General features: G+C 35.5%; 5 protein-coding genes and 1 pseudogene across 6 annotated transcripts; 4 read left to right on the forward strand and 2 right to left on the reverse strand.

Moving 5' to 3' along the window:
• Positions 1-2,887: 2,887 nt before the first annotated feature.
• On the reverse strand, positions 2,888-10,277 carry LOC109173847 (protein NUCLEAR FUSION DEFECTIVE 4-like). The gene is made up of 3 exons (XM_019323184.1): positions 10,274-10,277; positions 4,468-5,681; positions 2,888-3,586 (listed from the first exon to the last, which is right to left on the reverse strand). The coding sequence occupies exons 2-3, from the start codon at positions 5,604-5,606 to the stop codon at positions 3,169-3,171; spliced, it is 1,557 nt and encodes a 518-aa protein (XP_019178729.1). The 5' UTR covers positions 5,607-5,681; positions 10,274-10,277; the 3' UTR covers positions 2,888-3,168.
• Positions 10,278-13,754: 3,477 nt separating this feature from the next.
• On the reverse strand, positions 13,755-16,965 carry LOC109173848 (28S ribosomal protein S29, mitochondrial). Its single transcript, XM_019323185.1, has 7 exons — positions 16,508-16,965; positions 16,270-16,433; positions 15,783-15,994; positions 15,038-15,292; positions 14,842-14,928; positions 14,233-14,405; positions 13,755-14,136 (listed from the first exon to the last, which is right to left on the reverse strand). The coding sequence occupies exons 1-7, from the start codon at positions 16,885-16,887 to the stop codon at positions 14,025-14,027; spliced, it is 1,383 nt and encodes a 460-aa protein (XP_019178730.1). The 5' UTR covers positions 16,888-16,965; the 3' UTR covers positions 13,755-14,024.
• Positions 16,966-26,153: 9,188 nt separating this feature from the next.
• Positions 26,154-26,978, forward strand: LOC109173849 (pto-interacting protein 1-like). Its single transcript, XM_019323186.1, has 3 exons — positions 26,154-26,255; positions 26,594-26,844; positions 26,931-26,978. The coding sequence occupies exons 1-3, from the start codon at positions 26,171-26,173 to the stop codon at positions 26,940-26,942; spliced, it is 348 nt and encodes a 115-aa protein (XP_019178731.1). The 5' UTR covers positions 26,154-26,170; the 3' UTR covers positions 26,943-26,978.
• A 14,049-nt stretch (positions 26,979-41,027) lies between these two features.
• Positions 41,028-43,813, forward strand: LOC109173777 (probable WRKY transcription factor 26). 2 transcript variants are annotated; one of them, XM_019323076.1, is made up of 5 exons: positions 41,028-41,450; positions 41,581-41,721; positions 42,074-42,693; positions 42,795-42,956; positions 43,052-43,813. In XM_019323076.1, exons 1-5 carry the CDS (start codon positions 41,118-41,120, stop codon positions 43,479-43,481), a joined length of 1,686 nt encoding a protein of 561 aa, XP_019178621.1. In that variant the 5' UTR covers positions 41,028-41,117; the 3' UTR covers positions 43,482-43,813. The 2 variants fall into 2 exon arrangements, with proteins under 2 accessions (XP_019178621.1, XP_019178622.1); XM_019323077.1 differs by having other exon boundaries at positions 41,029-41,450; positions 42,077-42,693.
• Positions 43,814-63,009: 19,196 nt separating this feature from the next.
• On the forward strand, positions 63,010-64,536 carry LOC109173515 (annotated as a pseudogene).
• A 1,301-nt stretch (positions 64,537-65,837) lies between these two features.
• Positions 65,838-69,794, forward strand: LOC109173516 (cation/H(+) antiporter 14). The gene is made up of 3 exons (XM_019322756.1): positions 65,838-66,080; positions 66,931-67,935; positions 68,536-69,794. The coding sequence occupies exons 1-3, from the start codon at positions 65,838-65,840 to the stop codon at positions 69,787-69,789; spliced, it is 2,502 nt and encodes an 833-aa protein (XP_019178301.1). The 3' UTR covers positions 69,790-69,794.
• The last annotated feature ends 2,295 nt before the right edge of the window (positions 69,795-72,089 follow it).

Raw genomic sequence — 72,089 nt, forward strand, 5'->3', positions numbered from 1 at the left:
TGCCCTTGCGGAACACACATGGACGACCAACTTTTCTCTAATTGAATGAAGAATCCCAATTGTACTGTTCTCTTTTAGGATTTAAGACCCAATACCATTTTGAAAATTTATAATCACTATATGAAGATGTGCACTCTGATGCAATAACCCACTAGCCGGGAGACATTTGTGGTTAGTTTGGTCTGCCCTTGCGGAACACACATGGACGACCAACTTTTCTCTAATTGAATGAAGAATCCCAATTGTACTGTTCTCTTTTAGGATTTAAGACCCAATACCACTTTGAAAATTTATAATCACTATATGAAGATGTGCACTCTGATGCAATAACCCACTAGCCAGGAAGAGGTGAGGTAAACCTGATTTTCGATGGAAAAAATATTGACAAGAATCGAACTCATGACTTTTAGGTGCGAGAGTCACACTGTACTACACCTACTCGACACTTAATAGAATTGTAAAACTTATCAAACACTTGTGATATTTATCCCATGCACACTTAAGTAGGTGTTTCGGGAGCAAAATCGATCGGCTGATAGACTGGTAAGTATGGTGTTCAACCAAGGTAACCAGTGGATGGACCTTCATGATCCTCCAAAGAGTTGCGACCTTTTCTTGAAGAAGACCTTCTGGGACTCCCACATAATTGTATGACTCTTGTGAACAGTTAATAGCAGCCTATTCGAGTTTCTCCCTTCATTTTATTTTTTTTTTTTAAAATAGTAATTACAAATTTCTATTATCATTCAAAAAAAATTGTACGTAAAATTTATCGGCAAAACATATAAATACTTGAAAACATATCTATTCACTAATTATAGTGTGAATAACCACAAAGGCAAGGAATGGAAGACTAAAGTAAAGAGGCCAAAAATCAAAAGATAGCACAATTATATTAACTTGAACGACGAGTTAGAGAATTTGATCGAAAAGTAGTGTATCTAGCATGTGTGAAGCCAACCATGAACCCAAGCCAAACGGTCGATGAATATATAGAAAGGTAAATGTTACGTTGCGTATAAACAATAATATGCTTTTATTACGTGTCCTGAGAGTTTTTCTAAATTAAATTCAACCACAGTTTGACTATATTAGTCTAAGCCTAACTTAATCATTAGTTAGTCAAGAGTTATACAACAAAATACATCCGATGGACAAAGATGATACAATTTGAAGCCTTGCCCAGGGAATTTGACAATTTATATCATGGACCAGTGTCACATAGCATTATGGATTCTAGATTAAAATGACGAGATACAAATTCATACTCGTAAGGTACAAAATATCATTACACAAGACACAAAAATCACAATACAAGACACATACACATGTTATATATTTACTTATTTTCAAATGTGATTTAGGTACATAATTTGTATTTATAGTCACAAAATTTCACAACACAACACACAAAAATTCATAACATAAGACACAATTATTAATTTGTTTTAGGTACATAATACATACTCTTAAAATACAAAATTTCATAACACAAGACACAAAATTTTACAATATAAAACATATACACATGCACCAAGGTCTACAGTGCACCGTGAATCCTAATTTATGGTATAAGGACGGAAGAAATTGTGGTTCCATTAGTTATCAATACAATATGTACACTACTATAATTAAATTACACAAGATTTTTGAGTAAATACCAATTTTGGTCTCATGAGTATTAACAAAATGACGATTTTGGTCCATATGTTTAATTTCTATCAATTTTCATCTACGACTATTGTTTTAGTACCAATTTTCATCCACAACTATTATTTTAATACCAAAATTCATCATGCCGGTCATCACTCCATTTAAGACATGTCGAAATCTAAAAATTTTAAGGTCATTTTCGTCATTTTCAACTAATTAAGATTCCAATTTGAGCATGAATAAAGCGATTTAAGGCCTAAGATCGATCTCAAATAATAGTAGTTATTCTCCTCATCCTACCTTAATTTGAGGAGGAGAATTGTGAATTGGGATAAGTTTTAGGGCTTAAATCGTTTTATTCATGCTCAAATTGGGATTTTAATTTGAAAATGATGAAAATACCCTCAATAATTTTATATTTCGGCATGTCTTAAACGAATGTGTGACCGGCGTGATGAATTTTGGCACTAAAATAATAGTCGTGGATGAAAATTGATACTAAAACAATAGTCGTGGATGGAAATTGGTATGAATTAAACATGTGGACCAAAACTGTCATTTTGCTAATACTCGTGGGACTAATATTGGTATTTGCTCCAAGATTTTCTATTTATTGATTTGCATGAGAAAAAAAAAAGGAAAGAAAAAAATTGGAGAGAAAACGATTAACGGGGTGTTTGGTTGGAGGGAGGAAATTACGTGGAAAAGGAATTGCAATTTCATGAGAGATGAATTACTGGGAATAAAATGAGAATTTAAATTCAAGTGTTTGGTTTAAGTTAAAATAGGGGAGGGATAGTTTTGTCTCATCATTATCTTCTTTTTTTTTTTTTTTTTTTTTTTTTTCAAAATTCATGGAATTAAAATCTCAAGGGGGGCATGGGATTTTAATTCCATGAAAATAAGGGAATTACAATTCCTTCTAACCAAACTAAGAAGTTTAGTGGCATTTGAAATTATGTGAAAATTAAGTAAGAATGAAATTTAAATTCCCTCCAATCAAATGCCATGTAAATTCTCTACAAATATATCTAATCGATCCATTCTTTTTTCATACTTTCTCTAATTGCTTCGAGTAAATAATAATGAGAATCTTATAATAAAATTTTCTCACCGTCATTTCAAAAGTAATATACGGAGTAATTCACAAGAATATAGTTAGGAAGATAGTACAATTAAGTAATAAAATTTCATTTAATGCTATAAATTGGTGTTGATCTGATGACTACAATTTTTGGAGGTAACAAGAAAAACTCGTAATAACTATGTTAGGGTATATATGCTGGATAAATATAATCTAGCCATAGTGTAATTGATGAGTACAGACCGATTTAGTTATTACTAATTACTAATATAATAATACTCCCATCTCTCCTCTCTCAAGTAGCAAATCCACCAAATTAAGCAAGATTACAGACGTCATTATCAGGGCAATTAAGACAAAACGTATTCTAGCCAACTTTAGTTAGTTAGTTTGGTCTGATCTTAACAACAACAGTTAATGATGGCTGTTGTTTAATTTCTTCGAGTTCTACTATGAAACAAAACAGCCAAACAGGTACCAAAAAAGCAAAGACAACCCCAGACGACAAAAGTGGTGTGAAAGCACTGCATGCCTGTGCAAATTCCGTCACTGCCCCCAGAAATCCTCCCTTGTCTCTTGTAAACATAAGCTGCAAAGTCCCCAAAGATGAAGGAGCCGATGGGTATATTGGTCACCAAAATGTTGTGGTTGACGCCAAAATTCTTGGCCCCAAAGAGCTCTGTGGTGGTGGAGACGGCAACGGAGGTGATTGCGCCGGTGCAGACCCCTATTATGGCGGTGCTGGTGTAGAGGCAGCCATGGCCGCCGTGGAGAAGCAAGAAGAAAGCTCCGCACATCGGCGCCATCATCACTGCAATGCTTGCCGGCCTCGAAATCTTGTTCTTGGACCTAAAATGATCAAGTGAAAGAATATTTCAGAAATTGATCCATAATTGAGAACGACGACTATAGTATTGCACGTTAATGCTGTGAAGGTGGACACGATTCTATGTTTATAATTACTGAAAATATATATTTATAATTATAAAGTTGTATATTAATAATTTTTGAATTGCATATTCATAATTATTGAACTCTATATTCACAGTTACAGAGCTCTATGTTCATAATTACTGAACTATATGTTCATAATTATAAAGTTATATATTCATAATTTTTGAACTTAATATTCGCAATTATTGAATCTCTATATTCATAATTACAGAACTATATGTTCATAATTGTGTTCACGACTCTATGTTCATAATTATAGAATTATATGTTCATAATTTTTGAACTATAGATTCATAATTATGAACAATTTTGGAATCATGTTTACCTTGGAAGTTGAACACGGTTTCACGGCATACTTTGCATTGATGATATATAACGAGTTTGACTTGCAGCCCACGCAGGTCAACAAGTCTGAATTGCGGGCTTATGTGAGTTCGACCCATACTTTTGCAATCCATAAATTTTCATTGTTTTAACATGTCCCACTGTGGGGTGAATGCGAGCTGATCGACTCGCGTGTTCAACCCACTTTGACACCCTCACTAAGTACTACTAACACCGATGCAAATGAATGAAGTACACTCCTATAACATCGATGTCACATTACAAGATACAATCTTGTATAGCACATATGCCAATATGATCTAGTATATCACATATGCCAATATGATCTAGTACAATCATATAGCACAAGTACTATAGCCTATAGGTATTTAATATAATATATGGTTTTTTTTTAAAAGTAAAATGGAGTGAAGGGATGAGTGTTTACATACATTGAGAAGAAATAGTCGTAAAGCGATGGAAGGAGACGCCCAAAGAATCCGAATGAAGACGACAGTGATACGAGAAGAGAAGCATTGGAGAAGCCACGAGACTCGGCGATTTGACCCAGATTGTTTAAGTACACTAACCCCAGAGTCGCACCAAGAAAATAAACCAAGAAATATAACCAAAAATCTCCTCTTTTCACCAAATCTTTCCATTCCACTTCTTCCACAACAACAATCACAGATTGTGATTGTTGTTCCTCTTCTTTCACCTCTCCACCCTCTATTCCCACGGAAAAATCAGAACCCTGGTGATCGCAGACCTGATTTTTGGGTCTTATCGGACATTTTTTCCGGCAGAGCTCCGTGATTTTCTGACCCAGAGGGACTAACGTTGGCAGACATAACAGCACAGCCATACCTGCGAAACTCAGGTGTTTTAGCAACTTTTTCCTTGAAATCTCCGAACCCAAGGTGGTTGTGATCACGGCGTACACGCCGGTGGCTATGGTGATCGCGAACATTACACTGAACCCTCCGGCGAGCCGTCTGGATACTCCGATCTTGATTTCCCGGGCGATGGGAGAAGCAACCACGGCGACTATTAGCGGCAGGAGGGAATTAAGGAGGAGATAAGCGTGGGCTCTGTCAGTAGGGGAAGATACATTCATGGCAGCTTCCACGATATCCGTGAAAATCTTGGCGCTTAACCCGACATAGCTCGTGGAAATCCCCACCGCCACCTGGCGGTCCGACGGGAAATTCCGGATGGCGACGATGTAACAGACGGTGTTAATCCAGCAGATACTGTTTCCGGCGAGCGCCGTGAGGACGAAGACGTGCCAGTACGAGAGGTACGCGATTTTTCCGACGAGGAAAAGGTACTGGACGCCATATCCGACGAAGCCGAGGGAGGAGCCGAGGAGGAGGACGAGCCAGAGGGGGAGGTAGAGCGCGGCAATGCCGGAAAACCAGCCGAATAACTTTCCGGCGTCGTTGGCGAAGGCGAGGTTGTTGAGCTGGACTTGGGAAATGGAGAGGAGGTGCTTGAGGCGGGAGGAGTAGACGGGGAAGTTGGTGTTGGTTCCGCTCACGGCTTGGAGCCATATGGCGGCGACTAAGCTTAGCCATTGAAGGGCGGCCATTAATGGAGGGTAGTGTTCCGGTGGCGGTGGGGACGACGGTGATGTTGAGGTGGTTGGGTGGTGGAAATGGAGGAGCTTGGGAATTGGAGGCAATATGCTATGTGCACTTTAATGCTTTTACGTTACCTGAATAAAAGCTGAGTATATAAAGGAAGGAAATTTGTTCGTGTTTTTCACTCCGGGGTGCCTTTTTTAAATGGAAAAACTACCTAAGAGAAATTCATAGTGTGAATGAAAACACAAAGGAAAAAAGTCTTCAATTCTTTTAGAATTGCTCTTTTTTTTCCCTTTTTTTTTTTTTTTTTTTTTAAACCGGAAAAACTTACGACAACTACTTTAGAGTATGTATGTATGGACCCTGTTTCTTCTTCTTTTTTTTTTTTTAAATAAAAATGAAAATTTACTGTCACTATTCGAGTATGTGTAATGAGTAAACTCCGCCCATATACTAATAACTCACAAATCACACAAGAAATGTAAACTGCACTAAAAAGATTCTATATATATTCGCGTCGACGAGGTTGATCGAAAGAGTACGTGTTGACAACTTGACAATAGTTGAACTCGTAACTTATACAAGAATCATGCTCCACCAACTTGTGATATTTTTCTCTTTTACTAACCATGTAAGCACACTAAAATAACATGATGATTTTATGAAACACAGGCCTAGCTAATGAAGTGTAACATTTGCTTACCCATAATAGTTAGGGGTTAAAACAACTAAACACTTTACAATTGAAGTGGCACATTACACTTATCATTAAGAAAATAATAAGTGTATTCTAAAAAAATGAAACCCCAATCGCATATATTATCCGGAGGAAGAAAAGTAAGTAAAAACTCCTATCATATGTATTGACCGAAGAAAGAAAAGTATATAAATAACAAATGTTACTTTTTCTAAGTTACGAAGCAAATTTCATTACTCGAGGGTGTGCATGAGATAAATCTATGACCCTAGCCAATGATATCTACTTTTTTATTGATTAAAATATCACACCACAAAAGAAGATAAAAGAAAAAAAAAAATGCAATAGGGAAGTAATGAAGTATTAGTAGTATTAGTGTGTATGTATGTCTGTGTGTTTGCGTGTGTATATATATATGTGTGTGTATATACGCCAGAGTAGAGATTAGGAGTATGGGTGGGGGTTGCCGCTTTTTGCTACGTAACAAATATGCCGAGAACGGAATGGCTCTTCACTAAATAAAATAATTAAAAAAAATTAAAAAAAAAATAAAATTTAATGCCTTTAACCATTTAACTAATTTTATATATTTGATTTACGAAAAAAATAGCAATCATTACTTGAAAGTGTGTTTTGGTGAAGCTCATCTTTAGGTTGCTCATAATTGACTGTCTCAAACAGAGAATATCAATAGATAGCAATCCGATCAACTCGACTAGGAGTGTCCTATTATAATTAACAACTAATATTATAGGGTTAGTGCAAAAACTCCTATGAGACTATCTCACAAATCATTCGCGAGACTAACTCAGTTCCTCATAAGTATTGCACTTTATCTCGTAAGTAACTTTTCAACCTCTAAATATTACGAAGTGTTGGAAAAAATGCAAGCCACTCATTAATTATGTGGTGGTTTAACCTTTACCACAAATAATTATGTGGTGGCTGATGGAAAATATTCGCAACGTCAACGCGCGAGCATGGCACCTTTTAAGAAACACGGACACAATGTGTGTATGGCTGAAAGAAAGTCTGTGCCGTGTTATAATAACATGACTACCTTAAAAGCGTTATTTGTCCGGTGACAGTGCAGTCAACTAACCGGTACGCTTTCGACAGGCTACACAGAATAACCACGCTAAGCTCACACCAGCTTAAATGTAGCTGAACCTCACTATTGCTCAGACTTTAACTAGCAGACACAGAAAGAAGAGAGAAAGAAAATGTTTTCCTTGGTGTGTTTAAACTCAAAAGCAGGACCCTGTTTAAATAATACAATAGTTATGCCGTGCAACCGAATGTACCATGCGCATGGTGCATACGACGCAAAACGACGTCGTTTTGACTAAAAACGCGCGTCTCACTTTAAAAAAAAAAAATTCAGGTTCGATTCTCGGCAATAGCATTATTGTGGATATATAGTTATGAATTTCTGGATATATAGTTATAAATTTGTGGATATATAGTTATGAATTTATGGATATTTAGTTCATTTATTGTGAATATTTAGTTCATTCATGGTAGATATTTACTTCATTCATTCACTGTGGATATATAGTTATGAATTTATGGATATATAGTTATGAATTTCTGGATATATAGTTATGAATTTATGGATATTTAGTTCATTCATTGTGGATATTTAGTTCAATCATTGTGGATATTTAGTTCATTCATTGTGGATATTTAGTTCATTCATTCATTCATTGTGGATTTTTACTTCATTCATTAATTCATTGTGGATTTTTACTTCATTCATTCACTGTGGATATATAGTTATAAATTTGTGGATATATATTTATGAATTTTTGGATATATAGTTATGAATTTCTGGATATATAAAAATGCTATTGCCGGGAATCGAACCTGATTTCATCTTTAAGTGGGACGCGCGTTTTTTTAACCAAAACGACGCCGTTTTGCAACCGTATGCACCTTGCAAGGTGCATTCGGTTGCATAGCATAATTTGCGTAAATAATAGAGGTAAGCAATTTAGGCCCCATATTATTTAAAGGACATTAACCATTCATTAATTTGTGGTAAAGGTTAAACCACCACATAATTAATGAGTGGCTTGCATTTTTTCCCAACAATAATCCTCCACAAATTCAAGGGAATGAAAAAAAAAAATGTCTGAGCAATACAAATGAGTTGATCTTAATAATGTCAGTGTTTGTGAACTTGAACTAACACATAGTGACACTAAGTAATTTTCTTTCCGAGAGTGATATGAATCTTGAACTCATCGGTTAGTTAAATTTTGAACTCTAATGCACACACTAACTCAAAAACAGGTTCTACGAAAGTCAAACTCTTTGACTTCTTATGAATACCCTTAGTATTCAAGTCTGTCTCAATATAACTTCTACCATGTCAGAGTCTATCCTAATATGGACTCTTAACTCTGGCAAGTCTAATCGCATTGTAGACTTTTTATGTCTGTCAAGTCTATTTCAATATAGACTTTTAACTCTGTCAAGTCTATCTCAGTATAGATCTCCTTTAAAGGCTACAGACTGGTTAAAGACATAAATCAAGTGTAAGTCTTTTCATGATTTCGTTTGACCACAGAAGTGGTATCCGTCATGAACTCCTTACTTCAGTGGTCTTAACTCCATCTCCCTTGACATTTCAATGATGGTTTAATTTAGACCTTTTGTGAAAGGGTTTTTCAGACATCACGAACTCTATTGTGATCAATCTTTAGCCATTTGCCACACAAATGGCGGTTTGGGGATCACAGCATATGGGCACGGCATGTGTTGGACACCCCCACAATGACACATCTGCAAATAAATTTCTTAGCCACTCAGCCTCTTGGCTGGCTAGATCAAGCGCTATGAACTCTGCTTCCATAGTTGATCTGGCAATGCATAACTGTTTCATTGACTATCACGATACAGCTGCCCTACACATGAGAAACACGCATACACTTGTTAAACTGACATCCTCGATGTCATTCACCCAGTTTGCATCACAAAACCCTTCTATCACTACTGGGAACCCTACATAGTCTAGTCCCCAGTCTATGGTACCTCTCAGGTACCGAAGCACTCGTCCCAATGCACTCTAGTGAGTATCATTTGGGTTGTGTATATATCGACTAAGGCGGTTAACCCTTTTTCATTCAAGTCAGGGGTCTCGTTAGGTCTACCTCAAAATAGACTTTCCAATTAAGTATACAAATCATTAAGAACACTTTTTGTACTCAAGCATTATGCGGTGAATTCATTAGGTCTGCCTCAACAAAACTACCCTTCTCATAGGGTTATGAATTCATTAAGAGCTGTAGCTCAACCTCACAAGTACACACATTGTAGGAATGACCAATTAGTGTACTATTTTGTGATTCTTTGCATGGCTTCGTTTGACCACAAAAGTGAGACCCACCATGAATTCATACCTCTTGGGCTTTAAGTCATTCCAATAATTCAATGACTAACCTCATAATTAGTCATTTCTGTTAAAGTAAGTTGATCATCTCGATCAAACTTACGACGATTACTTTATTTACTCACAAATAATTCCCTTAAAATATTCATGTTCAACATGAAATATTCTCTTTTACCATTATTGTTGGTACCACAGAGAGACTTTTAAGAAAGAAATATATCAAGAGTTAAATACCCCCACAATGCAACACTTACAAATATTTTTCTCAAAGATATTTGATCTCCTACCTCGATTGATCTTTGGTGCCCAACATTAGCTCCTTTGTAGATTGAGTTTTGCAAATTTGCTTTGTGAAGCATTATAGAGTGTATTCTACCTGATTCATACTCAATTGAATATATTTCAACAAACTTGGTTATCTTGACCCATCATAATTACCCTTTAAATAGGAATTATAGGTCTTTCATGATGAGTCAACCAAAAATTTAAATAATATATATAAATGCTCATTGTTTGTAAGCCACATGGATAATGTTGTCTGTATGCTACTTCAAGTTGGACAACATAATCACAAATTTCACATAATATTCTTAAAAGAAGTTAATCTCGTACGCAAAGAATATGTTCAAACTGACATTTATTAGTGAATATATTTCAATACGGTCAATTCAACAAGTATAACTTTAATACTCAAAGTTATTCCACCTGGACAACTTTTCCTTCACTTGAGGAAATTAAAAAACTCATATAAAGTATTGATATGATGCAGATCAATATTACTAATGCAGTACGTCAACAATTTCTATTGCAAGGCTTTGATTGTTTAACAACATATGAAAGTCAACCTCATTTCAGGTGAAGATCAAGTGACGCTCTAACTAGCCTACATAATCAACACCCTACTTCTTTAAAACTCCCAGGTCGAGTGGTGAAACCGAAATTTACTTAAAAACCATCTTCCTAGACAGAGTATTCAAGAAGGATGACTTTTCCATGCTATCACCACAATGTGAGTAAAGCCTTGAAACTTAGTCTCGGTACATAATTAAGATATTTAAGATTAAGTGACTGTAAAGCATATATGTATCTCATCAAATAGTGCAATGTTTGTAACATATTCGCAATATAACACATAAATACATAATTTATAAGCTTTAAATCAAATTGATGATTTAATCACTTAGCAGTAGTGTTAAATCAACTCTTCTAACACAACAAAATCATAAACCTCATCCATTTGAATAATAACAATTCACTTATCCTTGTGTACACCGCTGTTAATTTTTTCTATAATATTTAAAGCACTCACCGTATCAAATATGAAATGATGATTTCTAAAATGCTTGTCAAAATATATATTTCACGTTTCAAATGCTCTCAAAACATAATAATCGAATGGATGCAAAGATATATGCAAACCATCTTCTAAATTATGCCATTATGATAGTTTTAAGAAAATATGGTCAATGCCCAATAATATATGACTACTTGTGCTCAAAATAATCATTTGCATATGATAGTTTATTATTATATAAATATGCATGTGTCATATTAAAATATGAGGAGACAAACCTCATCGGAGTATGGTAAAAGCTCTGATATGAACCCAATAATTATTTCTGTTGTACTCCCTTGCTTAAAGGTTACACATAAGTTGAAGCAGTGTGCTTTACCAGAATTGTTCTGTATGAAGTTGCTGCCTTCCACTGCTAATCTCTGTTGTTGCTACACCATCATGTTGCCAAAAAAATATTATAATCTGCTCCATGGTTCGAGTAGTTGACTGATGCTAATGTAACACTTTTAACTGATGAAAAATATTCGCAACGTCAACGCGTGAGCTGGACACCTTTTAAGAAACACGGACACAATGGGTGTATGGCTGAAAGAAAGTCTGTGCTGTGTTATAATAACACTACCTTAAAAGCGTTATTTGCCTAGTGGCGTTGCAGTCGACAAATCGGTACGCTTTCGACAGGCTACACAGAATAACCACGCTAAACTCACACCAACTTAAACGTAGCTGAACCTCACTATCGCTCAGACTTTAACTAGCAGACACAGAAAGAAGAGAGAAGGAAATGTTTTCCTTAGTGTGTTTAAACCCAGAGCCTGTTTAAATAACAGAGGCTAAGCAATTTAGGCCTCATATTATTTAAAGGACCTTAACCCTTCATTAATTTGTGGTAAAGGTTAAACCACCACATAATTAATGAGTAGCTTGCATTTTTTTCAACACGAAGTACCTTTTGATTTTAAAATATTACAATTTTTTTATGAAAGTATCACACTTTTCTTTATAAGTATTATACTTTTTCGCATAAAAAACAATCAATCAATTTATCCATATTAGTACTTTACTATTACGCTTGTCCTTATAAATATTACATTTGCCTACTAAAAAAAATCAAAAAGACTAATAGACAATTTTTTAAAAATATCCAAAAAGGCCAATAGACAATTCAAAAAAAAAAAAAAAAATTGATTTACTATAAAACTCGTAATTACTACTAAAGATGTCTAACTAACTTGGTTGGAATTGAGGAATGATCTAAGTTTGGTACTATCACTTCTAATTTGACACGGAGTATGTACCAAATTGTATTACGTTTGATAGGATTACACCATGTATGATATCACATTCCGAATCCATCCAAACCCATTATAGTGTCTTGTGGAGTTGCCGATTAGTAAGGTTAGAAAAAAAAAAAAAAAACAAAACAAAAAAACAAAAACAAAAACAAAAACAAAATCACTATAAAGGCAACTCGAAAATGAGCTCTTTCTATCATGAATGGAAAAGAACGAGAGTGGATAGAACATGATTTTCATAATTATAAATTGAATTCAATTCTTATCAATATCTTATCAGTTCAGTGGTTTAAGACCTAATGCGCAAAAGTGGACCCGCATTCATGTGGAAGTTTTAAAATTTGGTCACAATGTAACTATTTCATGTCCATTTTCATTACACTAAGGAGTGTTTGATTCATTACACGATGGAGTCGAGTAAAAAATACACAATTACATACTGAATGTTTATAATTTTATATATTTAATGTTCACAATTTAAAATTATGAACATTCAATATGTAAATTATGTATTTGAACGCGTATTCAATTTGTAAGGTAGAGCCGAATTTATTGTATAATTGTTGTATTACTACCACATAAGCTTTGAAGTAGCAATGTAGCATAACCTCATAACTTAAACCAAACAAAATAATATAACATTATCAAACTCGCATTACTTAGGTAACCTTATATTACCTAAACCAAATGCCGCCTAATATTCAAATCATATATACTAATGCCCATTGTCATTTTCAAAACATGACTATTTCCCGTCCATTTTCATTACACCAATATTCAAACCATATATATACTACGGAGTAATACACATTTAAAAACTTGTTGCTTTCAAAGTTTCGATTAACATATGAATGTATAAAAATAAAATAAAATTACCATCCAAGTTATGCGGACCCGCCGCCCTCGTCTGAAAGTTCAAGAATTTGATCTCAACGTAAATATTTCATGTCACTTTCAAAGTTTCAATAAACACAAGGATGTATAAAAATAAACTAAAATCATACAAAAGTTATCCAAAATATGCATTTATCATCACGAGATGAAAGTACCCATCATTACAAGATAAGGTATTAAATGACGAATCAAATGAATATAATGAATTCAATTTTTCTAGTAGAGTAAGTTTATGTGAGACCGTCTCACAAACGACGTGTAATATATTTTACTTCAAATGTAATACTTTTTTATACACTCAAAAAATATTACATATCTCATAGTATCAGTAATACAGTCTCACACAAGACTTATTCTAGAACTAGAGTCCATTTATCACTTCATGACCAATATATATGTTGTACTACATTTTGGCCATCGGAAACTTCAATTTAGACTGCCAAGTTGCAGTGGGGATACTGACAAGCAATGCTAGCTTAAGTGCCAAAAAATTCAGACATTATGTGATGATCTTGGAGCCAACACAAATTGGGTAAGAATTATGTGAGAAATATAGAGAATAATGAGAATAGTGGATGATAAGTAAATGGACAGTTGGGTGACAATGCTTTAAGGTAGTAATTAATACTCAATAATTCACATCCTCAAGATAATACAATGTTTAAGGGAGTAAATATCACCAGACTGGACAAAATTTTACCAACCTTGGCAATTCCTATGTAAAGATCAAGTACTTGAAAGAACAGCACAACCTTATTAAAGCTGATGAAAAGTTGATAGTTAGACCAAACCTCTTCCGTGTTTGAATCACACTAAATATTTGCTTGTATTTTAATGTTCGAAGCATCATCTCATGAAGGGTACCAGCCATCTCAGCTCTGCTCCATTTCCATTGGACAGGTAGTAGATCTTCTTCCAGTTTTCTTCTGAGAATGATTCTCGACGTATAAGCCTTTGCCTGCAAATAGACGAGTGTGAAGTTGATTTCAGAGAAGTTCTAATGTTGTCTGTGTTCAACCCTGTCACTAGGCAATCATGAATCCGGTAAGCATACCTGAGATAGTAATGACAAACAGCAGCAGCTTCGTCCAAAGTATATCGAGGAAAATTTAATCGGGCATCAGTGGGAACATTTGGTAAGTCTTGACGCAGTTTCCCTACTGCAGTTGAATGAGAGAAAGCACCAACCATCATGTCATTGTGAAGCATGGACCTAAATGCATTGACCTACAAAATGGTTCATCGCAATCCCAATCAAATTGATAACCCAACATCACTATTCACAATTAAAGGACAAGTGCTGTTAATCTTGGTTGTCAATGCATAAGGCAAGTTTGAAGTTCATAAACCAGGATTCTCTTTAGTTTCCAGCCCATTAAGAATCTTTAAGATGATTTCTTCAAGCATACAAAAGGCCTCGGTTATAACAATAATACTCCATAACATATATGGAGTTATAAACAAAGACATCTTGAACAGAGTGTTTGCACACCAGCTTTACCTCTTTACCACAGGACAAGGCCTACTAGGCCACAGGCACATCTAATGAATACATTGATGGCGAAACAAGCTTAGGTAATTGTGAAAACTATAGTAAATTAATAATTTTTAGAACTCTTTTGAGTATGCTTGAAATAAAAAACGGAGTAGATAGATATCTTACAGTTGTAAGTTCCCTAGCATGGATGGGTTTGCAAGACCGTACTGTTACTGGTTCCTCGTACTCGCTGAATGTAAACCAATTGTTATACTGCAATCAATAGACACAAATTATACTATGTCAGATTAAATGCACAAGTTACGGAGTATACAATAAGGACGCAAGTGGAGTTCTTTAGAGGTGAAGAAAAATTTCTCACTTGGTCAATTGCAATAAGAACAGGCATATCTTTCACAAGAGACAATTCTTGCCTCAAACGAACAACCACTCCAACAGATGCGTTTGTGTTGCTAATACCACTTTCAACAAGATCAAATAGAGTGAGACCCTCAGGTATTGCCATAGTTTGATCACCTTTTGGGAGTCCAACACCTGCCCCCTCTCCCAAGGAAATAGGATCAAGTATTTTGCAAGGCAACTTTCGCAAATGTTGTTCATTATACTTTATAAAATCCTGAAATGAAATAACATAAAAATGAACTTAGGACCAAATATGTTTCAAACTGCATCCAGTATAATGATACTAAAAGTGTACTGCTGAGTATTTATCCAAAGGCCTAGTTACTTGGTACTGGAAAGCTACATTGCACAGATGATATTGGGGAAGTAGCATGCAAAGTTTAACTTGTAGAACTAAAACTACCCAAAAAAAGCTGCAACCAAAAGTACGTCCAGATAGATAACAAAAATTAATGTTTAAAGAAAATGATGATATGTGCACTTATTACACAGTAAAAAAAATATATATATATATATATATATATATATATATATATATATATATATATATATATATATATATACACACTTCATATTGACTGGAAAAAAAAAAAAAAAAAAAAAAACAATCCAAATACTCCATTAAATTTTTAACCTAATATGAGAATTGGTAGAACACACAGACATCACATTATTTACATCTTCAGAAAGACTAACAATCTTGCCTGGAGAATATCCGCTGCTTGCACGGGAGTATCCCATAAACCAGTAGTAGGATTTTTATAGAAAAATCCTCCATGAGTCCATTCTCGGCCTCTTGGAACATAGAAGACCAACCAGCCTTCTTCGCGTGCCCAGTGAACAAGCATCGCAAGTGCAATACTCTTTCCACAGCTGACAGGACCATCTAATACAATCTGTTTCCGAGGTTTGGAACCTGGAAGTTTAAAGACCATCTTAATAACTTATCCTAACAACTAGCCACTGCACAACACATGAAATTGCATTACATTTCCAGAACAATCTAGCTTTGGTAAATTGTTGCCATCTTTCACGAGATTTTAGCAGATGTACCTTCCTAGTTATACAGTTGAATATAAATTTATAAGCCCTACTATGATTCATACTAATATATCAATCAAGATGCATAGAAACAGTATAGATCCATTAATCAAAAGGAAATATATCAAACAATATATAAAATAAATGCACCTTTGGAATTAGTCTGTATGGTAGGATCAACAATCCGCCGGAAATTATCTCGGAGGTCCAGAAAACTCTGCCGGACGAGTAATGCAGTTCGCTTTGAGTCCTCGAATTCTTTCAGCATTCCCATGGTCAATCCCTCAGGCAACACCGCTTTCAATTCCCCAATACTACAGGATGATTTCAATAAATACAACAACCACACATATGTATACATACAATACATATACGGTTAGAGATGTACCTAAATTTCATGTAAGTGCACACATCTTTTCTGCTGAGCTGGGAGAGAGAACCGGCGGCAGTGAAGAGCGGCTGGCCATTCGGACCAATATCGAGAGATTTGTTGTTTTCGTCTTCCGCTAGGGCGCGAAGGCGAGCTCCATCAGTGATGTAATTGATGGCTTCAGCGTCCAAGGATCCAATGGGTGCTTCATCTGTCTTGGACGCTGATTTCTTCCCCTTAGGTGGGCTTTGTTTTGTGCCTTTGGTCGAGAAAGTTCTAGACGATGATAGTTGTTGAGATACGGCGGCAGAGACGGGGATCAGGATGTCGGAGACGGTGGGTTGTGGCTTCGCCGCCGCCGCCGATGAAGCGACTGCTCGGAGAAATGACCGCAGCATCTCTGTAGGGTTCGAAAGTGGAGATCAGTGACAAGGGTTTAGCGCTTACCAAGGATAAAAAAGTCCATCCAACAGTGGAATAACGCCTTGCCAGTAAGGTTTCGGGGTTATTTTTGATAACTTTTTTTAGTTTTTTCTTCTGTTTCACAGACTATATAAGGCAAATTATGATGTGCATCCGTATGCACCATGATGCAAAATGACGTCGTTTTATTAAAAACGCCCGTCTTTTTTTAAAAAAAAAATCAGGTTCGATTCCCAACAACAACATATGAACTAAAATTTCAGAATCGATGAACTATAATTCCAAAATCGATGAACTATAATTCCAGAATCTATGAACTAAAATTCCATAATCTAATTTATGAACTAAAAATTCCAGAATGAATGAACTAAAATTCCAGAATCTATGAACTAAAATTTCATAATCAATGAAGTACAATTCCAGAATCGATGAACTATAATTCCAGAATTGATAAACTAAAATTCCATAATCTATGAACTAAAATTCCAGAATGAATGAATAACATAATGTTGTTGCTGGGAATCGAACCTGAATTTTTTTTAAGGGAAAACGCGCATTTTTAATAAAACGACGTCGTTTTTGCATCCGTATGCACCATGCATGATGCATACGGATTCACTGCACTCACTATATAAACACACACTAAATTTATTAATAGGCAAATTAAGTTAATTTACTAATTACCAAGACTATGTGGTCTAATGGTACCCGGGTTGGACTTCCATTTGGAAGGTTACGAGTTCGAGCCTCAGTGGAGGCGTTATTGGTTCTTTGTGTTTCAGTAGGTTGAGAAAGTATATGAACAGATACTACAATGTAATAGGGCCGATCATGGTCCTTCATAGAAGTAATTCAAACTTGGGCTTGGCCACCTCACACAATTTCGGCACATTATGTTGTGATTAAAAAAAAAAAAATCATTGCACGATTGCCTTTATTTACGTAAATATATGTTCATAATTTTATAATTTCACATTCTAAATTTATAATTATGAAATTATGGATGTGTAGTTATGCAATTTTGGATTTATAGTTATGAAGTTATGGATGTGTAATTATGCATGTAATTCTGAATGTATAGTAATGAAGTTATGGATTTGTAATTATGCATGCAATACAGAATGTATAGTTATGAAGTTATGGATATGTAATTATGCATGCAATTCTGAATATATAGTTATGAAGTTATAATTTCACATTCTGAATGTATAGTTATGAAGTTATGAATGTGTAGTTATGCAATTCTGAATGTATACTTATGAAGTTATGGGTGTGTAGTTATGCATGCAATTCTGAATGTATAGTTATGAAGTTATGGATGTGTAGTTATGCAATTCTGGATTTATAGTTATGAAGTTATGGATGTGTAGTATGCAATTCTGAATGTATAGTTATGAAGTTATGGATGTGTAGTTATGCAATTATGGATTTATAGTTATGAAGTTATGGATGTGTAGTTATGCAATTCTGGATGTATAGTTATGAAATTATGGATGTGTAATTATGCAATTCTGATTTTTTTTAAAGTCAGACGTCAAAACGACGTCGTTTTTGCTACCGTGTACACCATGCATGGTACACACGGTTGCACAGCATAACGCTCAAATCCGGCAAATTATTCTGTGGACTTAGATCCACGTTGTAAGGTAAAATATACAATTTACATATTAAATATTCACAAGTTACATAATATTCACAATTCAAAATGGAAACATTAAGTATGTAAATTGTATATTTTGGTCCAAGATCCACCTTATAAGGTAGACTCGAATCCATGGTATGTTGCACAATATCCATAATGTTTTTTTTTTTGGAACAAATATCCACAATGTTGAGTGGACAAAATTGCAAAATAGTTTATGGATTGAAGCCCGCTCAGGCCCAAAATGTAATGCTCGTGATAGAATGGGTCAAGTTTTTTTTTTTTTTTTTTTTTTTTTTTTTACCATGTGAGCAACAAAAGTTGGATCATTTAAAGTTTTCCTTTACCGTGTCCAACCAATTCTAATTTAAAGCCCATTCTCTCCATTTGACGGCAATTTATATCATGCACCACGGAGCACAAAGTAATGTGCATTCAGGCACAAAATACGCGCGTTCAATTGATGACTTCACTCCGTTTCTCCAAATGGCCCAAACATCATTATGTGTATTCAGTTAAACGTTTTTGTGTATTGTGTTAAGAGTTTATGTGTATTCAGTTAAGAGTTTATTTGTATTCAGTTAAGAGTTTATTTGTATTCAGTTAAGAGTTTTTGTGTATTATGTATCATGTTAGATTATGTGTATTTAATTATGAGTTTCTGTGTATTTTGTTATGAGTTTATGTGTATTCAAAACATAATTTTTATTTTTTTTTGGACAATGCACCAAAACGACATCGTTTTGGGTAGGGCGGGCCGCAGAATGCATTGTGCGCCCTGGTGCATGATATAACGACTGTTGTTTGACTATAAAGTCTTTTTTTTTTTTTTTAAATACTACATTATATTTATATAAGCTCCGATCAATCTCATTCGATACAACTTTGTCAAAAGTGTTATTGCATACACATGTGATTAAATTTTCGATCTCATACTTAGAGTAGTTAAGTAAGTAGTTCTGACTTACATTGTTGCTCTATTTTCTCCTATATCTAAATACTTGTTGGTCCGTAGACAATTTTAATTACGAAATACTAAAATTTAGTCACGGTTTCACAAAATTAATTTAAGACATGTGAAGAACACTTCTTTTAAAATCTATTTGCTTCTTTCATGAGGAGCTAAGAGTGTTGAAGCATCGATTTTATAGAATACAATGGATTACCAATGTATATATTTGAGCACCCAAGTATAAACATTCTTGACAAACTTGAACAAAGAAGAACACTTTGAAATTTTAAGGAAGTGTTGGCATAATTTAAGAAGTGGAGAGTTTGGAGAGAAAACCAATATTTCTAGTACGTTGCAACATTAAATTAAGAACAATAATACAATAATCCAATTCAAGTTTTTTTTAGTACGTTACAACCCTCCTCGTGGATAAAATGGAGAGTCTTTATACTATACAATTTAAAATTATTAAAAATTTGAATTGTATTTATACTAGTTAAAACTCACATGAATTTCCATTGTATGGCAAATGCTACTTAAAAGTCTTTCAAATCATGTTTTTTTTCAACTCAAATATGTATACTTTGTGAATCACATCAAAAAGAAAAAAAAAAAAAAGTATACTCTGTGAATCAATTTCTCATTCATCCGTTATTCATTTGAGTTTTACTATGCGTACTCTCAAATTTTACTCCCTTACTTATACTCCCTGAGGTGGCAAACAAGGATTGGTTATTTTCATTGTGTGGGTCCACAGAAAATGTCTACAACAAGAACATGTGAGTGAGAGTACAAGTTGAGAGTACAACAAGTATTTTCCTATTCATTTTATGCATATGATATATCAATCAAATTCATCATATCAAGAATATCTGAATCTGATTTGACCCAACTCAATCGAAAGTTAACCATACTCAAAATAGGCACTATTGAATATTGATACTAAAATTTTCAACAATATTCCAAAGAACTATTTTTTCAAGTTTGAAATTTATTCAACACACAAAGAGACTTTGGAAGGGAGAGAGAAAGGGGAAATCACATCATTTTCTTTTCGTTTCAACCACTTAAATATAATTAAAAATTTTTAAAAATTTCTACCTTTATTAATTATGGTAGAAAACCCAAGATAGCAATGTCAAAGAGATTTTCTATAGTTGTATTTGCTTTTGCTAGCCAATTTATAAATTTAAATGATATAATGCGTCATTTACAACCACCCACCTACCAACCATATCTTGTCATACATCCCACATATATACAACGAACCAAATTGTGGATATTTTTATCATAATTTACAATATTCTTACATAATTAAAAAATAAAAATATTAAAATAAAAAGGTAATTTGACGATAACATTATTAACTTGCAAAATTGACTTAAATTATTTTTATTTTTAAATCAAACAAAAAAAATACCATAAGATTAAAATGCATTGACTTAAGTAAAAGGAGCTTGAATTGTTGAAGAGTATCTTTATTAGCCATAGTTTTTGATGAGTTTTTGCAGGTGTGATTAGGAAATAGAAGATGAGAGGGAAGGGAAAAAAATAAAATAAAATAAAATAAAAAACCAAAAAGCAATATATATAAAAGTCATGAATTTGATTCTTGCCAACATTCTTTTGGTCGAGCTCGTTCTACAATGTTCTTCTAATGTGATTTACCTCTCATACAATTCACGGATTATTACACAAGCTAAGAGTAGGGCTAAGCATGGGAAACATTATATGCTTAAAAATTAAAATGTTGTTGTTAACACTAAAGACTTAAATATGTTTTCTGTTTATTGCTGTCTGCTTGTTAAGGTTATGCTGTTCAAAATTTGACCTTGACTGCAACAACCCAACAACACTAATCACTAATAATTTGACTTGATATAATTTATTTGTATCTCTAATGTTCAAGTCTCTACCATGATTGTTTACTGTCGTCGCACTTTGTATGTGATGAGTGTATGTAGTTTATAAATGAATTATTAATTTATTACTAAATTTGAGGTATTTTTAATGATATAGTACAAAGGTAATGTAATTAAAAATAACTCATGAACAAAATATAATGCACACTCACAAATAATAGTTGTGAGTTTCTCTCATCAAAATAAATAAATAAATAAATAAATAAATAATTTATATTCATAGTTCAAGTTTTACAAATGAAGTTCACGTATACAAATAGTGGTATCGATCCCCACACACATGTATTGTCAAATTTACATACTAAATGTTCATAATTTAAATTATAAACATTCAATATGTAAATTGTGTATTTTCAGATCCACCTTGTAAAATGAACCTGGGTCCATGGTATAATTACTGCACATGTGTCGAGAGTAAGGTTATGCCAAATCAGGCCGAATGAATGATATATGTAGTGTTAATTAACTCTAAATTTGACTTAGGGTAGTTCTAAAGAATGTAAAAAACTGTCTAATAAAAAAAAAGGAGTAAAAATAAGTAAGAAATATAATATCTCCTCTTAATTTTGTTAAGCGGGACAAGAATGTATTAAGACTCTATTAGACTCAGTGCTATTGTAATTCTTCTCTATGGCTGTTCAATCTACAACAGTTGACGGTTTTGTCAGTTTCTCTGTCTATGATGTTTTGTTGCTGTTACTTCGTTACCCACCGTCATAAATTCTTTTTCCACTGCTCATCACTTTATCAATATAATATCAAGTTAAATTAATCCAAAATATAATTTACAATTCTCATCGAACGCATTGCCAACCCCATCATATTTCATTTTCAATCATCTTGGTAAACACCAAATTAAAGTTTAAAGCACGAATAGTTCGAAATAAATGCATTGATTGCCATTCCTTCCCACACGCATTCCTTCATCTTTCGAAAATAATAAGAATTTAATATGTGGCCCTATCAAATAATAAATTCTTTATGTTGTGAAATTGATGTATATATGATTTTTGAAAGGTGATGTATATATGATAATCCCTATGATAAATAAACTTAATTTGTAAACTTAATAATGCGAATTAAGAGTCTAAGACCCCTCCAACATTTGTGTCCACAATTAATCCTTAGAACTATTGAAAGATGAGTTGTCCCCTCCATTTTTATCAACTCTAGTCTTCATGAATGTACAAGTGTGTTGCACATGAATGGCATTGCAACATGCAGGTTAAGTGAAAAACATTTGCAATAATTAAGGTAGACGGGTCATATAAGCTCACACTCTACTCACAAATGCTCAATTAATGTATTGATCTAAAATAATATCCAATTTGATACACAAACTTTTTAAAATTATTACATTTATCATTTTTTTCAAGTTCCATAAGGTTTTTATGACATGGCGTTAGGTTAAGTCGATTTCCAATTTTGGATTCTAAGTGCCTTTAGCCTATTATGGATGTGTTTCAAATTCTATAGACATAAAATGATAATGATATATTGATATTATATTTTGTCAAAACTTTTAGAACTTCCCTTGACATTATATAAGCAAGAGAAGTTCAAAGTTTAAGATATGTATTTAAACTTAAATGGTCGGTCTATTGGGAATGCAACTAAGTTATAGTCATATATGGGTTTGAGAAGACGGAGATCATATCAGATGAAGAAAGAAGTCGAAAATAGGGTTTGCTTAGTTTTAATTTATAGCCTTATTAATAAATTAAATTTTATGTCAATAACCTTTTATTTAATTAAATGAATTTATAACCTTAATAAATTTCATATTAACAACATTTTATTTAATTATTATATTTCCGTCTCATCTTAATATGGACTGGCAACATGATATAACCTGAAAGAAATGGTAATTAATGCAAGAATTTTAGAAAGTTTGTGTATCAAATTAAATTGGATTTTATTTTAGACCAAGGGGTTCATTGAGCACTTATAAATAGTAGATTGACCTATTTAACTCTTTTATCAATAATTAATGAGTAATCGAGTCGGTATAGCGTAACATGATTATCTCGAATCATAATATCACATAGTTTTTTTTTTTTTTTTTTGTATGATTTGTGAATAATTACACATACACAAACAAAATTTATTCAATATACATCACCGAATAATAATATAATTATACACAAATAAAGTTTGTTCAATCTACACTATCGAATAATATAATGGTGTGTTTTCGACATCATAGGAAGAAACACATATATATGCAATCCTTAGTCCTCCTAGGAGGGGGAAAGGTTGTAGTCAAACAACAACAATAATCAATGTACTGCCTAAGATCTATCTGTTGTGTATTACATGCATGTATCAGGGCCGTATTTTAAGTTTTGGTGGCCCTGTTCTAGTAAATAAATGTGGCCCTACTAAAATCATAATTTTTAAAACTAATACATGCAAGTTTCGAACCTTTGACCTCCAAGTTAAAATACAATAAATACACATTCTTACCATCTCTTCATGAAACCTTTAAAGTTTAATTGAAAACTTTTTAATTTTTATTTTTAAACTAGCTAGGTAAAAATTAAATATTGAACCTCTAAAATTTGGGGCCCCTCTAAAATTGGGGGCCCTGTGCGGTAGCCCAGCTTGCACAGCCTAAAATCCGGCCCTGGCATGTATCGCGACAACAAAACGTTGTTGTGACACCTATCGGTGGGGTCATTAACGTGGAAATCTGGAATCCATGTTCAGTAATTCCACTGTCCACATACATTCTATGCAGGGTACTTCTAGTAGTATATGTTCATATACTTTCTCAACCTATTGAAACACAAAGAGCTAATAATGCCTCCACTGAGGCTTGAACTCACAACCTTCCAAATGGAAGTCCAACCCGGGTACCATTGGACCACATAGTCCTAGTAAAAGCAAAATATATATATATATATATATATATATATATATATATATATATATATATATATATATATATATAGGGGTGATGAAGTGCAGTCATGTTGTTAGGTGTGATCATATGGTCAATTACAGGTCATTATATTAGATAGTTCCAATGAATCACATTAATCAAGATTCTACCAATACATTACAGGTCATTATATTGTGATCATACACAAATTAGGTACGCATCACCAAAAACGCGCCATTAGATATGAATAAATACACCATACAGTGTTCGGGAATACACTATTGGTGTGTTTCATTGTGGTGTGTTTTATTACACTATTGGTGCCTGTTGTCAACATTGTTGGTGTATTCTGGAACCCGGCCGCTATAAATGGTCATTGTAATTCAATTTCTGGAATTATTATATATTTTGAATTATTTGTTAATGTATTTCGAATTTTAGGAATTATTAGGTATATATTTTGAATTTTATAAGTTATTGGTTATAAATTTAGAACTATTAGGTTGATATATTTGTATTTTTGGATTTATTGATAGTATATTTCAAATTTTAGTAAACAATGTTGATATATTTGTATTTTAGGATTTATTGATATTATATTATGAATTATTAGTAATTTATTTCGAATTTTAGTAAATAATATGTTTCTTTTATTATTCAGTTGCATTAGAAACTGTCGCACCCAATTCTTTCATTATTTTAATGCTCTGTGCTTGTAGATTATGGTTTTGACTTTGTGAATGTTGGCTATAGGTAAGTAGGAAGATAGACTTGGTCTATGGTGGTGGAAGTATAGGTTTGATGGGTTTGATTTCCAAAAGAGTCTATGATGGAGGATGTCATGTTCTTGGGTAACTATTTATCTAGCACCTTTTTTGAAATTTTTGCTCTTTGATTGTGCAGTGTTGGTAGAATTTCACTCAACTTTTACATGCAGGGTGATGCCTAGGCTGAGATTTACCCAATGAGAGATTTCTCTTTTTGGCCTTTAAGATTTGGCTCACTTAAATCCTCTAATATTTTTTTGCATAGTTGGATTCAAGGTTACTTTCTTAAATTTGATTTGAGATGTTGAGAAATGATGTATTGGATTTCTAGGTTGGCTACGCATATGGTGTGATGATGTATCAATTTTTCAACCTTTTGTTCACTACGAAGACGAAAATGCTTTAATTCCATTTCATGTGCAAACAGGGATAATAATTATCCTAAATGTTGATGTTTGGTTGGCCCAATTAGCTTAGAATTCTTGCTTCGTGGCAGATATTTTGAGTTGTTTGAAAATAAAAGCTTTATTGAGAACTGTTCTCTATCTCAATTTAGGTCTCATCTTTAATGTGATTATCATTGTTCATTGAAGGTCACCACTTTATATGTCTGTACACTCTTTCTACCTAAAGGTCTAAAGAATTATAATAGTTTTTAGATTTTTTCTTAGTATTTAGTGTATTAGGTACTCTGCTTCATTGAAGATGAGAAATGAACAAAGGAAAATTTTCAATACTCGGTGAAATCTCTCCTTGGGTAAATTAGCAGATTTTGTATTATTTTTTATGTTTACTGTTTACTTTTAAATTAGCATATCAGTAAAGTATAGGCTGATGTTTCTTCTGAGATTATCTTCTTTGGTTGTACTTTTGAAATTGTCATCATGGTAGCTTTTGTGGCTTATTGGCAGGATTTTTTTTGTTGAAGAGTGAATGAGGATCATTAGAGGGAAAATATGGTGTGTTATTCTGGATCCGATCAAACATAATAATAATCGTTGTTAAAATGGAGTAATTTTAATACTAATGGAAACTACATTCTACATGAGAATTTAAAAAAAATTTTGCAGAGAATATTAGGACAACAACCCATGAGCTGCTTTAACTGTTGTGAGGAAGATGATTTCAATAATACTGCTAATGGGGGACGCTTGCATACTGTGAAAACTTCAGCAGGTAAATTTGCCCAATTTATTTTGTCAGTAATATAGGGCATGAATTAAAATGTTACCACTTTCTATGGAAAGAAAATAAAGGAATCTACTTGTATTTTTTGGTTGGTCTCCCTCACATCAAGTTGGCCTTAGGAAATGATTTCATTGACAAAATATGCTCCAATTTCAGTTTCAGTACCTTGGTGAACATGTCTAGTTACTTTTTATTACCAAAGTTTTGTTGTCTCTTCTGCTCTTCCTTTATATTTATTTATGGTCTTTGATATATTTAATTATGTATTTATTTCTGGTATTGGCAGCTGAATTAGAAGTGATATTAAGGTTGATATTTCCTTGCAGGTACAAATGGAACTCAACACAACAAAGATGCCTCAACCGGTGGTGTTCAAGCTGTGAAAGTTCAGCCTATTGCAGTCCCTGCAATACCAATTGATGACCTTAGGGAGATCTCAGATAATTTTGGGACTACTTCTTTAATAGAGGAGGGTTCATACGGAAAAGTATATTATGGGGACCTCAAAAATGGGAGGGCTGCTGCAATTAAGAAGTTGGATGCAAGCATACAACCAGAAGATGAATTCTTGGCACAGGTGTTACTTAATATCTGAACCAATTTTTTACCTCACCGGATAATACTGCTAAGCACTTGATGTTTACAAGTGTCTATGGTTTCAAGGTTAAAACATGAAAATTTTGTTGAACTACTTGGTTATTGTGTTGATGGAAATCAGTCTGTACTTTCTTATGAATTTGCATCAAATGGATCACTTCACGATATTCTTCATGGTATGACATAGCATTTCTGAATTGTTTTTCAGCATAGTTATTCTTGTCATTCTTTTCCTTGTGCTATTTTTTTTGCCTTATGGACTTCCATGCAACACTATTATTGAATTGCTATAGAGGAAATTTCCAACATTAAAGTTGTTCATATGATGCATGTCCAATTTAGTTTATTACATTTCCAACTTGTGGGATTTTTTTTTTTTTTTTTTTAAAGTTTAAGCATACTTTTCTAGAATGGTTTTGCTGAATATCTACTAGAATGATATTCAACAGTGAAATTGTGCCATTCATTTTTTTATTATTATTACGGAGTATTATTTTTTGGGTAGTTTAATTGTAAAAGAAACTATTAAGAAAAGAGGATGTACAATTTACCCTTTATCATTTTCCAGCATATTCACATTGTCTAAATATGTGAGGGAGTAGATTTTAATGCGACATTCTTTAGGCTACTCCAAAACTCAGTGAAGACAAGATTTGCCAATGTGTTGATGCAAGACTGGGAGGAGAGTATCCACCAAAGGCAGTTGCAAAGGTAAATGATGGAATTCATCATCCCATTTATGTATTTTTCATAAATATGAGTTGCAATGTGGGAAAAAAAAAGATGCTACTAGGCCATCTTCAGATATTTGCTTATAGTTGTTTAGAATTGTGAATATTTTGGCAAAAATAAGTTGCATTTTGCCTGGAAATGTGTAAAAAAAAAAAAAGGGCTTTGTTTTCCTTAGATATCACTGCCCTATCCAGATTGAGAATGTATATTAAAAAAAAAAAGTTTCCATCTTAATCTTGAGCCAATGGGAAACTTGTTATTTGTTCACTCTCAGTGATTCTGGCACTAGGCAGGTGGATAGTTTGATTTTGATTGTATGAATTTCCAGTGGATTATAGTTTCAACACAAAAAGAAAATGGGGAGAGGAGAAAACTAAGATGAAAATGTAATTGCTGAATGTTTACCTTGCTTGTTCTATTGTTTAGATTTTGATGTTCTTTACTTGAAAGGTGGAGATGATTTCTATTTTTAGAATTTGAGTTCTATTGATCTATTGATCAGATTTATTTTACAATACAGTTTTTTGATATCCAAAATAATGAGTATGTAAGAGCTTCATGATATACATGTATTCTATTTCTTCCACATCAAACACATAAGATGCAAGAAGCAACATGATTTTGGCATCCCTACAGTTCCCTGGTTGTAGGCACAATTTTTTTAATTTTTTTTTAATAACATAACACGTCGATTTTTAACAAAAAAAAACGACATGTTATGTCAATTTTTTTAAAAAATTAAATACATACTATGTCGATTATTTCGTAATAACCGACGTTGTAAGTTGTATTAATTAAATATGGAATAAGGGTCAAATAGGCCACTCAACTGCACACCAAAGTGCAATTAGGCCATTGAACTCAAAAAGAATGCAATTAAGCCATTGAACAACACAAAAATATGCAATTTAGCCCAAAATGACTTGTTTACCTAGAGTAGTAAGTTACCAATTTCAAAATTAATTTTTTAAAATAATTTTTAATAAATAAATAATTAAATTATTATTTAAAAAAAAAAACAGAAACTTCCGGCCGGAGACGAATCGTCTCCGGCCGGCTACGTCTCCGTGGCCGGAGACGCATGGAGACAAAGACCTTCGTCTCCATGGCCAGGGAGACGAAGGGACGGTCCCTTCGTCTCCCTGGCCATGGAGACGAAGGACGTCGTCTCCATGGCCGGAGACGAAGGTCTTTGTCTCCATTGCTGGAGACGGAGGTTCGTCTCCGGTCATGGAGACAAAGCCGACCGGAGATGATTCGTCTCCGGCCGGCAGTTTCTGTTTTTTTTTTTTTTTTTTTAATAAATTTATTTATTTATTAATATTTTAATTATTTATTTATTAAAAGTTATTTTAAAAAATTAATTTTGAAATTGGTAACTTGCTACTCTAGGTAAACAAGTCATTTTAGACTAAATTGCATGTTTTTGTGTTGTTCAATGACTTAATTGCATTCTTTTTGAGTTCAATGACCTAATTGCACTTTGGTGTGCAGTTGAGTGGCCTATTTGACCCTTATTCCATTAAATAAAAAAAATATACGTCGGTTTTTATTTAACCGGCGTGGTATGTTTACTATACAACATCGCCCAGAACAACGTCACTTTTTAGCCGACGTTAAAGGCCCTAAATAGCCGATGTTAAAGGCCTCCTGTGTAGTAGTGAATATTAGAATCATACTCTAACATGTACATTAGCAAAGATGGACCAAAGGATTTTCCGATCCTTGCTTGCTTGCTGTGTCTAACTTCGAGCTCAAGTCCTCTTTCATACCCTCAACTTTCACTATCCATAGCATCGTCGAATGTTCGTTTTGACGTACTAGATCCCTCATTAAACCTACACAGAAATACATCTTCAAAGAACAATGCATTCCTCGATTCAAATATCGTGTTCTTATATACGTCTGAATTATGAGACTCGTGTACTAAGAACCGATAAGCACTACTATTATGTGCATAGCCAATAAAGATACAATCCACCGTCTTAGAACCTATCTTTATCATCTTAGGTGTTGGCACCAAAAGTTTGGCGAGACGCCCCCACACTTTCAAGTATTGGTAGGAAGACTTCCTACTTTTCCACTGCTCATAAGGAGTTTTATCATGCTTATTGCGGGGAATCTTATTTAAAAGGTAATTGCTTGTTAAAATCGCTTCACCCCACATACTTTGAGGTATGACTGAATTTATCAACATCGCATTCATCATTTATTTCAATGTGTGATTTTTCTGTTCGGCAACACCATTCGATTGATGTGCGTAAGTTGTCGTATTCTCGAGTACAATACCAACACTAGCTCAGAAGTCACCAATAAGTTATTCGTACTCCCCACCTTGATCACTTATAGCCTTCTTAATTCTTCGATTAAGTTGGTTATCCACTTCATTCTTATAAAGAATGAATTTATCAACGACTTCGTCTTTGCTCTTAAGCAAATACACATAGTAGTATCGTGTGCTATTGTTGATAAACATGATAAAATATTTATTACCATCGTGCATTGTATTGATCTAAAATCATATACATCACTATTGATGAATTTGAGTGGTTCCGTTTTCCTTTCAATCGATTTAAAATGAATTTTCGTTTGTTTTGCCTAAACACAAATCCATTTGTGTTTATCGTTAATTTAAAATGCAGGAATATGATCCAAGTTAATTAATCTATGTATAGAATTAAAATTAACATGACCTAATCTACCATGCCACAAACACAAAGACTCAAGCAAGTTGGCAGAATTAATAACACTATTATTAATTACTGTTATTACATCGAGCTTAAAATTCCATCTAATACATAATCTTTGCCTACATACATTCATGATTTCGACAAAACAACCTTTTCTGACTCAAACACTAACTGGAAGCCATTCTTGTTCAACAATGAACCAGAAACTAACTTCTTCCGTAGCTCCGACACGTACAAAACGTTGTTCAAACTTCAGAGTTAGCTCATTCCCAAAGGTCATCTTAAGAACCACTTTTCTCATGCCTTCCACAACAGACTAAGCAGAATTCCCAATCCATACCTTCTCATAGTTAATCGTCTCGAAGGTAGTAAACAACTCACGGTTGGAACACATATGATGGATCACACCGGTATCAATGGACCATTTCGTTTGGTTCGAACCAACTAAGTTTACCATGGTCACCATTGTCGTGATGATGATTTCTGACTCATTCTGATTGACCTGCACCACATTTGATTCAGAATTATTCTTCTTCTTCTTAGGTGTTTTACAATCAACTGACTTGTGGCCCATATTACCACAATAGAAGCATTATTTGTGAAATTACTTCTCGTTATTCTTGAAGTCCTTCTTGTTTGGAGGCAACAAGTTAATATTAGGTTCCACTTTAAAGGCTTCACTCATGACCATTCCTTTGTCAACTTGATTCAGGATGATCCTGAAATCCCGTATAGTGTATTCAATGAAATGGATTATGACAAATTTCTTTGTCTTAGCGTCTTCACTTTATACTTCAGGTCCAAAGATTCTCATAGCTCTTTAGCTATTTTTAACTTACAGTATACACTACACAACGAGTCACACAAACCATTCAAAACGTAGTTTAAGCATAAGAAATAAACAATTTTCCAAGCCTCCACTTCGCTAACAATTTGAGCGTTAAACTAACGTTCCTTTCCACTAGGAATCATCTCGGTCAAGAACAATGAAATGCTGAGAATCACTAGGTTGAACAACATTTTAAGTTGCCATATTTTGAAATTCAACTCTTTGAATTTCCAAGGTCTTTCGACCAAACCACATGGTACCGTCGTAGACACCTGTTCCATAGGGTTACACAAACGAAAAATGAAATTTAATTCCAACCAAAACTTGGTACGAAACCAAAGGAATTCAAAATTATTTATATAAAATAAATAAATAATGATAGAGGATTTTCAAATATGAGATTATAAATCTAATGACAGAAAGAACAAGGAAAGATCCAAGTCGTTTTAACGCACAATTTCCTTAATACCGATTAGCTACCTTCCGAGGGTGCTAGGAACGTTGTCAGTCTTCCAGGATAAAATAGATCATAACTTAAAGTTAAGCACTCAAACTAAAAGCTCGGCGGACAAAAACAACAAGTGAGTACTTCGTTCTTTTTTACAGAAGTGTTGGCAGAATTTTGTGAAGAAAATAGTTGAAAGAGATAGAGATAAAACTAAACAAAAATGAGGCTTGTAATAGTAATTTGATCTGCACCCCTTCCCTGCAAACGAAAGAGAGTCTCTATGCTATACAATTCAACATCTTTCTAGAAGGTTCTTGTATATATAATGGTGCAAATCCTACTTCCCAAACCAATGTGGGACAAGTGATTTTACAAAGCCTTTCCACATCCATTTCCAACTCAAATGGCATGGGTCCACATTGAGAATCAATTTCTCATTCACCTATTATCCGTTTTGAACGATAATATATCAATTTCTTAGTCTCACTATGAAGAGTGCGAATCCTGACCTAACTCAAATTAAAAGTGGACCACACATATATTTATACCATAAAATAACCACTTAAATATCATTTTAAACTAAAAATCCCAACACATATTACATAAAGTTTGTCTTATTTCTTATTAAATATAATTTTCAATCAAACAAATTAATATTACCAACGGAACTGTAGTATCTAGCCTACAATATTCTTTCCAAGGTTTAGTACCCTCTCATTGAGGCCCAACACATTCCCTAAAGTTTGATATCTTCCACCTAAGGTCTAATATTTATTTCAAAAGCCTAGGAACCTTTTGGGGCACAATCAAGTGGGAAGTCTAAGAGACTTATAAAAAGCGTTACATAAAATTCTAAATCTCTTAAAACAATACTTGCAACACAACAAGAATCAACAACTAGGATGTTGCTTGATCAAAATGATATAAGGCACTAAGCGTTGCAAACTACAAAAGAGAAGTAAATCATAACAGACAAACTTTGTGCAATGAGCCATAATCGAATTCATGGCATTCAAATAAAATAATAATCCTCTATCAATTTTATCACCCCTTTAAGGTACCATAATCAATTTTTTTTTTTTTTTTTTGGTGACGAGGGAAACTCACAATCACTACTTAAATCTCATATTATACTCTTTTTTTTTCTTTTTCTTTTTTTTTTTGACAAGAGAAATCCACAATCACTATCTAAATCTCATCTTATAACCTTAGTTAGCAAATGACCACAACAAGGTAAATCAATTTAGGTATTGATTAGCTCAAATCAAGATGAACAATAATTTTTTTTGAGTACACCACTCAACCACAAAATCATTAGCAGAAAATCAATAACTTATATAAAAGTTTAAACTTAAAATTCTATGATTACAAAATTAATAGTTTAATTAATTTGACTAGGGTTGTGCCATTATTTATTTCAAAGGTTGTATCATTATCATGGATTTACAACAGTTAAGTCGGTATTCTTCTCCCAAGGATTTGGTGGGGTCTGGATAACTACAAATGGGGACAGAATTCAATGTGGCATGCTGGGCGGCTTTGAAAGATCCTAGGATGATTTTCACTATGATTCCTTTTGTTTAAGTGTGGTTGTGTTCTTAAAAATGTGCAAACACAACTTTGTGTTTCTGAACTAGTGAATTCACTTAATATGCATTTAATAATTGGATAATGTTGTATCAAAAGTCACATGTTGAATTCATATTAATAACTTTTCAATTAAATTGTGTAAAAAATAACATTGAACTACATATTAATATATTATATATACGTTGAATATATCTTTTACTTGTATTAATTAATTTTTTTTATGTGTTGCAGTGACACGCGGACCTAATTGGTGATATGAAGTAATACGTGAACATGAACTTAGTTGAGGGACTGGATGTGTTATATTTTAATTCAGTTAAAAGTTTTTAAAAAATACGGTTAAATATCTTCCTTAAACTTTATACAACCAAATAGTTAGGTCCGTGAACTCTCAAAATTTACAATTAAACACATCAACTTTTCGACTTGATACAATTAATCATAAAATCTTATTGAGAATTGTTTAAATTAGTTATATTTTGTGAGATATAAATAAAAGCTATGTATTTTTAAAATAATATATATAATCTCAATTATAAAGAGAAAGCTTGTTCAATCGTTACATACTAAATGTGCTTTAGAGTTCACTAAAAATCTTCTTCTTCTTTTTTTTTTTTTTTTTTTTTTTTTTTTTTTTTTTTTTTTTGGTTTTGAGATATTGAAATCAAATATGAATTATGAATTTCAAAATTTTTAAAAAAATCATAATGTTATTCCCCTCTTTAAATAGTGTTATTTGATTGATTCATTTTATAGTTAATTAAATAAATTAATTCGTAATGGAGTAGAAAAACTTATGAGTAACGTTTTATTATCTTGTTAAAAAGTGAATATTAAAAGAAAAAATATTAATATTCTTTAAAAAATTATACGTTAAAGTCATAAATTTATTGACAATATATTATAATGTGTATTAAGTTAGGCGTAACAATCCCAACTAAGTTGGTGTAGTAGTTGATTTGGTAACTATATATTTTAAATTCAACTTCTTGTGGAAGGTAACTTCTAAGTTTGAATCGATCAACTATAAATAACCTAATTAATTATAAACAAATTAAGTTGATTAATCTCTTTTTGCTCATTAATTAACTATTTTCTCAAGTTGATCAAATTAATTATGAACAATCCAAATTTAATCGATTAATAATGAATAATTCATGTTAATTAACTGTTGTAAAATTTAGTACTACTGACTATATTACAATACTGTATTTGTGCAATACCATCTACTACTGACTCGATTACAATGCAGTATTTGTGCATAACTATTTTCTTAATCTACTGAAGTTCAAAGAGTCAATACCGCCTTAATCCTACAACCTTCCATATGGAGGAGCAACTTGGTGCCACAGAACTACAAAGACACTGTACGTGTAACGTGTGTGGAGGAGCGGAGTAAGATAGCGACATAGCGCGTTAGGCGTAATTTGTGTTATTACAGCCGCCATCCTTATCTGTCTGTATCCCAGTCAAACCCACGAGGTTTGACGAATTGTTTTATTATTTTATTTGTACTTTTTATTAAAATTTCGGGTTCCCTAGGTCAATCATCCACATTTAAGAGTTATGACTGCAGCATAGTTTTTCTTTTTCCCCACAAATAATTGCATATTTATTTTTATATTTTTATAAGGAAAAATGACACTTTTTACCCCTGAGTTATATACTTATAGTATTTTTTTTCCTTAATTATTTAGGTAAGCACATTAGCCCCCTCAATTATTCTAAAAGTGGTGCTTTTTCCCCCTGATATATTAAATTGACATTTATACCCTTAAAGTAAACATTTTATTTATTTTACTTCTCGAACAAATTATTGCGTATACGTAGGGATGACCACGGTTCGGTTTGAATTTAACCGGATACTAAAGCAATCGAATTAATAGTTTCCGGTTATCATTCAAATCTAAAACCCAATATTTAAATATCAATTTATTAAAATTATGTATCAAAAAAATTGAATCTTGAACCATGAACCGGTGGTTTCGGATCCGATTCGCGATTTTGAACTGTCTTTATTTTAAAATAGTCTAAATTCAAAAATAAATGTATTTTATTTTTTCAGTTCGGAACATGAACCGTCCGTTCCGGTTCACGATTTTAATAAACTCTAAATATCATATTTTGATTCTAAATTGTAATTGGAATATTTCGGTTTGGTTGCTATAGTGTTTGTTTGGTTTGAACCAAATTATGGTCATAATTTGTTGGAGAAAAAAAATGAAATATTTGGTTTAAGGGTAAATATGTCCATTTAACATTTCAGGGGGGAAAACAACCACTTTAATAATTCAGGGGAAAAAAATGCTATAGTTATATAACTCAGGGGGGAAAAGTATCATTTTCCCTTTTTATAATTTTTTGTATTGGGCAAACGCTTGCCATATTTTAAACCCCTCGTTATACCATGACAATAGTAAAAAAACAGCGTCGTTAAATTTTAACAAATCTCGTATACCATATTTTAAACCCCTCGTTATACCATATTTTTTGTGTGTTTAGAACAAAATGAAATTACAGTGTATCTAAAATGAAATTGAATGACTTGTCTCGCATATTGTGTTTATATTATCAAATTAAATTGTAATTGAATTGAACTGATACTTTAGTTGTGTTGAAATGACACTACAGTATGTATAAAATAAAACTGAATAACATTACTCACATGCGTGTATATTGTCAAATAAAATTGTAGTTGAATTGAAATGATACTTTAGTTTTGCTGAAATGAACTTACAGTATGTATAAAAAGAAATTAAATAACATGTCTCGCATATTGAGTGTATATTGTCAAATGAAATTGTAGTTATATCAAAAATGATACTTTAGTTGTGTTGTAATAAACTACAATATATATAGAATGAAACTGAATAACAGTTTCACATATGTGAGTGTATATCGTCCAATGAAACCGTAGTTGAATTAGAATTATAATTTAGTGGTGTTGTAATAAGACTACAATGTGTATAAAATGAAATTCAATAACAGGTCTCACTGTAATAAGACTAGTGTATTTATATTGTCAAATGAAACTGTAGTTGACACAAAATAAAATTTTAGTTATGCTGAAATGAAACTACGGTGTATATAAACTGAAACTGAACATGTTATACAAACAGAATTAATTTTACAGAACGGGTGCCGTTTCTTTTCATTAAAAGAAACAACACCGTTTTGGACCATGGTCCACACAGTAAAAGTTGTCATTTTAAACAAGGGTCACATTTGTGTGAGATCGTCTATCAGATCTTTATCCGTGTGATGAGTTGGGTCGTGTCAATATACAAATGTAATACTTATGCTAGCAAATGTAATACTAAATCAGGAATAAAATATTTGTTACTTATAGATGAAAAACATAATACTTTTCATGACAAATGTAATACTTTTATATTTTGATTTAAAAGGAGTAACAGACATTTTTAGTCCTAAATTTATAGTGGCTTGGACAATTTTAGTCCTTTATCAAAAAATTTGCCATTTTATGGACAGAGTTATTGTGGCGAGGACATTTTTGGTCCTCCGTCTATATTTATGTTAGATAACCGTCTGAGAGAGGGGTAATTACGTCAATTTAGGCTATCTCCTTCTATCTATTATATCTATGTGTGTTTTGTTTTCTTCTCGGTCATAATTCGAAGGAGTCGGAGAGTCCAAGTTGCAGTTGTACGAAGAAATTGCCGGAAAATCGAAGCCGCCAAACAGGTTACTAATCAAATAGATAGAAGGAGAATCGAAGCCGCCAAACACACATTGATATAATATATAGAAGGAGATAGCCTAAATTGACGTAATTGCCCACTCTCTCATACGGTTATCTAACAGAAATATAGACGGAGGATCAAAAATGTCCTCGAAATATAGATGGAGGACCAAAAATGTCCTCGCCACAATAACTCTGTCCATAAAATGACAAATTTTTTTTTATAAAGGACTAAAATTGTCCAAGCCACTATAAGTCTAGGACCAAAAATGTCTTTTACTCGATTTAAAAGTATTATTTTTTCATCAAAAGTATTATATTTTTCCTTATAAGTAATGTTGCACTTATAAATGAAAATGTAATACTTTTACATCAAAATGTAAAAGTATTATATTTTTTCTTCAAAAGTATTATATTTTTCTATATAAGTAAATAAATATTTTATTCATAATTTAGTATTTCATTTGCTAATATAAAGATTACATTTCATATTGACTCGATCCGGCTAACACAATTTGTTGCCTTTAAACAAATGAGTTATATATATGTATATGTGTGTGTGTGTGTGTGTGTGTGTGTATATATATATATATATATATATATATATATATATATATATATATATATATATATATATGTATTTATAATTAAGTTTCAGTGCAGGTGATTAATGTGCGTGAGTTTTGTACTTAAGGTGCGTGAGTCTTGTGCTTAAGGTGCGTGAGGTTTGTACTTAATGTGCGTGAGTTGTACTGAGTTTTGTGCTTAATGTGCGTGAGTTTTGTACTTAAGGTGCGTGAGTCTTGTGCTTAAGGTGCGTGAGTTTTGTGCTTAATGTGTGAGAGTGTGTACTTAATGTGAGTTATTGTTGAAACTTTAAGGTGCATGAGTTTTGTGTTTAATGTGCGTGAGTCTTGTGCTTAAGGTACGTGAGTCTTGTGCACAAGGTGCGTGAGTTTTGTGCTTAACGTGCGTGTGTTTGTGTTTAATGTAAGTAGTTGTTGAAACTTAAAATTAAAGGTGCTTGAGTTCTGTGCTTAAGGTGCGTGAGGCTTGTGCTTAACATGCGTGAGACTTGTGCTTAACATGCGTGAGGCGTATGCTTAACGTGCGTGGGGTTGTGTTCTTAAGGTGTTTTGTTTGTGTGCTTAATGTGCGTGTGTTTTGTACTTTAAGTGCGTCAGATTAATGTTTAACGTGCGTCCACCCGCACAACCGTACGAGATTTCCGTGTAGAATTAGGAATGAGCATGAAACTGAAATATGTGGGGTTTAAACCTCATCCTCGCTCCTGAAACCCCTTCTCATCCCTCACGCCTGTTTGTGGAATGAAATCCTTTCACATTCTGATTTCCGGGAGAATATATAGGGACGAGAATTTCCTAATTACGTAAAGTAAAAAAAAAAAAAAAAGAAAAAGAATTAACATTAAATTATTTTTTTGACACAAATAAATGGAAAAGAAAAACATAACTTTCCTTCCACAAATTATCTCCATCTTTTTAAGAGCATCTACACTAGTAGGGTTTTTTGTGGTTTTTGATGAGTTATGGTAAATGTGATTAGGAAAGAGATTAGAGGGGAGAGAAAAAAAAAAAACGAAACTTATTTTAAAATTAAAAAAAATAAATAAAAAAGTAACAGTCAGGCGCGCTAGACGCAATGCACGCGCCCGTGTGGCTTCAGCTGTGCATAAAACGTGCACAACTTTTCAAGCTTTCTCTGGCGAGCACTCTTCAATGGTGCGGGGTCTTTGCAGAAGAGCCTTAAATTTCTCTCTCTCCATTTCTCTTCCCTCCAACTCATCACAAATTGTACTATTCTACTTAAAAAAATCACTGATAATGTTGCTCTTATCTCCTTAAATTTCATTGCTATCATCGATACCAAATTAAGAGAATAAATCTAAAATAATAAAGTTGTGTTTGCATTGAAATATATATATATATATATATATATATATATATATATATATATATATATATATATATATATATATATATATATGTTCAAATGCGGATGGTGCGCGCATGTGCGGAGATATGAGAGCCATTGATCTTGCCTAAATCAATATCCAGGATTAACAATGATTAAAAAAATGCAGTAGAAATTTGGTCTTTTTGCATCTAGGTCAAATTTAAGGTGCATGATTTTCTTTCTTAAGATGTGTGGTTTTCCTTCTTAAGGTGCGTGTTTTTCGTGTTGTGTGCTTAAAGTGCGTTAGTCTAAAGCTTTAGGTGCGTGGTTTTCCTTCTTAAGGTGCGTGGATTTCCTTCTTAAGGTGCGTTGTTTGTGTGCTTAAGGTGCATTAGTTATTGAAACTTAAGGTGCGTCGGCCTAAAGCTTTAGGTAGTGCTGTCAATACGGGCTGGCGGGGCGGGGCGGGCTAAAGCTCGGCGGGCCGCGGGCCTAAACGGGGCGGGCTAAAAAAGCCTGCTCCTAAACGGTCCTGGGTTTGGCAGGCCCAGACCTCCCCGCGGGCTAGGCGCGCCCCCGCCCAAACCCCCTCTTTTTAAAAAAAATTGTTCAACAAACATCAAACTAATTAAAATAAATCGATACATAAGTCATAACTCACATAAAACATAATAATCAAACATTAAATATTACATAAAGTTCAAAGTTCATAGTTCATCAAACATCAAAGTAGTCAAAACTTCAAAGTCCAAAAGCATTACACATAACAATAATTTTAAAGTGCATATTTTATATAAAATAAAATAAAATAATGGCGGGCAGCCCGCGGGCCTAAGCGGGGCGGGCCAAAAAAGCTCGCTCTTAAACGGGGTCCTGTATTTTCGAAACCCGCCCCCTACCTAAGTAGGGGCGGGGCAGGGCGGCCCGGCAGGCTAAGCCCGTTTTGACGGCTCTAGCTTTAGGTGCATGGTTTTCCTTCTTAAGGTGCGTTGTTTTCCTTCTTAAAGTGCGTCGGTCTAAAGCTTTAGGTGCGTGGTGTTTCTTCTTAAGGTGCGCCATTTTTACAGTTTTTTTTTTTTTTCATTCAACAATACAATGAATTTTTTCAGTTTTGGTTCCAAGTTCAAAATGATCTAATCCAAAAGAAAAAAAAAATTAATTGCAATATAATAACAAATAGTGGAGTTGTTATCTTTTGGAGTAAACATGAAGAAGATGGATGCATTTGAGGGCGCGCGTTTTTTTTTTTTTTTTTTTTTTTTTTTTGAAATTTCATTGATTAAGCCGTTGATCTAGATTTGATCGACGGCTCAGATCTAACACCATTTTTCACTGAGAGCATCTCCGCACCAGAACTTATCCTATATATGTGTGTGTATGCGCACGCGAGCCTATTATGTTTGCATTACACTACGTGTGTTCATTGTGTTATAAATGACATGCACCGTCTATTAATATGGATAAAGGGTGCAAATTAGTTTTCAGGTTGGCTTTGTTTGGCGGAGCTTATTTAGGAGCTTATAACTTATTTTAAGCTACTAATAAGCTATAAGCTCTGCTTGGTAATGTTCTCAAAATAAGTTCCTAGCTTCCTAACTTTTTTTTTCATCTTTATCCTTATTATTTTAAAGAAATGACATAATTTACCCTTCCCAGTTAAAACCATTTTCACTTATTATTATTATTATTATTATTATTATGAGATTTGTAATAATATTGCTACTTCATTATGAGATGCTAGATCATGATTATACTAATGGTTTTATTTTAAAATGTTATTTTTTTTTAAAAGACAAAATGTTAAATTTTAATATGTAAACACACTAATTTAAATTTTATAAAGATGTCCTTTTAGTCTTTTTACATTTATCAGTTTATCAAAAAATTAATTTTACTAAACACTTTCAATTATAAGAGCTAGTTTAATGGCTCTTCAGTTTTCAACTCCTAGCTTATAGTTTTTCAGCTTTCAACCCCTAGCTTATAGCTTTTCAGCTAGGTTTGTCAAACAGAGCTTATATATTAATATAAGTTTGTCTGAGAAGAATTAAAATTTAAAAGTAATATATGATTTCTTAAAATGTGAAATTAAGGTATGATAAAAAGCACACTTACTTTTTATCTTCTTTTATTATCATTTTTTAATTTTTAATTTTTGAGTGGGAATGACACTGAATTTTTTGTGTGCGAACGGTACACGCTATTATTTGCGTGAAAAAGGGAAGTCTTGGCGAATGCGTATTCATTTTCACTTCTTTCATCGTCTTCATAACCCCCACCCTCCCCCAACTCCCCACCAAACGCCTCTTCTCATTTTCTTCTCTTCTCTTTTCCTCTCCTTTTAATGGCTGCTTCTTCTGGTACAGTGGACGCCTCAACCGTTTCTTCATCTTTCTCTTTCTCAACCGCCCCCTCTTCATTCATGTCCACCTCCTTCACTGACCTCCTCGCTTCCGACGACTATCCCTCCACCGCCGCCGGCGCCTCTGCGAGCAGAGGGCTCGCTGATCGGATAGCGGAGAGGACTGGGTCCGGTGTGCCCAAGTTTAAGTCTTTGCCTCCGCCGTCTCTGCCGCTCTCTCCGCCGTCCGTCTCGCCGTCCTCCTACTTCGCTTTTCCTCCTGGGTTGAGCCCCAGTGAGCTCCTCGATTCCCCTGTTCTCCTTTCCTCCTCCAACGTATGAGCCCTTTACTGGTTTCTTGAAAATTTAAGAGAAATCTCTGTTTTCTTCATTTTTGTTTGTTGGTTAGATAATTGGGATGGGTTTTCTGATTTTGTTGTTCCCCTTTTGTGCTCTCTGTGTGCAGATTTTGCCATCTCCAACAACTGGGACTTTTCCTGCTCTGAACTTCAACTGGAAGAATGATTCTAACACAACCCAGGAAGATGTTAAGCAAGAAGATAAAGGATACCCAGATTTCTCTTTCCAGACCAACTCTGTTTCAATGGTGGGTGCTTTGAAATTCATCTTGTATTTTCACTCCTGTTTGTTATAACTTTCTTAATTCTTGCACACAAAAGTGAAGTCCCTAGACCCAAGCGCCCCAGAATTGTAGAGGAATAATCACAGTGATATATATACATAGAGAGAGAGAGAGAGAGAGCTAGGCTAAATCTTTGACTTGGTTGATGCTAATTCAGTAGACTTTTGCAAGGAATAGATCTTAGCAAAAACAGTAACTCCATATGATCTTGTTGAGTTACAGTTCTTAGTGCTGTTCCTTGCTTAGATGTGTTTTGTGTTGATAAAATTGTTTTGTTAAGATAAAAGACTCAGCTTTGTTGCATCTTTGGGGTCAGCAGACATTGAATTATGAAGATTCAAAGAGGAAAGATGGGCTATCATCAGAAAAGACAGTTTCTGAATTCAATTCTCTGCAGCAGAGCCTTCCCCCTGTGACTACTTCCACTCAGATGAGCTCTCAAAACTACTCTGAGTATAATCAGTGCTGCCCGCCATCCCAGACGTTGAGGGAGCAGAGGCGATCTGACGATGGGTACAATTGGAGGAAATACGGGCAGAAACAGGTGAAGGGAAGCGAGAATCCCAGAAGTTATTACAAGTGTACTCACCCCAATTGCCCCACGAAGAAGAAGGTCGAGAGGGCTTTGGATGGGCAGATTACCGAGATTGTCTACAAAGGAGCTCACAATCACCCGAAGCCTCAGTCTACTAGGAGATCCTCGTCCTCTACAGCTTCCTCGGCTTCAACCTTAGCTGCCCAGTCTTATAATGCGCCCGCTAGTGAAGTCCCGGATCAGTCGTATTGGTCTAATGGTAATGGGCAGATGGATTCTGTTGCGACGCCAGAGAATTCTTCGATCTCCATCGGGGATGATGAATTCGAGCAGAGCTCTCAGAAGAGGGAGTCCGGGGGAGGAGACGAGTTCGATGAAGATGAACCAGATGCAAAGAGATGGTAACTTATAAGTTATATATTCATATCATACAATTATGGGAAATTGTTGATTACTCAATATTTTCGAGGGTGTTTCTAATGCTATTGAATTCGTTTTGCAGGAAAGTGGAAAACGAAAGCGAGGGAGTTTCTGCACCGGGGAGTAGGACGGTAAGAGAACCGAGAGTTGTAGTTCAAACGACGAGTGATATTGATATTCTCGACGATGGTTATAGATGGAGAAAGTATGGGCAGAAAGTTGTGAAGGGAAATCCCAATCCAAGGTTTGTACAACCTTAATTAATCTTGGTTTCCTAAATTGTCTATCTTTCTTAAATTTGCTGAAAGTTAACTCCCTGGCTGCCATTCTTTTCTATAGGAGCTATTACAAGTGCACGAGCCAAGGTTGTCCGGTGAGGAAACACGTGGAAAGAGCTTCACATGATATCCGGTCGGTGATAACAACCTATGAAGGAAAACACAACCATGATGTTCCTGCTGCCCGGGGGAGTGGCGGCCACGCCCTCAACCGGGGTGCCAATCCTAACAACAATGCGGCTATGGCCATGGCCATTAGGCCTTCGACAATGTCTCTCCAATCTAACTATCCCATCCCAATCCCGAGCACGAGGCCAATCCCGGGAGAAGGCCAAGCGCCTTACGAGATGTTGCAGGGACCGGGAAGTTTTGGGTACTCGGGATTTGGGAACCCGATGAATGGCTACGCGAACCAAATCCAGGACAATGCGTTCTCGAGGGCCAAGGAGGAGCCCAGAGATGACTTGTTCCTGGAGACATTACTAGCTTGATGATTGAAGCTCATCTGCTCATGAACTTTCCTTTTTGTTTACCTTCACCATTTTTATTGGTTTTTTTTTTTTTTTTTTTTTTTTTTTTTTTTTTTTTTTTTGGGTTTTGTGTCTGGGGTAATTGGCAGAAGGTTGATTCATTTGTTCATTTTGCTGTGTATGATTTTTGTATGTATAGTCACAGGAAAATCAGTTCTCTATAGTGCAAGAAGATGGGTATAGAAAATCCCTGATCTCAACTTCAGGTTAGGATTGTAAATCCTCAGTTGAAGAATGTACCATTAAGAAAACATGTTTTTTTTATTAATATATACTTTAATTTTTCTTCTGCATACAATTTGTGAGATTATAATTTTATATATAAAAGAGTGGGTTTAAATGAGAACAAGAGTTAGATTTCAGTTGTCTATTATGTTCTAAAATACGAGATTAATTTTATAATTATTATAAATTTTTAAATTTAAAAAATTAATTATACTATATCCCCGTTGATCTACCTAAATAAAAGATCAAATCAATTTTCACTTTTTTATCTAAAACACACACATTTATGGAGGCTTCTAAATTTACTGCATCAATTATACTCCCTGATGTGATATTTTCACCCGCATGGGCAGCTCAACTGATCATATAGAGGTGAAACTTTGGAAGAATAATTAGGGATCCAGGCAAAGGTCTAGTTTCATGGTTCATGTTGGGGAACCTTAAGGTTGTGATTCAACTTTTTGGAAGAATGAATATGACATTTTTATCATATATATATATATATATATATATATATATATATATATATATATATATATATAGGGAGAGAGAGAGAGAGAGACTATAATCATGAAATGTTATACTAGTGCATGACTTAACTAACAAGGTGCATGTTCTGGTCTGACATAAAAACTTCCAAAAGTCAAAATTTTCTTAGCTGTTTGAACCGACTAAAATATTCCTCCTACCCTTCCCATCTTACTTACCAGAAGGTTTAGATATTAACGTTATTAATTAAATCTTGATATAAAGTATTAATGTGTTTTAAAAAAAAAAAAATTGAATACTATTATAATTGAAATCACGCATCCAATTTTGGTTCGAAAATATAATAGAATTTTGAATTAAATGTTCACATGTCTTGCATCGAAATGATAAATAGACAAAATACCACAAACTCCATCGTTAATAGGAGAAGGTCGACTTATTGAGTTAGTAGTTATGTTTTGTTAATATTGGAGTAGAATATTATATAAGAAAAGTAAATTACGTTATAAAAATGTAATAAGACAAATTTATTCAAAAAATATTAATGAAAATTAAATTTATTATAAAAAATTATATCTTACTCACTCTTCTGTTCAGTTTGTTTAATCTTGTCGTTTTATAATTTTTCTTCTAAAAAAGTTGAATTCTTAAACTTAAGGGTCCATCACGTCTCAACCGACAAAATACTTGAAAAGATGTGAATGTCGACGTTTAAACTTTAATTTTCTTTTTTTAATATCACTGAATTAGTGAGTTAAATTCGTACGTGATATGTTTTATACCTAGAAAGATATAGAAAGATCGGGGTGCGTCACTGATGGCGTAAGCAACTTAATTAGCAAGGACGATTTTGAATGGGTCAAAGATTTGTGGCTCCAAGCTTGGGGCGCACGTTGGTCAAGGTCAATTGGGAATTTACTACAATGCCACTGGCCCCACCATTACGCGTTTCACAGTGTGAACACACACATCTTCTAGTAACATGGACCAATTGCCCGATTTCAACGTTGTGGGACCCACTCCTGTTAGGGAATCCCCGTCCGTCCGTCCGTCCATCCTTTTTTCCTTTTCACATTAGCTCCCGTCTAACGTTGTCGACTTGTCGTAAGGTGAAGCAGCATCTCCTCTACCTCACCCGTAGTAAACCACACCAATAAGGTAATTTTAAACGGACTTGATTATGAGGATAATGGCAAAAAAATGTTTGTGATAAGGGTCAAGTAAACAATTCAATTTTATGAGAAATGTAATTAAATTATCTAAATCTACAGAATTTTAAATAAATGGAATAAGGTTTAAATTGGTCACTACACGTAACCTGAAAATGGAATTAGGCCACTGAAAAAAAAAGTGCAATTAGGCCACTGAATACTCCAAAAACGTGCAATTAGACCATTGAATACTCCAAAAACATGCAACTTTACCGGATAGCAGGTTATCATCAATTTTAGCAGGTTACCTGTTTACGTGGCAACTGAGGTGGCATTTTTAATAATTTTTAAATAATTTTAATAAATTTTAATAATAGATTCAAAAAAAATTAATACAAAAAATAAACCCCGTCATTTAAAAAAAATTATATTTTTTAATAAAAAAATTACATTTTTTTTTAAAATTTATTAAAAAATATTTAAAAATTATTAAAAATGCCAACTCATCTGCCACGTAAGCAAGTAACTGTTGAAAAAAATAGCTTAAAATGACATAAAATGACATGTTAAGTGGCTATTTTGTGGCACAATTATCAGTGGGGTCCACTTCCGATTTGGGTCGGGTCAAAGTGGATTCGGGTACCTCGTAGTGAGACGAAGAGATTGATATATTGTACGCTCAAAACGGATAATGGGTGAATGAGATATTGATTCTCAAAGTAAACCCATTTGAGTTGGAAAATGAAGGGAAAAAGTGAGCTTTTGTCCCACATTGCTTTGGAATGAAGATTTTCCCCCCTTATATACAAGAGCTCTTTTGAAGCTTGTAGAATTGTATAGCATAGAGGCTCTCTCGCGCGGGGGAGAGGGGGGGGGGGGGGGGGGGGGGGTGTGCAAATCAAATTCTAACTAGCAGAGATTGAAAAAGGCTTGATTCAAGCCCGAGCTAGTGTGCGCCGGCACCTCTGCAGGCACGAATGTCGTCCGGAAACTACACCTTGGCATAGCCGAAACCAGTAGGTAGTTTCGGCCACACCTTGGTGAGTCAGGCGCACCTCTGCAGGCACGAATGTCGTCCGGAAACTACACCTTGGCATAGCCGAAACCAGTAGGTAGTTTCGGCCACACCTTGGTGAGTCTCGGCCCGTTTACACCTTGGTTTCGGCTAAAAAACTAGAAGTTTTGACCCCTGTGCAGTTTTGTGACCGTTGGCTGTTCAATTCTACTGTTACGAAATTAATTCTTTGAGTTAATTCCAATTTTTAATTTTGAATTTTGAATTGAAGGTCATGCTAACGGTGCTGTTACAGGAAGGTGGAGGGGTGCCCTTAAGTGCCTAATTAAAAGCTATTAAATCCTTCACCCCTATATAAAGAGGAGTTGGGCAGTAGAGTTTTACACACAGAAATATAGAACACGAAAGTTCAATTTTTTAGCCTCAAAACCTCTCTGCTTCTACTCCTTCTTTAGCCGACTGTGTTCATAACCGTGTCTTGCTCGCCGGGTTCCTTGTTTGAGTGCTCAAACATTGAATCACTAGCAAGTTTTATCCTGGGAAGCCTAGGCCACAACGCTCCTAGCATCTTTGGGAGGTGGCAAATAAGGTTTTAAGGAAAGAGTGCTCACTTGACTCTTGCAAAAACCCAACACCAAATACTAGCCAATTTTCTTCATCCTTTCTTCCCATCTTTCCAGAAAATAATAGTCATATTTTATTTGATTATTATTTGTTTTCTACCAACGGATTTCCTACAGTCTTAAAACCTTATTTCTTGTTTTCCCGTTGGTTGTTTTCTCGAATTTCCTTGAAGAAATGGAGAACCCGGAGTTGCCAATCGTTAACAATGGGGAAGAAAATGTTGTTGAGAACAACAGTGGAGGAAATGGCAACAATGTTGCTAATTCCCAAGCTACATCAGTGAACACTAGTTCACAAGATGGTGGGAGCACTGAGGGATATATTCCCATGTCTCGGGTACCTTCGGTACCGAGTGGTTCGGCTGAAAAGCCGGAGAAGTTCACCGGTGTTGGTTCGAACTTCAAGAGGTGGCAACAGAAAATGTTGTTCTACCTAGCAACTCTCGGCTTGGCAAGGTTCTTGTTCGAGAAGGTTCCCGAGTTGAAGGAACAAGATGCACAATCCGTGATGGCGGTTGGCTATTGGAAGGATTCGGACTTCCTTTGCCGAAACTACATCCTAAACAGACTGTGTGACACGCTATATGATGTATATCGAAAGATAATCACATCAAAAGCGTTGTGGGAAGCTTTGGATCATAAATACCGAAGTGAAGATGCCGGCTCAAAGAAATTTGTGGTTGGCAGATTCTTCGACTTCAAAATGGTTGATTCAAATACCGTGCTAAGTCAGGTAGAAGATTTGCAATTAATCTTCGATGAGATTCGCGATGAGGGCATGGTGCTAAGTGAAGCCTTCCAAGTGGGATCTGTGATCCATTTGTTGCCTCCAGGTTGGAAGGACTTCAAGAACTACCTTAAGCGTAAGCGAAAGGAGATGAATCTGGAGGACCTGATCCAGCGACTCAGGATTGAGGAAGGGAACAGGACGAATGATAGGAAAGTTCCTATCGTTGTTGGCGCTAAGGCTAACGTTGTGGAGCACGGTAAGAGCTCCAAGAGGAACAAGAAGGACAAGCGAAAGCTAGGTCCGAAAGGTGGCGTTACCAAGAACAAGTTTCCTGGTGAATGCTACAATTGTGGCAAGCATGGCCATAGAGCATCTGAATGCAAGGCTCCAAGGAAGAAGAACAAGAGTTCTGAAGCCAATGTTGTTGGAGATAGCAGTCAGAAGGAGGTCGAGATTAGTCTTTCGGCTATGGTAACCGAGGTGAACCTCGTGGGTTTAAACCCTCGTGAGTGGTTCATTGATACCGGTGCAACCAGGAACTTGTGTTGCAACCGAGAGATGTTCAACACCTTTGAGACCGTTGAGGGTGAAAAAGTGTGGATGGGAAACTCTGCTCAGTCTGCTGTGGAAGGCATGGGCAAGGTGGTTCTGAAGATGACTTCCGGGAAGGAACTGACGTTGAACAACGTGCTGTATGTTCCTGAGCTGAGGAAGAATCTTGTGTCTGGCTCTCTGTTGAACAAGCATGGCTTTCGCATGGTGTTCGAGTCAGACAAAGTAGTTTTGTCCAAGTTAGGGATGTTTGTTGGTAAAGGATATGTAACTGATGGGCTGTTTAAGCTCAGTGTAATTCCTGTTATCAATAAAAGCAAAGTTAATTCTGTTTACTTGCTTGAGTCTTCCAATTTATGGCATAGTAGACTAGATCATGTTAATTTTAATTCTATACGTAGATTAATTAGCATGGACCATATTCCTAACTTTAAAATTGACATAAATAACAAGTGTGAAATTTGTGTTGAGGCAAAACTAACGAAAGTACCTTTCAAATCGGTTGAAAGGGAAACTGAACCACTAGAATTAATCCATAGTGATTTCTGCGATTTTAGATCGATACAAACGAGAGGTGGTAATAAGTATTTTATCACGTTTATCGACGATAGCACACGATACTGCTATGTGTATTTGCTTAAAAGCAAAGATGAAGCCGTTGATAAATTCATTCTTTATAAGAATGAAGTGGAAAACCAACTTAATCGGAGAATTAAGAAGGTTAGAAGCGATCGAGGTGGTGAGTACGAAGCACCTATTGGTGAATTCTGTGCGAGTGTAGGTATAATACACGAGCGTACTGCACCTTACTCACCTCAATCGAACGGTGTTGCCGAACGAAAGAATCGTACATTGAAAGATATGATGAATGCGATGCTTATAAGTTCGGGCCTACCTCAAGATGCGTGGGGTGAGGCGATTTTGATAAGTAATTACCTTTTGAATAAGGTACCCCACAAGAAACTCGACAAGACTCCTTATGAGCTGTGGAACGGTAGGAAACATTCCTACCAGTACCTGAAAGTGTGGGGGTGTCTTGCCAAAGTTTTGGTGCCAACACCTAAGAAATTAAAGATAGGTCCTAAGACGGTAGACTGTATCTTTATTGGCTATGCACATAATAGTAGTGCTTATCGGTTCTTAGTACACGAGTCCCATAATCCGGACGTACACGAGAACACGATAATAGAATCAAGGAATGCATATTTCTTCGAAAATATATTTCCTTGTAGGTCCAACGAGGGACCAAGTACGTCAAAACGAACGTTTGAAAAAACTATGGATAATGATAGTGGGGAATCCGAGAGAGAACCCGAGCTCGTGCCGAGACGTAGTAAGCGGGCGAGAGTTGAAAAATCATTCGGTCCTAATTTTCTAACTTACTTGTTAGAGTATGATTCGGGTACTCTAACTTGTTTATTAGAAAATGAACCCGATTTTCTATCTTGTTTGATAGAGAATGAGCCTCGAACGTATGTAGAAGCTGTGACTTCTACAGAAGGACCAATGTGGAAAGAGGCTATAAAAAGTGAAGTGGATTCTATCCTACAGAATCACACTTGGGAACTTGTTAATCTTCCTCCGGGTAGTAAACCCTTAGGATCCAAGTGGGTCTTTAAAAGGAAGATGAAACCTGATGGTTCCATCGAGAAGTATAAGGCTAGGCTTGTAATCAAGGGTTACAGGCAACGCGAGGGCCTCGATTACTTCGACACGTATTCTCCCGTGAAGAGAATAAACTCCATTAGGATGATTCTTGCCATAGCCGCGCTGCGGAACTTGGAAGTTCATCAAATGGATGTGAAAACCGCTTTCCTAAATGGCGAATTAGATGAGGAAATCTATATGGAACAACCCGAAGGGTTCGTGGTTCCGGGACAAGAAAGGAAAGTGTGTAAGTTGGTTAAATCGCTCTATGGTTTAAAACAAGCGCCTAAGCAGTGGCACGAGAAGTTTTACCATGCGATGTTAACTAACGGGTTTAAAATAAACGAAAGTGACAAATGTGTCTACGTTAAGGAAACGATAGACGGCTACGTCATTCTTTGTTTATATGTCAATGATATTCTCATCGTTGGTAGTAATGATCGGATGATCAAGTCTACCAAAAACATGTTAAATGCGAGATTTGACATGAAGGATATGGGTTTGGCTGATTTAATCCTTTGGATTAGAATCATTAGAAGACCTGATGGTCTCGTGTTGAGCCAATCACATTATATTGACAAAATCCTTGAGAAATGTAACAAGGATGATAGTCAAGTGGCTAGGACACAATTTGATACAAATATTCATCTAACCAAGAACCACGGAGAAGGTATTTCACAAGTGGAATATGCTCGGGTTATTGGTAGTTTGATGTATCTTATGAGCTGTACTAGGTCGGATATTGCCTATGCGATTAGTAAACTCAGTAGATATACGAGTAACCCCGGTGCTATGCACTGGAAGGCAATAGTAAAGGTTATGAGATACTTGAGGTATACTCGAAATCTTGGACTGCACTATGGGAGATATCCCGCTGTACTTGAAGGGTATAGCGACGCGAACTGGATATATGATATTAAGGACTCTAAGTCCACGAGTGGCTACGTGTTTACACTAGCCAGTGCAGCCGTTGCGTGGAAATCCTCTAAGCAAACTGTGATAGCTAGATCCACGATGGAATCTGAGCTGATAGCCTTGGACAAACGTTGTGAAGAGGCTGAATGGCTACGTCATTTTATAGAGGATATTCCTAATTGGGAAAGACCGGTACCTCCAATATGTGTGCATTGCGATAGTCAAGCCACAATTGGGAGAGTACAGAGTCATATGTACAATGGCAAGTCTAGACATGTGCGTCGTAGACATAATACCATTAGACAACTACTCACAACTGGTGTTGTCTCGATTGACTACGTAAAGTCAAAAGACAATATAGCGGATCCGCTGACCAAAGGGTTAGGCAAAGAAGTTGTGGAGAAGTTGACACGAGGAATGGGTCTAATGCCCTTGGACTAATAAGTTCTATAGTGGATACCCAACCTAGCTGGCACCTAGGTTCAATGGGACAACTAAGTTATGGAACGGAGCGCGTCACTGTGGGGGTCTCGGACTCCCTACCACTCCTCGTTAAAACAGTGACTCCCGCAAGAGGCTAGCATGTTAATGCTTTAATGATTCTTGAGTATGCGGGATACTCGAGAAAGAATCACCTATGTTAGAGAGAAGTGAGGGTCGCTTCAAAGGAGAATTGTTGGGCACAATTCTTTAGAAACTCTCGCAGAACCAGGAACGGTGACCCACGACCAAAACGGGCACACTCATGAGAGCAAGAGCATGGTTGGGAGATTCCTGTGTGAGATATGTCATCGTCTACACAAACGGCAGTCGGTTCAAAGACATCGCATTCTACCGTACAGCCAGTAGAGTAAACATGTCTTCACGAGGGATGGTTCAAAGGGTATAGTGACTCCCTACCTATCCTATGCAGGGATCGACCGTTTGAACACAGTTGTTTTCGATTTCAAAATACCCCGAAAATCAATTTTTCATTCATGTGGGGGATTGTTGAAAAAAATAGCTTAAAATGGCATGTTAAGTGGCTATTTTGTGGCACAATTATCAGTGGGGTCCACTTCCGATTTGGGTCGGGTCAAAGTGGATTCGGGTACCTCATAGTGAGACAAAAAGATTGATATATTGTACGCTCAAAACGGATAATGGGTGAATGAGATATTGATTCTCAAAGTAGACCCATTTGAGTTGGAAAATGAAGGGAAAAAGTGAGCTTTTGTCCCACATTGCTTTGGAATGAAGATTTTCCCCCCTTATATACAAGAGCTCTTTTGAAGCTTGTAGAATTGTATAGCATAGAGGCTCTCTAGCGCGCGGGGGGGGGGGGGGGGGGTGGTGGGTGTGTGCAAATCAAATTCCAACTAGCAGAGATTGAAAAAGGCTTGATTCAAGCCCGAGCTAGTGTGCGCCGGCACCTGGGGGGGGGGGTGGTGGGTGTGTGCAAATCAAATTCCAACTAGCAGAGATTGAAAAAGGCTTGATTCAAGCCCGAGCTAGTGTGCGCCGGCACCTCTGCAGGCACGAATGTCGTCTGGAAAGGCTTGATTCAAGCCCGAGCTAGTGTGCGCCGGCACCTCTGCAGGCACGAATGTCGTCTGGAAATTGCCTGGGGTCGAAACTTGAAGACCTGTGCAGTTTTGTGACCGTTGGCTGTTCAATTCTACTGTTACGGAATTAATTCTTTGAGTTAATTCCAATTTTTAATTTTGAATTTTGAATTGAAGGTCATGCTAACGGTGCTGTTACAGGAAGGTGGAGGGGTGCCCTTAAGTGCCTAATTAAAAGCTATTAAATCCTTCACCCCTATATAAAGAGGAGTTGGGCAGTAGAGTTTTACACACAGAAATATAGAAAGTTCAATTTTTTAGCCTCAAAACCTCTCTGCTTCTACTCCTTCTTTAGCCGACTGTGTTCATAATCGTGTCTTGCTCGCCGGATTCCTTGTTTGATTGCTCAAACATTGAATCACTAGCAAGTTTTATCCTGGGAAGCCTAGGCCACAACGCTCCTAGCATCTTTGGGAGGTGGCAAATAAGGTTTTAAGGAAAGAGTGCTCATTTGACTCTTGCAAAAATCCAACACCAAACACTAGCCAATTTTCTTCATCCTTTCTTCCCATCTTTTCAGAAAATAATAGTCATATTTTATTTGATTATTATTTGTTTTCTACCAACGGATTTTCTACAGTAACCTGCTAAAATTGATGGTAACCTGCTATTAGGTGAAATTGCATAAATTTGGAGTGTTCAGTGGCCTAATTGCACTTTTTTTTTTTTTTCGTTCAGTGGCCTAATTGCATTTTTAGGTTATGTTCAGTGGCCAATTTGAACCTTATTCCTAAATAAATTATTGAACTTGAACAAATGATGCAATTACATTATTTTTGCCTTTTATATCAAATTAATAACACGTTAGACTTATATATGACTTAGGGTGACAATAGTTTCGATTCCTAACCAGTGGTTCCTGATTTTGAAAATATAGCGAACCGACAATTCAAAGTTTGAACTGCCGGTTCGAACAATTTTTTTTTTTTTTGGTAAATTCTATTTTTCTATTCCTAAAATAGTCCAAATTCAAAAATTAATTTAAAGAATTTTTTCATTTTAGAATCTTTTTAAAATAGTTATATTAGATATTTAAATGTTAAATTAAACTAAAAAATAAAATTAATTTTGAAATTGTATTTAATTTTACCAAGATTAAGTTGTCCACGTATCTTGATAAAATTAAGTACAAGTCCAAAATTTTATTTATTTTTCTACTTTAACTTTAAAATTTAAATGTTTGGTATAACATTTTTTTTAAAAAAAAAAAGCATTCTAGAATGACAAAATTTCAAAAAAAAAAAAGAAGTTAAATTTGGACTATTTTAAAAATATAAAATAGAATTTATTAAAAAAAATTGATTCGAACAAACGGTTTAAACCGGAATTGTTGGTTCCCTATTTTCTTAAACTGGAAACTGTTGGTTTGGAACTGGAACCACGATCACCCCTAAATAAGTTATAACTTATTGTTAACCTACTATCATTGTTGTAAAAATCACGCATAGGCACTAGGCGCCGCTTGGCGAGTTTCTATTTAGGCGCCTCCTTGTTTTTGTTTTTTGTGACTTTTGCCTAGGCAGCGGTGCTAGGCGGGCTTTTGGTGCTAGACTAGCGATTAGCGTATGTTGCAACCTTGCCAGCTATAAGAGGTAAAATTGGTCTAATTGTATCATTTTATCAAGTCCAATGGCTTATTTAAGGCTTTTTAGAGTTTGATGGCTTAATTACACTTTCTCATAAAAGTTGAATGAGTTATTTGGCTCTTATCCCAAAATGTTTTATTCATTTTTTTTTTGAGAAAAATATTTTATTCTTTTAATCACTCCTTTTGGAATAACACCTCAATAGCTTGAGATTACTTCTAAAAGACCAAGGATAGTGATTACATCTGATAAATTTTATAATATCACACGTAATAATAACATTACATTAAGGGGGCGTTTGGTTCACGGAATCTTTGATTATCCCAGATAATAGGATTACGTGGGAGTAAGTAATGTGAGATTTTGGGAATGTAAGATTAACTGATGTGTTTGGTTAAAGTTGTAAGAATGTAACATTAACTTGTTTGATCGAAAGTTATATTACATCAATTACTTAAATGCCCTCATAGAAATTGCAAGGTGTAAATTGCAAGTCTTTTTTTTTTTTTCATAATAATAATAATAATAATAATAATAATAATAATAATAATAAAGCATAAAATGAGGAAGTCGTATGGCTCTTGTGTGCTGTAGACCATAATTTGGTCCTGAACTTTGTAACTCGGTTGCAGAATGCATATCACGTTTCTTGAAGAGAAATAAATGAGGGCAATTTTAGAATATTCAAAAGTAATCTCACATTACCTAACTAAAACTTGATAATTAGATTACCTCAAATATACTCTTATTTTCTATGTGGCAGTAATCTTGCATTACTTACCCTCTCAAATTACCTAAACCAAACATGGTAATCTAAGATTACCTTAAGAAATTGCAATTCCATGTGAGATGAATTACTGGGAATAAAGTGAGGATTTAAATTCCAGTGTTTGGTTTACAGGAACAAAATTACTGAGAATTTCAATTCCAATGTTTGGTATACATGAGAATTGAAAGGGAATAATTAGTATAAAGTCCAAAATGCCCATTGTTGTTGTGGTATTAATTTTAGATTAAAAAAAAAAGAGGGGTAATATTGTCTCATCACTAACTTTTTTTTCTTCCTAAAGTCCTAGGAATTAAAATCCCAAGGGGACATGGGATTTTAATTCCATGGAATTGCAATTTCTTCCAACCAAACTAAGAAAATTTATGGCCTTCGGAATTAGGTGAGAATTAAGTAGGAAGGGAATTTAAATTCCCTCCAACCAAACTCCCTGTAAGGGGGTGTTTGGTTCAAGTTATATAACATAACTAAGAGAATGTGAGCTTTGGAATGTCACATTCCCACGTTTGGTTCAAGTTATCTTACTTTCTCAAGGGAATGCAACATGCCCTCCACATAGGCTAGGATTTTCAAGGGAATGTAATTCCCTCAAATCTCTTAGGTATTGTGAGATTCCAATGCATATTTACTACTTTTCTCATTTATTTATAATTAATATGAAATATATGTTTCATTATACATATCATATTTAATTATTTTCTAATTATATATATGATTTTATTTCATATATGTCATATTAGTTTATAAAGTAATTTTGTTTATTAAGTTCAGGGTCTTAGTTAATTATTTTTAAGTCATATACTTATAAATGTTACAATTTCCTTAATTATTTATTTATTTTAATTTTGAAGTTATAAAATACATAAACATATGTTAAATGTATTAAAGTATCAAAGAAAAATATTATAACATAAAAAATAACCCTTAAACCAAACATGTTTATATTACATACCTCAGTTTTAACCAAACCATGAACATTTCCAGCAATCTAATATTCTCTAAAGTAATTTAACATTCTGTGAACCAAATGTCTCCTAAATATAATAATTTTTAATCACTGCTACTCTTGATTTTTATAATAAATCAATTTTGATCCTTCAAATATTACTTTTTTAATTACATTTAATCTTTCGCTAGATTTTCCATCAAATGGCAATTTGAGCCACGATAAAGAAAAACGTAACTTCATTATCTAATTCCCATAAATTAACCCAAATTTAAAAAAAAAAAAATTTGAAATCATCAATAATTAAGAAACACAACAAAAATAAATTTCAGGATAAAAGTGAAAAGTGTTGGAATCGTTTGAAATGGTTTAAGGTTTTTTCTTTAAATTTGTAATGATTTTAGAAGATTGGTTAATAAAATTACTTGATGTTATCTCAAACGTCAATTTAACCCAAAAAAAAAAAAAAATAATGCTTTCAAAAAAAAAAAAAAAAACAAAACAGTGATTAATAAAAATCTCTGTAGGATTACTATGTCATGCTGTTATTAATTTCTTCGTAAGGCTTATCTCGTACTTGGGCGGCTTTTCCAAAAACTGGTGGACCCCAATTTGAGATCAGCTATGTCACAAAGAAACAGAAGTATCTGTAGATCATAGTTCAATATATATCCGCCATTGCTTGCATGGTGGTTGGGCATTTAATTAATATTTTTTTTTAACAAAACGATTTGACTCAATCGAATCAGAGAATATCACATTACAAATAACCAAGGGAAGGTGTGAAAATTACTCCATATATACAATTAAACCTAGAAATAGACGGTCTGATTCACAAATTGCTTAGTAAAAGATAACAACACTTAGTAAAATAACTCATAAGTTTTTTAAATATTTTTTATATGGTTATTTCCTCTGTGAATGGGTAGTGTATACTGTATGGAGTATAAAGTATTGGAGCTCGAGGTCCTCTAATAGTGGGTTGGGAGGCTCCGGTCCAATGAAGTGCTAAAAGTCCCCTTCAACAACAATAAATGCAGTACTTATAGGGGGGAGGAGGGGACACATCCCGGGCTCCGACATGGAAAACACGTGGCAGGCATGCACTGGCCTCGGCCGAGGGCCTCTGGCAAAGAGAGCATGTGGCGGGCATGCACCGGCCTCAGGCGAGGCCGTGGGACCTTGCAACACGTGGCGCTACTTCTATGGCGTCATTAGGGCGAAGCTCGGAGGACACGTAGACCAGGGTTGAGCTTGCGAGGTCGGGCTGAACTAGAAGACCGGTTAACTCTAGTGGGCACATCTCTGGCCTAATAGGGAGCCGATCGGGAGCTGGGCAGGCGATCGGGCCGGTCAGTTTGGGCCCATAGCGATCTGGAACGACCGGTCCCGACCGTATGGCGACCTATACTATGGGTATATCCCCTATCAATTTCTAATGCTCATTCGCTATTGCAGTACTAGAAATGTTCCGTGGCCTCTATCCAATCAAAATAATATAATTGTGATCTTCTGAATGCTCTGCCGTACCGGGGTGTAGAGCCATTAGAGTTGAAACCATGGCAGAGCTGTTAACAAACCAATCTTGGAAACTTGAGCCATTAATCTGCTGAGTATGAGGACCCAAACATCTTAAACAATTTTTTGCAAAATCACATTCAACAAAGATATGGAAAATAGACTCCTTCCCATTTGCACACAATAAACATATATCATCGCAGACTCGCACTTAATGCACTTAGCTATCAAATTGTCTTTAGTTGGTAGAGATAAGGAATATACTTGTCACAATTTTCACCTTAGAGCATCTTCATTAGTGCATTTTCGGTGATTTTTGCAGGATTGAAAAAACTGAACATAGATTTTTAAATAATGGGAGAGGAAATTTTTGAGTAGATATTTTCTCTTGTAAGTGAAGGATTTTGTCAGGAAAAAAAAAAAAACGCAAAGTGCAGGATCGCCTCAGCGGGCGCGTGTGATAGAGCATGGCCACGTGTTGAGATAATACTCCATCTTTGCATGTACTTCCAAAAACATACTTCCAACTTTTACTCCCACTTGCGTTCAAATTTGATTGGAGGAAGAAAAAAAAAAGGAATGATAAACATCATGACCCCCTACTAAATTAAGCAATCAAGGCATGCCATGTCATAAGTTGTAGAAAATAGAAGTTGGATTTGAAAGTTAATGTAGAATTAGAGGTGTAAACGAGTCGAGCCGAGCTCGAGCTCGTTAAGGAAGGCTCGGCTCGAGCTCGATCGAGCTCAACAATTGATGTTCAAGCTCGAGCTCGACAATTTTTGAACAGTTCGATTGTTCGAGCTCGAGCTCGAGTTCGGGCTCGATGGGAATTTGCGTTGCTTTGTCCGTTCGTCGCAACAGCTTCGTCCGGTCTTGACTAGTTGACTATCGGGCAGCACTGCAGCAGCTTCGTCAGTTTGACATCGGCAAAATTGGATACCGGAGAGAAGGGTCGTCGTCTTCGGCCAGCAAGTTTTCCGGTGTCTCCGTATCTCATCTCCGTGGGGTCGTTGTCGTCGACAGTCTTCCAGACTCCAGAGTTAGGGCTTGGGGGAATGGGGCGGGAGTGCGGGACTAGGAGAGTACTGGAGTAAGGTAAACCTCAGAAGGGAGTAAAATAATAATAATAATAATAATAATAATAATAATAATAATACTATTATTATTATTATTATTATTATTATTATTATTATTATTATTATTATTATTATTATTATTATTATTATGTGAGCTCGGCTCGAGCCACGAGCATAGGATATGTGAGCTCGGCTCGAGCTCGATAAGTAAACGAACCGTTCGAGTTCGGCTCAAATTCAAACTAAGTTTTGACCAAGTCGTTCGCGAGTGACTTAGCTCATTTACACCCCTATATAGAATTACTCGGCCCTATATAACAGCTTTTAACAGAGTAGTTGTCATCCTCCTCCGGTTACCAAATAATTTTATCTTGAAAATTCTGCCTGGGGTTGGGCATTTTATTTTGAACATGAATTATTTCCCAAACAATTATCTTCACGCCATTTTTCTCCATAAAGAGCAATAACATAAGAGAATAAATTATTTTTCTTCCCCTTAGATTTAGTTTGCTGACTCACGTAGTTTTCAAAAAAAATATTTTTCCTCAAGGACACTTAAAATAAGCAAATTTAGGGGGTCTAATTTTTCAAAATATATTTTCACTAATCAAAATCTAAATACAAATATTTCTAACATGATCCATTGATTTTCTCATATGGATAGCTTAGATTAGTTCATATTTCCCACCTGTTCTCACTGAAGTGATGTGTAACCCCCCCCCCCCCCTCTCTCTATACATATATATATATATATATATATATATATATATATATATATATATATATATATGTGTGTGTGTGTGTGTGTGTGTGTGTGTGTGTGTGTGTGTATAATGGGTCAAATATCTTTATACAACCTCTTGAGCCTATCATGGAGGAGCAATCGTTATATCGTGAGCCTATCTTGGAGGATGTTGTTTTGGCCATGACATACAATGCATTGTGCGTCCTGTGCACGATATAATTTGCCTTCGGAGAAGCCCTAATTTCCTTCAAAAGTTTTATTGGGCCGTGGCCCAAATATCTTAATCCATCGATGCCAATCGGCCCTATCTCTAAGCCCTACATTTCCTCTGTTGGTTCTTCAAAGATCAGGGAGTTAGGTTAGTTTAGGATCCATTGATATATAGGCTTAAAATTTTCATTAATTAATTTAGAATATATGGGTGAGATTAGGCACAGACTGATTTTCTGTTCGAACACACAAATTTTTACTTGTACTATTTTTTTTTTTTTAATTGCGAATAAAAACTTACACTTTTAGGATTTCAAATATGTACGGATTGAGATTCGTGAGTCTCACAAAAGTTTTTATCTTTTTAAAGTTATCAGTATATCTGTACAACAGAAATTCTAAAAATGCACAATAGAATCTAGAAATTCCAAAAATACACAATAGAACCCCGCAAAGATAAAATATAAATACTTTAGAAAAAAAAATCTAAAAGTGTAAAACATGATTCTATAAGAGTAAATACCCAAAATAGTCCCTCGACTATAGCTAAATTCACAAATTGGTTCTCGACTTTCAATTTCAACCAGTTAAGTCCTTAACTTTGTAATTTTAACACAATTTGGTCATCTGTCTATTTGACCGTTTGTTGACTGTGATTTTTGAGGATATATATGTAATTTAATGGTCCATCATCGGTTTTTTAAGGTTCCGGTTGCATTTCCAGACCGTGCAGTTACATTCGAATCCACTGCCGAAAACAATCTACCAAATCCAGTCGCCTTTGTTCATCCTCCCTTTGGATTCAATGTAGTTGAGTTCGTACCAGAGCGAAGAAGACGAGGTGTTTCCGAACGGTGCAACGTCATCCTGGAGGCCTCCACGTGCTCCGACGAGAGCTAAGGTTCTTCTGGGGATGGTCGATCACGGTCAACAAATGGTCAAATAGATGGAGGATCAAATCGTGTCAAAATTGCAAAGTTAAGGACTTAATTGGTTGAAATTGAAAGTTGAGGACCAATTTGTGAATTTAGCATTAGTCAAGGGACCATTTTGGGTATTTACTCTTCTCATAACTAGTGAATAAAACGTAATAACTTAATTTATATCTACAAATATAATAAGAACCAATAATGTTAGGCCCTTAACTGGAACAAAAAAATGTAGTTAGTAGTTGTTTCTTAAAATGATTGGTTCATATTATTTTGATTTTAGTATTTTGGAATAAGGGTCAAATAGGCCACTGAACTGCACACGAAAATGCAATTAGGCCACTGAACCTAAAAAATCTACAATTAGGTCCCTAAACTAACCAATTTCATTCAATTTGTCCATTTTTCAAGTTTCTCAAGTTACTAACAGGTTAACCCTCCACCTAGAATGCATATGTGGCATTTTTTTTTTAAATAATGTATTTTTAAATTAGTTTTTTAATATTTAATAAATAAAAACTAAAATAATTTATTTTTAAATTATTTTTTAATGTTTAATAAATTAAAACTAAAATAATTTGTTTTTTTTTTATAAATAAAATATCGTACAGGGGCTTAGATTTTATTTTCAAAAAAAAAATGTTATTGTAGTTTTTATTTATTAAGCATTAAAAAACTAATTTAAAAATAAATTATTTTAGTATTTATTTATTAAATATTAAAAAATTAATTTAAAAATATTTTTTTTTAAATACCACATATGCATCCTAAGTGGAGGGGTAACCTGTTAGCAACTTGAGAAACCTGAAAAATGGACAAATTGAATGAAATTGGTTAGTTTAGGGACCCAATTGTAGATTTTTTAGGTTCAGTGGCCTAATTGCATTCTCGTGTGCAGTTCAGTGGCCTATTTGACCCTTATTCCTAGTATTTTTTATCAATTTCCTTATTTACCCTCTATTATATTATTTTCTTCCGTTAAATAACCCTAAATTTCGTTAGTATAAACTTTGGTAACAGAATATTCCGTTTGCTATTTATTATTCTTAACATACTCATTAATTTATATAAGAAAGGTCTTAGGTTCGAACCACATCCTAATTAGAGTTGACATAATTGTTAAAACATATATTATGAATATGTTAAAATGTATTAAAAAATATATAATATAAAATTTAACATAAACTTTGGTCAAATAATTAGCCCGACTAAATACATAACATTCAAAGTTGAGCATCAAAGATTATAAATCAGCAACTTTAAAAATTATTTGATTTTCTTGATTTTTTTTTTTGAAAAAAAAAAAAAAACAAATTTAGGTTATGATTTGTTTTTTAACGTTTAATTAATCTTTTTTTTTTGATTACTTAGAACAAAACTTAATATTTCAATTATGTTTTTGTATTATTAGAATGATTTAGGTCATTATGGTATTAATATATATATATTTTTTTTTATAATGGTGCAATTGTACATTACTTTACAAATATTATACTATTATTTTTTTTATCGGACAAAATTGTTCTTAAATCATTGTCAGACCTGCACGACCTAACTACATACAAAGTTGTTGATCATAAATACAATTACACATGGACTCTAAAACGGTAGGACCATTTTCTAAATAATTGACAATGTTAACATGCTACTAGCTCCAATTGAACAAGTTTACACAATTACACATCAAAATTTTATCAATGCATGAAAACTTCTAAAGAAATTTGTAAGTTACTGAGTAATTTTTACTATATCATTATAACAATATCTATTGTAACCATATATTTTAAATTATTTATTATCACCCTCTATTGACAGCAATTGTAGCAATTGTCATTGACAAACTCTCAAAACAATTTGTCTCAATAAGGAAAGAAAATTAAAAAAAAAATCATTGATTTCATTATTGTTGATGAAAAATATGTACGACACTTTATTACTCTTATTAAATTAAATAAATTAGTAGCTACAACAAAAAATAATACATAGGCATTTAATTAATTTAAATCAGAATAAGATGTCTATAATGCTTTATTTTTTTAAAAAATTATTCATTATAAAAAAATTTAAAAGAAATATAATTTCATTAGTTATAGTATCTTTATTTTCTACAATTCTAAGATTCCTTACCTTCAAATTTATTAATTTATTATATTCACTACATTGTCCATTATCTTCTTTTTATATTATCTTCTAATTAAATATAAAAGTTATAATACAAAACATGTTATATATATTTATTTACCAAGTATTTTATACAAATATAGTAAATATTAATATTTTGTTCAATACTTTCACATGGTAACCTACGACAGACATCTCACAACATGTATGAGAAAAACTACCACTACTAAGTATCAATATGTGTTTGTAAGATAACGAGTTCATATTACAACTAAAATGTCAGTCATATGCACATCAAGACACAAATCTAAAGCTTCCTACACCAATCTCATTGCATGATGAATCCCTCTATATATGCTATCACCAGTAACCTAACACACTACCAATACAAAAAAAATAAGAGTTAATTCCAACAATGGTCCTCCGACTATATTGATTTTCCACAATTAGTCCCCGACTTTTAATTTGGACAATTTAGATACTTAACATTTGAATTCTTTCCAATGTTGGTCATTCTGTCAAATGAAAGTTAAGTGAACGTTAAATTAAGGGGTAAAGTAGACATTTCAATTGCTTAGAGTATAATTCATCAAAATAGCAAAATCCCTAAATCCATTATGTTTAGGCTTCGTTCTTCGACCAAGGCGCCGGAATATCTCGACGGAAACTATGGGTTCCACCTGTTCGGGCTCGGAAAGTTCGAGCTGGAGACCAGAATTTGGCTAAGAATGTCGCCGGAGACATTATTGGGACAAGGACTGAAAAACGACTTAGCCGAGGATAAAGACTGAAGAACGTTTGGCTAAGAACGTTGCCAGAGATCGTTTGGAATCTTGTGGTTATGAGAACCTACTTGATTGAACCGTAGATTGCCAATAATCTGTAAACAAGAAGGCTCATTTCAGGGTCCTTGTTTGTTTCTATTTGGTGGTGTCAAGAATGGTTATTGTTCAGACGAAATACACGCACTGGATGTCTCCTTGAATCAGTGGCACAAATTAGACGCAGAAATACTCAGAGGGAGGTTTATGTTCTCTGTTGCCGATGTCCGAGATGATGTATACATCTTCGGAGGTTGCACTAGTCTTTCTAACTTTGACAAGGTTGACAAGAGCTCTTATAAGACACACAAAAGTGTGATGGTGTTTAGCCCTTTAACAAAATCATGGCATAAAGCAGCATCCATGAAATATGCAAGATCATCACCTATACTTGGAATTTATGAGGTCAGCTCTGATTATCTAATTATCAGGAATCACCAAATTCGTTTAGAAAGACGAGGAATTAGTAGTTCATCCGATGTTTATGAAGATCCTCACAGGCTTTCAGTCAGCCTTGCATTCAGACACTCCCTTGATGAAAATGAGTTCTCTTTCTTGCCCAGTATGAAGTCATATAAGTTTATTACACAAAAAAGCGGCCACTCCAATAAAGATAACAGATGGTTTGTACTGATTGCCATAGGCGGTTTTGGATGTTGGGATGAGCCTTTAGATTCATGGGAAATTTACGATTATGTATCAAATAAATGGACAGAAATCCAGAGGTTGCCTGTTGAGTTTGGAATTGCTTGTTCAGGTGTCGTTTGTAACAGGATGTTTTATGTTTACTCGGAAACAGATAAGCTTGCTGCTTTTGACATAGAAAGGGGGTTACTGGATTGGAATCCACATTACCCCTCCTCCCCGGGTTCATGAGTACAACCCCCGACTTATTTCCTACAACGACCGGCTGTTAATGCTTTCAGTCTCCTGGTGTGAGGGGGATGATCAAATAGGCAGGAGAAACAAAGCGGTAAGGAAGTTATGGGAGCTTGATCTTAGGTATCACACTTGGATTGAAGTTTCTACTCATCCCGACGCCCCCATGGATTAGTATGCTGCATTTTTTTGTCTGGGATAAAACCATGATATTTGGAGTGAAAATGTTCAAAATATTTGGACAGATTATTTTTGACTTCCTGACAGTTTGTAATATCGTATCTGATGGCGAAACAAACTGGAGGCATATCTCAAGGAATCATGTAGCTCATTAGCTTGATACAACCTCGCGCGCGCATGACAAAATCAGTGGTAGTTCTACACTTGTGAATTAGGAACCTTCGGATCATTTCACGATATTTGAAACCTAACCCACCCAACCAGGGCTCATGGTATCTGCTCGTGGTTTCATGTTTTTATCCGTTGGCGGTGACAGAGAGAGAGATTTCTTCAGTCGACAGGCTTGGTAGCGGTCGCGACCTCCGGTGAAGGCAGCAACCAGAAGACCCGCAATTTATAATTTTCTCTCTCAAAATACACTCAATACTTGAAAGGACGCTTTTACCCCCCAAATTGATGTCCACTCAACTTTCATCTAACGGAAGGACTAACATTGGAAAGAATTTGATAGTCAAGGGTCTAAATTGTCCAAATTAAAAGTCGGGGACCAATTGTGGAAAATCAACATAGTCGGAGGACCATTGCTGGAATTAACTCAAAAAAATAATAAAAGAGAGGACATGTAAATGAAAACAATGACAATGCTACCTAAAAGAAAATTAAGAAGAATTAGAGAAATTTAAACCAAAAATAGTATTTATTTAGACTATCGCTTTAAGACTAAGTATTTAGACTAGTGTTATTACAAAGTTGCAAACATTTATTTTAGTGACAATTATAATCGATCTCTCATATATTATCTTGAATTTATCTACTTCAAATTACCGATTTAAATAAACAAATTCAACATTCATTTATCTATGCATAAACATCTCCCATATAATATTGCATTGCTATACTTCGAAATACTTATTTAAAAATAATCATTGGGCATTATCCAATTTGCGCAAAGCGCGTAAAAAAACTAGTATATAATTAAAGATCATGAATTTTAGCCTTGCTGACACTCTCTCACTCGAGCTCCGTACCCTTGTCATTCAAAAATATGTTATTTTGGGGACAACCCTAACAAAATTGGTCATTATAAGGGTATATATTCGACTCCTAGTGTGAGTTGTCTATTGGCCATTTTTTATTTGAGCGGGTCAATTATGTACAACCGGTCCTTATGGTCCTTTAACTGCTAGGTTACAAGACGGGTTCACCCAATACACACTATCAGATAATGGTTGTGGGTTTCTCTCTTCACTCAAAAAATATTATTTCCCCATAAATATATAATTATATTGGTAGTAGAAAGGGCCAAGGGGTAGTGTATATGTATATATATATAAATATATATTATTGAAGGGTTTTTATCTATCCATCCACATATATACTACATTTGTATTTGTAAGGACAAGCTAAGGTGTTTACCATTGGCTGTGCATGCATGACTCTCTTTCAACCATTCTCTTTTTGTGTTCCATTCCAATGCATGCATCAAACTTCAATTTCCTCATCAGCTCGCTTTTGTTTTGCATGCATCCATTATCCGGCCGGCGGCGGGATCATATCGATCGATCATGTCGACATCAAAAAGGTTGTCTTCCGCGGGACTAGTCCCCGGCCTCCACCGCTCCGAAATCATGGTGTGCCAATACGCAGATAATATCAACTCCCAGGGCGGCGCATGGGTCGGCGGCGATATCCTCTCCTACACCTTGCCGCTGGTTTTCGCCCAGTTCATCTTCATCTTCCTCATTACCAGATCCATTTTCCTCCTCTTCAGGCCTCTTAAACAAAGTATGATCACTGCATACCTTATTGTAAGCTCCGTTCTCATATATATATATACATCTATATTTGTTTGTTTCCATCTGCAATATAATATCATATATATCTTGCAACACTTACTTTGCATAATAAACTTCTTTGCTCTTGTGGGCTTAGAAAAATTACAAAATTAGTAAATAAGGATGAGAATATCTCCTGTTCTCAACCGGTATCCCAATTCTTGCTCCAACGAGGATGTGCCATAGGAAAAAATTCGAGGAACGGGAGCAGAAAATATTTCCAATTCCTTAACTAGGATAGGGACGAGAGACCTGGGTGGGGCCAGCATCGTCCTTGCACTACTAGAAATTATGAAATTTTTACCACCTAAAAGTGATCTTAAATCAAGTTGATACTAAAAAGTGCTCGAAAATAGCAACAAAGATTTTTCCGAATACCAGTGGCCGGAACAAGGCTTTTGAAAATCACTTTCAGGTGGTCAGAATTTCATAATTTCTAGCAGTGTTGTGCAGTTGTGCCATCATACTTATAGTCGTTATTTGTGAGTGTATATTTGGTAAATGTCACCATGTGATCATAGTTAGCAAATTAAATCAGGTTGTTGACTGAAACCAAAGTTGAGTAGGAAAGGAAGCCCGTTACCACTACTATAAGGGTATGCATACACTAAGTTACTAAGTAATCAAATTTAATCATCAAAAGACCACCAGGTAAACTAACTTAGTTTATCTATAAGTGACCGACCCAAAGGTCAATATATAGGCCGTTCTCACATGGAATAAGAACTTGTAACTAACAATCTGCCATTATTTTCGATTCTTTATTTCAATTGAGTTGCTTGGTTTGTGATTCATCTTATTGTTTCTATGAAATCTCCGGCAGAGTGGGATTCTCATCGGACGGACAGTTTTGGGTCGCAGCGAAGATTTCACGGAGCTGCTGTTCCCGATACAAGGGAGAATGGTTCTAGAAACAATCGGCGAATTGGGGTTCATGTTCCACCTTTTCATATTGGGCGTGAACACGGACGCGACGGCGGTGACGCGCGCCGGAAAAAACGAGATTCTGATCGGAACGTCGTGTTTCGTGGTGCCGTACGCGCTGTGCGGGCTCGTTGTGTACACGCTGCCGCATTTTATCTTCGTCAACGAGGTGACGGAGCACTGCCTTATTTTCATATCCATCATGAGCGCCATCTCGACGTTTCCGGTGATCACCAGTTTGTTGGCCGACCTTAATCTCCTCAACTCCGAGGTAGGCCGCATGGCGACGTCGTCGTCTATGGTCTGCGATTTCTGCAGCTATTTCGCGTCGCTAATTATGGGATTCCTGGGACTTTCTAAAAAGTTCAATCGAATGAGCATATTTCTGACGATTGTGTGGACGGTGGCGTGCCTGGCTTTAGTCGTGGTCGCCGTCCGGCCGGTGATACTCCACATCAACCGGCGGATACCGGAGAATGGGCCGATGAAGGAGACGCAATTCCTTGCGATTATGGTGCTTGCGTTGTTATGCGGGTTAGTGTCGGAGATTCTGGGGCAGCCGGCGGGGCTGGGGACTTTTATGTTGGGGATCGCGGTGCCGAATGGGCCGCCGTTGGGGTCGAATTTGGTGAATAAGATTGACGTGTTTTGCACCGGAGTTTTACTTCCGGCGAAGTTTGCGGTCAGTGGTCTGGATATGGACTTGTTCTCGGTGGGGACTGGGACCGCGGGGGCCGTTATGGAGTTCATCATCATCTTGGGTTACATAACGAAATTCGCCGGCACTTTTATTCCGGCTGTTTTCGTCGGATTTTCAGTCTCCGACGCCACGTCTCTTTCCCTCATCATGTGCTGCAAGGGTATCATCGAAATGGCTGTCTTTATCACCTTGAAGGAAAATGCAGTAAGCCACCTTAATTTCACTTTGATCATTTAAGGTTTTTTTTTTCCAAATAATTTGTGCCATCTTTACTTTTCCTTTGATCATTTAATCAAATTTAATCATTCCTCATATAACCCATACCTATTATTAACCTTAAGCCGGTAGGCATAAGGGATCTGCCCATTTTGAGCATAATCCACAAATTGCCGCCCCTAAAGTTTGAATCTTAGTCTTTACTCCAAATACGGTCTACTGAACCATTGAGCTAAACTAGTGTGAGCAAAGAATTATTATTACGGAGTATATTTTTGTGTGAGTTGTATTTTTTACTATTACATCTCTTGAATCCCTAACCTGGGCTCAACAGACCATTAGGGGATACAGGGTGACTCAATGGCTCAGCAGTTTGGACATAATCCCGCCTGAGTCAGGACCAAATGCCAGTGCTTTAGGTATAATCCCCACACTACCACAGTCGAAGTTCAAACTTTAGTTTCTTCTCTCAAATACGACTTACTGAACCATTGAGCTAAGTCTGTGCTGGCAACTTTGGTTATAAGCGGAATCTATTGAATGTATAACCTAGCTACATAGTAATTACAATTTCGACGTCATGTGCAGATGTTAACTTCTCAAGCACTGGGCCTACTACTAGGCACGATGCTGGTGGTGACGGGAACGGCAACGCCACTGGTGTGCTACCTCTATGATCCATCCATGAGATATTTAGGTTACCGAACAAACTCCATTCTTCACTCCGATCCCCACACCGAACTCCGCATGTTGGTGTGCGTTCACAACGAAGAGGATGTCCCAGCCCTCATTAATCTCCTCGACATTACCTGTCCGAACCGCCACCGCCCGATCTCCGTCTCGGTCCTCACCTTGACGGAGCTCAAGGGCCGGGCCGATGCTGTGTTGCTGTCCGGCTCCAGTTCTGTGCACGGCAAACCCAGCCCCATCGGGATGAAGCCGTCCAAGAGCCGTACGTCGGACCGGATCGCCAACGCTTTCCACGCTTTTCGGACGCGCAACCACAGCGCCGCGGCGGTGGAGTTCTTCACGTCAGTGGCGCCGTACGCCAGCATGCACGACGACATATGCACCATCTCGCTGGAGAAGGGCGCCAACATCGTGATCGTGCCGTACCACAAGCGCGTGACGTTCAACGGCGACGTGATGGCGAACTCGCCGGCGATTCGGATGGTGAACCAGAACGTGCTCCAGAAGGCGCCCTGCTCCGTCGGTATTTTAGTGGATCGCGAGAAAGTCGCTGAGAATCAAGCGATTCGGTTAGGCATCACCCTGCTACGTGTCACCCTGCTGTTCATCGGCGGGCCCGACGACCGCGAGGCGCTCGCCTACTGCTCGCGCATGACGGACCACACCCACTCCAGCATCACCCTAGTGTGGATTCGGAAAACCGCCGACAGGAGGCCCGACAACCTCGACGACCCCGAAAGAGACATAGACGCCGAGCTGGTCAATAAATTCCTGTCAACCCACACCGGAAACGACCGGATCTCATTCATAGAAGAGTTCGCGACGGACGCCGTGGACACAACCCGAGTCATTCGCGCTCTGATAGGCCACTGCGAGCTTTGCATTGTGGGTAGATATCATGACCCCAACTCGGAACTCATCTTGGGGATCACTGAGTGGACCGAGTGCTCGGAACTCGGGGTCATCGGAGACATGTTGGCGACGACGGATTTCAAGTTTTCGGTGCTGGTGGTGCAGCAGCTTCCGCAAGGGACGGCGATGGAGCACTGGAATACATTGGAGCCTGTAGGCAGTAGCAGTAGGCATAGTCAAAGTAGCCGAGTTTTCAAACCTTATAGCTCTAGGAGCTATAGAGAACCTTTGAAACTTTAATCTATACGTACAATAGTAATTATATGTATTTTTAGTTTTTTACTAGTGTAACTATAGGCTAATGGCTTATGTATACAACTCCAAATAGCACATTGGTATCTTAAATATATACATATTTTGGTAAATATATATTCGAGGTGATATATATATATATATATATATATATATATATATATATATATATATATATATATATATATATATATATATATATATATATATTCATATGTGCCCAGATCTTGTCACGTTGATCACCCCATATCTTCCCTTTTTCTTCTTAGCTTATTGGTTGGTAGTGTGAAGAGCATTTCTTGTGCTTTTGGTACATTTCATTAGTTAGGAATAGGGTTTGTGAAAGTTGGGTTACAGATAAAGTTGATGCAGATTGTTTATTTGGGCACGAAGTGGAGTTAAGGTTTTTGATCGAGACGCTTCCTCTTTGCTTCCTAACTATGCATGGCGGTGCCCCGGCGGCGTTGGCAATTCAACGTGGTGGCGGTCGTTCCGGTCGAGGCGGACAGGGTTGCGGCGGTAACTAGAGGGGCAGCGGCAATCAGCATCGAGTCGGTGGCGGACGGCAACAGGGTGGCCGCGGTCATGGTAATAACAGAGGAGGTAATCAAATTTAATGTCAAATTTGCAAACGCACAGGTCACGAAGCGGGTGCATGTTACAATCGTTATGATCCACCGACTCAAGCCAATATAACCTACCTAAATAATTCAGACATTGGTGGATCTCAAATGTGGATTCTAGACACAAGTGCTACCAACCATGCCACCCTGGACATTGCTGCCTTGTCCACTTCAAAGGAATATGTTGGTAACGACACTTTACGTGTTGGTGACGGTATGGGTTTATCAATTAGTCATGTTGGCCATGCCTCTTTCAGTACCCCTTTTAAATCTTTTCAATTGTCTGATATTCTTCATGTTCCAAGTTTGTCAAATTCTTTATTATCCGTTCAAAAATTTGCATCTGATAATAAGGTTTTTTTTTTTTTTTTTTTTTTTTTTTTTTAGTTTCACCCACTTTTTTTTGTTGTGAAAGATATCAATACCAAGGAAATTGTTCTTTGGGGCAATAGTTCTGGGGGACTATACACTTTACCGCTGCCATATACGTCTTTTTCTGCTTTCTTCTCAGCCCGTGCCTCAGCATCAGTTTGGCACAATCGTCTAGGTCATCCTCATCATCGCGTTCTTAGTTGTATTCTTCAACCTTCTTTAGTTCGCGGGTCTTTAATCAGTAGTGCAAATAATTTGTGTAATGCGTGTCAGTTGGGTAAATACGCCCGTTTTCCCCTCTCACGTGTTACTTCCTCTAGTTCGCATGTTCTTAATTTAATTTACACAGACATTCGGGGACCTGCTCCTTTTCAATCTACAAATGGTTACTATTACTTTGTAATATTTGTGGATGATTATTCTCATTTCACATGACTTTTCCCTATGAAATTGAAGTCTGATCTTTATGTCATATTTGATAAGTTTTGCATCCTTGTTGAAAGGTCATTCAATTGCAAAATAACATCCATTCAGTCTGACCTAGGTGCTGAATATAAAAAATTGCACAACTCTTTTGTTCAATTAGGAATTCAACATAGGCAATCCTGTGCATATACACATGAACAGAATGGTCGTGTTGAGCGTAAGCATCGTCACATTGTTGAAACTGGCCTAGCCCTCCTAGCTCATGCTTCTGTTCCTTTAAAATTCTGGGATTTTGCCTTTGAGACAGCCACTTATTTGATTAATAGAATGCCATCTTCTGTGTTAAATAATTCTAGTCCCCATCACTTGTTGCATAAATGCCCTCCATCCTACTCTTTTCTTCGTGTCTGTGTTATCCTCATCTTCGTCCATACAATCATCACAAAATATCATACAGATCCTCTCCCCGTGTCTTCTTAGGTTATCCGGATTCCTTTAGGGGTATAAGTGCACGGACCTTCATATTAACAAGATTTACACATGCAGACATGTCAGATTTGATGACGAAATTTTTCCCTTTGCTGCGAAATCTTCTTTACAGGATTTGTCTTGATATCATGAAGCTTTGTGGGTGGAATCTGTTTTGACTCATCAACCCCCCATGCCATGCTCCACCGTGCTCCTCCGGATCAGCCGCTGCCTGCCGACATCCAACCGACCGTTTTTGACAATTCTGCCACAGCTTCGGCTGACGTCGCAACTCCACTACAGCGACGACGAGGAAGGCCTCGTGGTCGGTCCACCAGGCCTACCGAGCGTACTCACTCTATGGCTACTCGTAGCAGGTTCGAAACACCACTTATGGCC

This window comes from Ipomoea nil, unplaced genomic scaffold (assembly GCF_001879475.1).
Source record: "Ipomoea nil cultivar Tokyo-kokei standard unplaced genomic scaffold, Asagao_1.1 scaffold0482, whole genome shotgun sequence".
NCBI lineage: Eukaryota > Viridiplantae > Streptophyta > Magnoliopsida > Solanales > Convolvulaceae > Ipomoea > Ipomoea nil.

Excerpts from the sequence above, each read along its gene's own strand:
- LOC109173847 (XM_019323184.1), bottom strand. The coding sequence starts at position 5,606 with ATGGCCGCCCTTCAATGGCTAAGCTTAGTCGCCGCCATATGGCTCCAA. Across the intron at positions 3,587-4,467 it reads TACGACTATTTCTTCTCAAT|GTCCAAGAACAAGATTTCGA; the intron begins GTATGTAAACAC and ends TGATCATTTTAG.
- LOC109173848 (XM_019323185.1), bottom strand. The coding sequence starts at position 16,887 with ATGCTGCGGTCATTTCTCCGAGCAGTCGCTTCATCGGCGGCGGCGGCG. Across the intron at positions 14,406-14,841 it reads ATGCTAGGGAACTTACAACT|GTCAATGCATTTAGGTCCAT; the intron begins GTAAGATATCTA and ends ACCATTTTGTAG. Across the intron at positions 14,137-14,232 it reads GTTTGTCATTACTATCTCAG|GCAAAGGCTTATACGTCGAG; the intron begins GTATGCTTACCG and ends GTCTATTTGCAG.
- LOC109173849 (XM_019323186.1), top strand. The coding sequence starts at position 26,171 with ATGAGCTGCTTTAACTGTTGTGAGGAAGATGATTTCAATAATACTGCT. Across the intron at positions 26,256-26,593 it reads TACTGTGAAAACTTCAGCAG|GTACAAATGGAACTCAACAC; the intron begins GTAAATTTGCCC and ends ATTTCCTTGCAG.
- LOC109173777 (XM_019323076.1), top strand. The coding sequence starts at position 41,118 with ATGGCTGCTTCTTCTGGTACAGTGGACGCCTCAACCGTTTCTTCATCT. Across the intron at positions 41,722-42,073 it reads AGACCAACTCTGTTTCAATG|CAGACATTGAATTATGAAGA; the intron begins GTGGGTGCTTTG and ends CTTTGGGGTCAG. Across the intron at positions 42,694-42,794 it reads GAACCAGATGCAAAGAGATG|GAAAGTGGAAAACGAAAGCG; the intron begins GTAACTTATAAG and ends TTCGTTTTGCAG.
- LOC109173516 (XM_019322756.1), top strand. The coding sequence starts at position 65,838 with ATGTCGACATCAAAAAGGTTGTCTTCCGCGGGACTAGTCCCCGGCCTC. Across the intron at positions 66,081-66,930 it reads TGATCACTGCATACCTTATT|AGTGGGATTCTCATCGGACG; the intron begins GTAAGCTCCGTT and ends AATCTCCGGCAG. Across the intron at positions 67,936-68,535 it reads TCACCTTGAAGGAAAATGCA|ATGTTAACTTCTCAAGCACT; the intron begins GTAAGCCACCTT and ends CGTCATGTGCAG.